The sequence below is a fragment of the Cryptomeria japonica genome, chromosome 3, assembly GCF_030272615.1.
Source record: "Cryptomeria japonica chromosome 3, Sugi_1.0, whole genome shotgun sequence".
NCBI lineage: Eukaryota > Viridiplantae > Streptophyta > Pinopsida > Cupressales > Cupressaceae > Cryptomeria > Cryptomeria japonica.
Genome location: NC_081407.1, coordinates 812207633 through 812279721, shown reverse-complemented (window position 1 = coordinate 812279721; position 72089 = coordinate 812207633). Strand labels below are relative to the sequence as shown.

At 36.0% G+C, this 72089-nt stretch overlaps 1 protein-coding gene across 1 annotated transcript; it reads right to left on the bottom strand.

The window, feature by feature from the left end:
• Positions 1-21575: 21575 nt before the first annotated feature.
• On the bottom strand, positions 21576-66381 carry LOC131054361 (dolichyl-diphosphooligosaccharide--protein glycosyltransferase subunit 2). Its single transcript, XM_057988859.1, has 20 exons — positions 66132-66381; positions 65849-65981; positions 65148-65337; positions 64950-65039; positions 62651-62719; positions 62432-62501; positions 61303-61367; positions 59232-59286; positions 40341-40471; positions 40129-40244; positions 36683-36752; positions 27542-27646; positions 27163-27252; positions 26907-27055; positions 25757-25868; positions 25583-25666; positions 24021-24101; positions 23504-23728; positions 22059-22181; positions 21576-21946 (listed from the first exon to the last, which is right to left on the bottom strand). The coding sequence occupies exons 2-20, from the start codon at positions 65977-65979 to the stop codon at positions 21830-21832; spliced, it is 2073 nt and encodes a 690-aa protein (XP_057844842.1). The 5' UTR covers positions 65980-65981; positions 66132-66381; the 3' UTR covers positions 21576-21829.
• Positions 66382-72089: the final 5708 nt, after the last annotated feature.

Sequence of the window (72089 nt, the reverse complement as noted above, 5' to 3'; positions counted from 1 at the left end):
ATGTTTGTGTGCTCACATATCCATATAGCCTTGCCTATATAAGCAGGCTCATCTACATTGTTTGTACAGACAATCATTGAACATCTTGTAATGATCTAGTTGATCAGTATCTTCATCTTGATAGAATACAGTTTATTCCTATCATCTATTTTGTCTCTCTTATTTGTGCTTTCCATTGCCTCTAGATCTTGGCAAAATCTCACAAAAACATTTCAAACCTTGTGTACTGATTTTGCTTATGATCAAAGATTGCTTGCAAAATTGTTTACAAAAACACTAAGAGATAAAGCTTTAAAATGGTATTTATCTTTGCCTTCTTATTCTATCACTTATTTTCAACAACTGGCAAATGCTTTTATCCAACAATTTCAAAACAACATTGGTCCTAAAATGACTTTGACTGATTTAATGCATTGTAAACAAGGTGTTAAAGAAAAGTACTGATTTCATTTGTAGATATAAGAATTTGTGTGCTCAAATTTCTTTTCATGTATCTGATAATGATATTCAAATAATTTTCATTTCTAATTTACAAAAAGATATCAGGGAAAAGCTTCTTTTGTCTGAGTTTACTTCCTTTCCCCAGTTGTGCACAACACTCCACAATTATCAACTGGTTGTGAGTCAAATGGAGCAATCCACTCCTATGGCTCTGAGTGATAAGAGGGAGAGTGTTCAACAACCGTTTGCGAAGTTAAAACCAACAAAAAGCTTCATCAAGTTCAATGATACAATCAACAACCACAATGTGAATGCTACAACTGGTATGCCTTCTATTTCTAAATTTTTCCAAAGAGAAAGACAGTTTTCTTCCTTGAATGAATCTTTACATAGTATTATGTCTCAGTTGTTGCACAGAAATGTTATCAAACTTTCTCCTATAAAACAAATTGATCCTCCTAAACTTGCATCCCCTTATTTTGATAACAATTCCTTTTGTCAATTTCATCGTCAGCCTGGTCATGATACTGAGAAATGCTTTGCATTGAAGAATAAGATTCAAGATTTGATTGATAATAATACTATATATGTGGTAGGTGTGAATGATAAAGGGAATAAATCAGTAGCTCCTCCTAATCAAAATCTTAAGATTTTCACAGATCCCTTGCCTTCTCATACCTCTAACGTTATTGAGATTGTGCCTAATTCTTTCTCTTCTGAAGAATTCACCTCTATGGCTCCAAACTTGGTTAATATGGTAGAAACACAAGATATGCCTAAGGATCCTTGTATTACATTTGACCCTAGTGAGACCATTAGAGAAACCAATGGCCCTTTATACATAGTTGCGAAGGTTAAGGATATCCCTTGCCGTGGTGCCCTTATTGATCCCTCTTGCATGGTTAATGTCATAACAGCAGAGTATCTTTTCACTTTATGATTACATAAACCAATATATGATGCTTCTAATGTGGTTGTGAAGTTGTTTGATTCCTTCTCTTGTCCCACCATTGGCTCTATCACCCTTCCTGTTGAAGTTCATACTAAATCCATGGATGTTGACTTTGTTATCATACCTTCTTTTGAGAAATTTCGTGTGAAGTTGGGTTATCCTTGGCTGTCTTCCATGAAGGAAATTTCTTCTCCAATCCACAAGTGTCTGAAATTTCCTCACAATGGAGAAATCATAACCGTGAACCATAGCTTATTTCATCCATCCAAAAAAAGCCCCAGTGTTCTTATTGATTTCTTTTGGCCTAAACAATTTCAATCTCTTCCATCAAGGAGCTATGCTCTTTTTCAATCTTATCAAAAATGGAAGAATTGTATGATCTTATCCTCAAGTCAGCCTAGATCTCCAATACATGGCATTCCTATTATTCTTCAAGATGAGGTTCTTCCCCTCACGGATAGAGCTAATCTCCCTCCTAAGGAAAATCATCAACCTATCCTTATGGATGTGACTTTACCTTCTCTTAAGGAGAACAACAATATTCCTCCTAGGGTTAGACCTATACCTCCTCCTCATGATGGACCTTGTCTCCTTCCTACACATAATATTCCTCCTTTCTATGGCGCAATTCCACCTCCTTCCTCTTATCGAGAGAAGAGGTCTGCTTCTCCTCTTGTTAAACCAAAAAGACCTCAACCTAAACCTTCAACTATCAAGGACAAAAACATTCCTAATTTTTCAAGTGTATCTCCTCCCTCTCAGCCTTCTAGTTAGACTCGATGGAATCATTGTGCGAGAGAACACCAGCGAAGATGTCGTGTTCGAGCTCATGAAGCTATTCCTCAAAATACTCAATCTCCTCAGACTCCGACAATTGACATGATTCCCTTTTCTCCTAAGCAAGATGTTCAACCAACATCTCCAAATCATAAGTTACACAAAACATGTGATGGTTTTACTCCTATTCGTGTTCTTTCTCCTCTTTCTTTGAACTTTGATGAAGAAATGGGTGAAAATGTTATTCATAATGGCAATACAACTCCTAATGCTTATGATAGTGAGTATGAGTATGTAGAAGTGGACAAGCATTTATCGTATGAGTTTTCACAAACCCTAATCCTAGCTCCTAGAATCGAACAAAGTGACTTGCAACATGAGCATAGTCCTTATCTGGATCTTGTGATAGCTCCATCTATTGTTCTCGATGTCGCTCCTCTGGCGTGTTTCTCGCCTTCCAGAAATAGTGATCAGCAAGATCAGGAGGCGGATGTCGTTCTAGATTAGCAATATTAGCACTACATAAATTTCTCTCTCTCATTTCTTTCTCTTTTGTGACCATTATTCTATGTGTATCCCTGTTCTTCTATGGTTCCCTTAATGTCTACTTGGGGACGATGCAAAGCATTGAGATCTTTTCTTGATCTCTTTCATGTTGACTCAAAAGACATCTGTTCTTCCCTTTCTTCTAAGGTAGTGTCCTTCTTTGGGGAATGAAGATTATTATATGCATATGCATACATGATATACATGAGTTATCATACAGCATACTGACCCCGAGGAAAGTGATACTACCTTGTGTTTTGTGTTCATTATCCTTGGTTTTATTCCTCGATTGGGGGCTAAATCCTTGCGATAAGGTGCTCCCTCCCTTCTTTTTCTCTTGGGTGTATCCTACCTTAAATAAATCACTCCCGATAAGGCACGTGCGATCACTTTAACATGGGGCCATACACTTCGCTCATATTTTCCTTCTTGATACTTAGACTTATTTAGTGAACTTCGTTTTGCTTTGTAATCTTTGGTATCATTGCTTTCATGACTCATAGTGAAGGGAACTTTGCTACTTGCATTCATGGTTCTCCCCTTCTTGATCTTCCCTTTTACTTTGTCAATTGAAGTCGTAAGATCCTAAGTCCACTGGGGGCTTCGCGCATCTTTCCTCCTGGACGTGGTAAAAGTCTTTCAATCTTGTTTCCTTGTACTTTATCGGCAATATTGGCATACGCTTATACTCCCGCTAAAGTGGGGGCTAAATTTAGTGTCATAAAATTGCGACCCTAGCAATTTTTGACTGCATTAGGGTCCTGATGCACGCAAGATCGAATCCTCTAGCTTGATCAGAGACCGGAGACTACTCAACCCTCAGAATCATCTTCTTTCTTGGCCTCCGCACCACCCTATGTGCACTCTGCCCTAGAGAAAGGGGTAGGACAGGGGCGTGGCACCCTTGTCCCCCCTAGGACAAGGGCATGGAGCCCTTGTCCTTGCCCTATTTGGGGCAAGACCCTTCCTAGGGTTGCATAGTAGGTTGTGCAGTGAGCAAGAAAACTCCCCCGATGTCGGGCTATGACGAAAATCAAATTCAGTAACATGTATTTAAGGGGCATTTGTCCTCTCATTTGCATAAATTCAAATAATTTGGATAAGATTGGAGTTGATCAAGTTGCATAAGCGATCAAGCATCCAAGAGCATTCAAGAATTCAAGCATTCTTTTCTAGCATTAGGCATTCTCAAGTCTCCCTTCAAGGCTAGGTGTTGCATTCAAGTCAAGGATTCAACCATTGAAGAGGAGATTGATTCCAACATTCAATTCCACACAAACATTTCTATCAACATTGCTACCACAACCTCCCTTGAGGTGATTTACAATTCAATTTCATTTACATCTACTTGCAAGTACTTTCTTTCATTACTTGGTTAATTCCAAAACTGGGGTTTGACCTAAAGGCAAACCGCCAATCCCAACCCATTTTCCTCTCTTTTTTGTGTGTAGGTTGCAGGTGCACAGTTGTACTTTCACATTCGAGCTCCATTTGCAGAGATGGAAAAACCATTTTCGTTTCGCAAATTTTTCGAAGGACTATGTACATTCCCGCCATAGTCCAGGCAACTTTTCCTCAAATTCGCAGGGCGACTTTGTCTCGACATATTACTGCTAGATTCGGGTGCATAGCTTCATCCCATACTCCGATCTCAAGTTATAATCAATTCTTTGTCACTTTTGCAATACATAATTCAATCGATTCCTTTCCATTTCAAATAGGAAGAGGGGTCAACTTATCATTCTCATTTCACTCAGAATTCTATCTTCATCTTTGGAGGTTGAATCTAGTGAATTCTCCTCTCCTCTTCCAATGTAACTAGGTGAAAAGTGTTTGAAGGGAAATCCGTAGTGAAACTCTCATCTCTCCTTGGAGGGAAAGGGTAGTTTTCCTCTTGATCTCTCATTCACATTTAACCACATTACAAAAGGAATATTTGAATTTAATTAATTTAAATAAGGGGATGGAAAAGGGGGAATTAATTAATCAAAGGGATTGATAAGGGGTTAATTAATTAATTAAAGGAATTGGAAAGGGGAGATTAATTAATCGGCTAATGGGGCATGGCTTCATTTAATTAATTTAGTCAAAAGGGTTACTTGATCTTAATTGAATAACATGAATTATTCAACTAATACAAGGGACTTAGAAGATTTGATCTGATTAAATTAATTAGCCAAATTTAAGTGTCTACATTTTGCCCCTCTTCATGATGGCTAGCGTTGATGCGAAGACAATAAGACACCTATATGGGAAGGAAAAAAAAGCAGGAGCAAGAAAATGCCCCAGGCGGACAAAGGAATGGTTAGGGATCCCCCTCGATAGGGTGCATGGGGAAATAGGGTCTGGGTGGAATCTCAAAAGAAACATTTCCCCAACGGACAAGATAGATAGAAAGAAGAAGAACATGAAGGAGAGAAAAATGCAAATGCAATGGATGAAATGATCATGGAGTGTGAGCACCTGTGGAACTGAACGCCATATAGCGAGCACTTATTTTGATTTAGCATTATATGTGAATCGCTAGGGTATAAGTAACCAAGGTAGAATTTCACAGTCAATCCATGGATTGACACATATAAACAGACATGCAGGCTGACCTAGCACCACACAGAGTTACAGAGGCCCTGCAGGAAACGGTGCAAGAACGACCACAAGCAGAAGATATGCCCCCAATGTAACATGTGTTTATGGAGGAAATGGATACAACAATATTGAAAGACTAAATGAATTCAACCACAAAAACCCTAGCCCTAGCCTAACAACAACAAAGATCCACCATAACATATGAAGATTACCTAAGACAATGCAAATCAAATGAAATCACAAAGATTATACCATCACATGTCCAATAGGGTTTGGATCTCCATTCTTCCTATCTCCATTGATCTTGCTTGATATATTTGCTCTCAGATTTTATGTGCACAAGAGCTCAACAAAGAATGGAAATGTGGTTACAAGTAGGCTTGATCGCATATGCAAGTTCGAAAGCGTAGTCGGGGCTGAATGCATAGTGAGTTAGGGTTGATAATGAAGGAAGTATCCTCTTATATAGAAGACACCATAAGAAATGGAGGGATAAGATTGAGAGGTGTAAAAGATAAATGGTCGGCTATGATTAAAGGGTAGGTAGAGAAAATAAGAAAATAATGAGAGGGTAGGTAGTGTAGGAATTAAGAGATGAATGACATGTGTCATAGGTAGAAAAGGCTAATGAATTAATTAAATAAATAAAGATTTATTTAATTAATAGAAGAAGTGGGATCAATTAAATAAATAAAATATTTATTTAATTTAGGAAAAGGGTAATTTAAATAAATAAATGTATTTATTTAAATGAGAAATAAGGCTAGCAGAGGATAAATGAATTAATTAAATAAATAAAGATTTATTTAATTAATAGAAGAATTAGGCTAAAATAATTAAATAAATAAAGATATTTATTTAATTAGACATGACAATTTTAGGTGTCTACAACATGATATAACAGAGACCTCATGAGGGTACAACAAGGGACACATCCAAAAGACATGACAAGCAAAAACCAAAAGCAACAAGATCACATCCTAAGCTTTTTCATTCCCAATGCACCATGATATAAAGGATCGTGGTGACCAAGAGGAAATAGGACTCGAGGAGCTCAAAAAGATAAACAAAGATCAAAAAGAATCAAAGCCAACACAAGGGCCTCAAATATCATTTTCCAAAAGGATAACTGGTTGTATGAGGATTTGATGTTGTCTGGTTTCAGGAAGGATACATCCTATATAAGACAAAGATGATCAAGATGTCTGGTTTCAGGAAGGATACATCATGTATAAGATTAAGATAGATCAAAACGTCTAGCTTCAGGAAGGATACATCATGTATAAGACAAATGATAGATGAAATATGGATGGATAAGACAAAAGGTACCTGATATGATCATGATGACAGAGATGCTCAAAGATGATTCTTGAAAAGCGAGCTGATAGGATATGGTCTCGAAGGACAGGACCGACAGATGCCTATGTACAGTGACACCTATTTACAAGATGAACAAGAACTATGGATGATGGAAGAAGACCCAGGGACAGGCATGATGTTGCCCCAATCAAGATGAAAATCCATGAGATATTGATGATTGATTGATTGATAGGATTGATTGGATCAAGTCTTGCAGCAAGGCTAGGAACAAGACCAAAGATGTGATCAAATGATTCGATTAGCCTTTGACCTTGGATAGTGAGGAAGATGGATGGGATTTGCACATGATGGTGGATTGTGAGGAGCAAATGGAGGCGAGGGAATGCAAGTACCACGTGATCCCACCCTGAAAAGATGTGGATGCAATGGAGATGCAAACGGGTTGATTAGACAAATGGCATTGGATTGTGTGGGGGTAGTTTAGAGCTAGATACCAATGACAAGGGATGCAAGAGATGATGGAATGATATGAGAGGTAGGATGAAATGATAGAGGATACGATGAAAAGGATTGGAGACGAAAGCATTGTGGATGTTGCTAGGAGATGGAAGGATGAGGGACGAAGGGATGGGGGATCAGGAGAGGAACTGGTTATGGATGAAGAGATGGAGGAACTGGTAGGTCCAAGGATTGGTGGAGGATCAAGTGATGGATGAAGAGATGGAGGAACAAGGAGATAAGGATTGGTGGATGGATAGATAAGATAAGATGACTGGAAAGAGGATAGGAAGTTGAGGGAAGTGGATGGAAGATAGGGTGATTGGTGGTGAGGACCACAGAGATGTGTGAAAGGATTACATGGAAGGGAGGAAGGATGGGTGGATAGGAAGGATAATGGAGAAAAAGCATGATAGGGAAACGGAGGCCAAGAGTTGTCCAAAGCATGTCTACATGGTGGCCTTTTCTTGTTATCAAGATCCAAGGGAGGATGGAGGAAGTGAACTGGATAGGATATGATGGGTATGGTAGGCAGATGGAATGGAGGAGGAAATGACTATATGGGCAGAGGAACTTGCCCCCAAGTGTGGAGAGAAAAAGAGTGTGGGGAATTACGCATGATGCCTGTTTACCAAGTTTTCATCATGGTACCTATCCAAGGTGCCTATTTGCCAAGTTTTCACCATTGGATGAATTTTTCTCTTTATTTTTTTTTCTTCTTCATCATTTTTTTTGTTTCTTTTTTTTTTGTATTTTCTGATTTTGGGGAGGAAATTCATGGATGTAAATAGATGAGGATAAATGGATTTGGAGGATAGGTGATAAGGGAGATGGATGGAGGACTCAAGCATCAAGTTTCATATCAAGGTAGTAGGAGCCCATTTGGAGTGATCATTGGGTGTTGGTACAACTTTACTAGGACTGGACGGATCATGCAAAGGCTTGGATTAAATGGTTTTGATGGGGAATGTAATTGGTGTAAGGGATATGGTAGTGGCAAGTGTTTGGATGGAATGAGGGAAAGCAATTGTGATTGGGGGATGCTGTCAGGACCAACATTGGCACATGTTGTGGGGGATGTGGGATAAGAGGAGGAGAGATGGATGTAGCACATGAATATGATAGAGGAATTACGATAGGTAGCTTTGGGACATAGGAACCCAAAATAGATTTAGGAGATGGAGCGGTAGAATGTTTAGCTGGTGGACTAGAAAATTTGGATGCCATTAGAGATTTTTCTTTTGAATGCACTGCTTCTTTTTGCTTTGGAATTCACATTGTTTTTTCTTTTGTTTTTGTGGGCCTTTGTAGCCTTTGGGATCCATTGCATTTTTGTATAAGATTTTTCACTATTGGAACATGTATTTTTGAGTGGACATGATCATCTTTACATTGTTGTGGATGTTTATCTTTATCTGTTTGTGATTCTGCATCCAAATTTTTACTAGTAGCATTGGCAGGAGCATGCGAAGGTGTAGGAGATGGAGGGAATATGGATGAAGTGATGGATGTAGGATGTTGGATTAACTGTGGGGACATGTGTCTTTGTGGATCCTGTTTGGGAATGAAAGGAGTAGTAGGATTATGATGGGTGATTGGGATATGGGATTTGTGCATGGGGGGATGAGTAGGGAAAGATGGAGGATGAGATTTTGGGATATAAGGGCCCAAAATGGATTTAGAGGATGAAGGAGGAATATGGATGGTTTTTTTGGATTTATATGATGGAGGAGGGGGATTGGTGATAAATTATTTGGAGGAACGATGGGGAAATGCAATGGTGTATTTGGAAGCATACTCGGAGTTTGCTTTAGTTGTACCAACATTTTTGGATGAAGTGCCTTGGGATATGTAACTGAGACCATAAGATCCTAGATGTGCTTTAACATGGATGGGCTCCAAAGTACCTTGCTCGTGTAGGCCTAAGCCTTTACCTTGATAGTTCATTTTTTTTTTCATTTTATTTAAAGTAGGATACTTATTCTCTGGGTAACAAGATGTGAGTCCTTTATCACACGGCGGAGAATGGGTGGTGTATATAAGATGTTCTTTTGTTGCAAGTGAATCGCTATGTATGAATGTAAGTGAACCAAGGGGATAAGGTGATGGTGGTGGGATGGTTTGAATAGGAGAAAATGGAGGATCAAGAGGTTGAGTATATGGGACGAGGGGATCTTGACTTGGAAGAGGGGATGATAAGGTTTCTCGAGATGGGGGAGATGGAATGGTGGGATCTTGATTTGGATTAATAATTCTTTGAACATGCTTTAGAACAAGATCTTAGCTTGAGGGGATTGGTGTGGATGGTGTGATGAGAGGTGAGTGGGTAGACTCTTCAAATGGAATGGACGGAATGATGAAAGATTCAATGACTTGGGTGGATGGACTAGATGGAAGGATGAGAGATTCTTCAACTGGGATAGATGGAGTAGATGGAAGGACGAGAGATTCTTCAATGAATTGGGTAGACGAAGTGGATGAAAGGATAGGGGATTCACCAACTGGGGTAGATGAAGTGGATGAAAGGATGGTGGATTCACCAACTAGGGTAAATGAAGTGGATGAAAGGATAAGGGATTCATCGGATTGAGTTTGAATGATGGTAGGAGTAGGTGGAAGTGAAGTTGGTGGATTGAGATAAGATGGGGTGGAAGATGGTGGACTGAGATAGGAGGAAGTGGGTGGTGGAGGATTGTGGTAAGATGAAGTGGGTAGTGGGTTGAGATAGGATGAAGGATGGTGGTTGGTGCCACATGCTTGTTCATGAATGTTCATCACAACGATGGACGAAGGTGGTGCCTGTAGATAAATGAATCGTGATTGTGAAACAACAGGTTGTTATGCCACTTGAGGTTGATATTGGGAGACATTAACAACTTGTGGCAATGATTGGGAGTGGGAGCACAAATGATAATGGCATTGTATAATCCATGCCCCCAGTCATAGCATGTGTGACAAATGATGGCGGATTAAGATTAGATGGAAGATTGAGATAGGATGGAAGATTAGAATTGGATGAAAGATTATAATTGGATGGAAGATTTAGATAAGATGGAGGATTAGAACTGGATAGAGAAGTGAGATATGATGGGAGATTAGAACCGGATGGAGAATTTAGATAACATGGAAGATTAAAACCGGATGGAGAATTTAGATAGGATGGAGGACTATGATTAGAAATTGTGTAATGAATTTGGGGATAATAAGATGATGGATTTGGATTAGGGATGTAAGTGGAAGCAAATAAAGGACGACCAAACTCATCATAATAAAATTGTGACATGACTATTAGTTGATGAGTTGGATAGAGATGAAATATGAGAATGAACAATAGACTAAAGCTCAGAATGAGATGAGGACTGACTTTGAGGAAGTTGGAAAGAGGATGAGGTTTGATGTTTGATGTTTGATGTTTGGATTGACAACCTAGGAAGAAGGCAATGATGACGCAAATTAGGAGATGAGAGATGATGATGGATGATAGTGATGATGCAAGAATTGAGAGAATGACCAAGATCTTATTAGTGACTGGGAGGATTGAGCGCAATGAGATAAACCACGCACTGGATAGACGATAATAACGATGTTAGATTTGGAATGATTACAACAAAGGTTATGACTAGAAACTAAGATGATAAAAGTGACCATGCAAGTCAAGACCCTATTAGATGATAATGACGATGTCAGATTTGAGACGATGACAACCAAGGTAACAACTTGAAAACTTGGAAGATAAAAGTGACAATGCAAATCAAGACCTTGGTAATAAGGCAAGCCCGCTAGGCTATGAAGCAAACTCGCTGGACAAATTTCGACAGCATAACCAGACAATAAGGATCCAACCTGCTAAAGGAAGAGGCGAACCCGCCACAGTAAGGATCAAACCCTCTATAGTATCAAAAGACTGAGATGATAGGTGAGGATGATAGCAAACCCATTGGATTAGGGTGCAAACCCGCTATACCTACATGCAAATCTGCTATAGTATCAAAGACTGAAAGAACTGACAAAACTGACAGCAAACCCAACAGAGTAAAGAGAAAACCCGCGAGTTTTCAAAGAAAACTCGTGAGAGTTTAAATGATGGTGACTACGCTAAGTATGTCAATCTAGCTCAAGACATAGGCATTCCCGCTATACTAGGAAGCGAACCTACTGTAGGACAAGAACAACTAGGACTGTGTGAAATGTGATGTGTTTGATGAATAATACTGATTTCGGCAAAGGATCGTTGTGACACAAACACATCAACCACATACAAATGATAGAATGCAATAAATAGTCATACACTTCCTAAGGTAGTCAAAGGACAATACTTGTTGAATCCCCTAGCCCAGAATACCACATCCAACCGGATAGATAGAAGTTTGGCAGCACTTGCTCCACTTCATGGCACACACTTCTCAGGCATGCCAAGCTTCAAATTTCTAAAGATCCTAAGATCTTGAGAAATTTTCTATCTTGAATTGGGGGGTACGTGAGGGGTATCTTCGGTATGCGCGTATCACAACACCTGAGTCAACAAGTAGAAGGGTACCCCTATTTTGAAACACTCCCTTGAGGTGATGAGGCCCCCAAGAGGCGATTCTCTACTCAAAAGAAAAGCGGGTGTCATTAATCACCTTTCTCTTCACCAAAGGTCCATGAAGGCGAGGGGAGAGGATACTTGGTGTAACAGTTGGTCCACCCTACGTGTGCACAAGTGTGTCAATCACAAAAAACATGGTGTTCTTTTCCTTTAAGAAATTAAAGTGTGCCTAGATTAAGCAGAAGATACAAATGCAGAAATGAAAAGCAATAAAGGAAATATGTTTTTTGTGAAACCCCTCTTTAATGGTCCCGCAACAAATTGTTAATGTTTTAAAAGCATGGGATCTTCAATTGCACGATTAACTGCACAAATGTTAGAAAAGGCAAGAACAACATACAAGTTAGCGAATTAGTCCAAAAATAGCATTCTGGAAAATAATTGTAAATGCTAACTGAGTGAACCCGCTAATCCACAATTTAAACCCACTATTCTATGATGATCATATGCAAACTCGCTACTTCGGGATGCAAACCCGCTACTTAACACAATAAACGTGCCATTTCCCATAAAAGCATAATCAAAAAAAATTGAGAAAATAGCATATAAAAACTTCACAAAACAGCCCTAGAGCGATCCCGCCACTATAGATTTTGTTCCTGGTAGTTTAAATTGTGAACCTGCTAACTGTGAAGGAAATGCAAAAAGCATTTACAATTTTCCTGAGAGCAAAATTGGCAAATGTTACCTTTCATTCGAATATGATAGTTTGTTCCCGTTGGTTTAAGTAGTGAACCTGTTGCTTCTCAAAATCACGGGAATGATGAAATAGACCTCCGATGTGGCGGAAATCCGCCTGTAGTTTCACCTTTTTTGTCTTCAAGTGCTCAAAAGCACTTAAACAACAAAAAACGTTAGAATGACCCATGAAGAGGGTCCCACTGGGCGTGCCAGAAAATGTGTGAGGTAAAATGTGCATGCTAGACTAAACAATTGAAATAAAGAAGAAAACAACCAAACAAGACATAAAACTCAAACACCTCAAGATAGGGATGCTAAGAAGAAGGAAATGAAGCACAAAAAGCATAAACTAAATAAACACAAAATTCATTTACCAACTTCGATTTGATTATCCCATGTTTGGATGTGTGCTCGTGACGTCAATGGATGTTTGATTATGCTCCATGATGGTAGATGCAAATGGTAATGGGTGATTTGGTGAAATATGCGATGTGAGTAGCAATTTTAGTTGAGTAACAGTATTTTAGCATGAAAGGTGGATAATTTGGTCTAAAATGAATGGAATTATATAGGAGATGAGAAGAATGAGAGGGGGTGTGAAGATGAGACACTTGTCTTCGGGGAGGACAAGTGTCAAGCCTTGTGGAAAATATTCCACACAAGTGGCTCAAGAAGGAATGACATGTGTCCCCAAGGACACATGTCTATTTTGGGGAGCAACCACCCCAAAATAAAGGGATATTTCCTAATAATTATGAAAAGTGGTTAGAATGTGCACATATGAAGGGAGGTTAGAAGGGATGGGATAGGGTTAGTTAGGAGGGTTGGAGGATGACTAGGATAGGGTTGGTTAGGAGGGTTGGAGGATGACTAGGATGGAAAAGCGGAGAATTAATAATTGAATTAATTAATCAAAGGGATTGGAAAGGGGTTAATTAATTAATTAAAGGGATTGGAAAGGGAAGATTAATTAATTAATTGAATTAATTAATCACCTAATGAGACATGACTTCATTTAATTAATTTAGCCAAAAGGGATACTTGATCTTAATTGAATAACATGAATTATTCAACTAATACAAGGGACTTAAGAAATTTGATCTTATTAAATTAATCAACCAAATTTAAGTGTCTACAATAATATATAATAAGTATACATATAATATGATAAATTATAAATATTATAATAAATAAACAACTAGCACAAAAATAATATAATAAAAATATTCTTAATAGAATACATGATAATTATAAAATAAAATTCATTGATACACAAACCTATTATATAAGATAATATAATATATATACATAAAAGTAAAATAAAAATTAATGAACAATATTATCTATGAGCTATCATAATTAATGAACAATAATATCTATGACCTATTATATTATATAAGATAAAAAACAAATTAAAATATATTATAAACAAAATGAAAGGAAAGGTTATATATAAGGGAGGAAAAATATTAAGCTATATAAACAAGATATACTAATATAATGTATTAGGGAAAGCTAAGGGATAAAAAGTGGGGAAAAGGGAGGAGAGTAATAGATAACAGCAAAGGAAAGGTATAATAAAATAGTGATAAATATATAAGTTAGAAATATATGATTAAAACATAAAATGTGATAAAGGGAGGAAATTAAGAGTAACCAAGCAGGGCTAAAATGCCAACCTACAATACAATACAGATTGGAGTGGTGATGCTTAATGAGAATGGTTTCTTGGAGTTTCCTTTCAAAAAAATTGTCTTTTTTGACTAAAACTTGGGTGTTCTCAAGATAGATGTGATGCTTGGAGCGATGTGAGTGCTCAACTAGGGTAGAGTTGGTCACACGATTGTCTCTAATGTCAGTATTGTATTCTTTACCCTAGTGCTAATAGCTTTGCTTGTTTCTTCAATATAACGAATTCTGCAAAAGCAAATGACCTTGTAAAGGCTTGAATTAGAGGTGGCCTGAGTGGGATTTTTTGTAGAAGGGATGCACATTTTTGTAGTAGAAAGGGGTCTAAAAGAAGAAAGGAGGCCTTTTTTATTAAGGATTTTGGAAATTTTGTTTGAAAGGCTTCTAATATAAAGCAAGGTTGCCATGGTAGGGTTTACATGAAGACGAGATTTAGGTTTGGGAAATGTGAGATTTTTGGCAAGGTTAAAGGTTCTAATGATGTGTTTGTTTCGATGACCATTAAGTTTGAAGACTTGGAAAAGATTGGCAATCTCTTGACCAATGTGCACATTATCTTGAATGTTGAAATTTAAATTTTATTATTTAAATATATAAAAAAAATACTATATTGTAAAAGTCTTAAAATTAAATTAGAACTATATTGTAAAAGTCTTAAAAGGTTTTACATCACCCTCCTCTCAAGATTAGAGTAGGAAGTTGTTTCGCAACCTTAACTTCCTTAGGAAGTAGTCATGAAATATGTTCTAGATGTTTATGTAAGATAATAATATGATGTTGATGTTCTTGGAATGTTGATGTACATAAAGAAAATTCTAGGATAATTATTTGATGGATAAAATAAATTAGGGTTAGTCATTAAATACAACTCCATAGGTATCAAATCAAATGATTTGCACTTCAAGTAGGCACAGTGGAAAAGGAAGAATAAGAGCCTACATTTAAATTTAAAATTTAAAATTTTAAGGTTCATTTCCATAAGTTGTCGAACTAGCTTGGGTCAATCTCACAAATTTGAGATCTAAATATAGCTGAGAAATGGATAAGCTGAGGATGAGAATCATTCATGGATAATGTAAGTTCTTAGCACGCAAGCAAGAGCATGCACATTAGCTAAAAATGAATAGGATGATGATCAAATGCAAATAAAAGCCACAAATGCACATGAAACCAAGAAAAAAGAGAAAATGGATGAAGATCGTGATGACAAATGGGAGACTTTGGAGAAGATACATAATGGTCCATTCAAGTGGATGGAAATAATAGTGTGGAAACCATGCTAGCACATAGCAAGGAAGAAGTTCAAAATGCCATCCACATGGAGACTTAAGATAGTGTCAATTGAGCCACCAACGTATTGAATACTTGAATACTTCCAAGTGGTCTTCGATTCATCCACCTTCTTCCATTCTCAAGAAATAAACATCTCACCAAGTTTCTTTCATAGCTTCTTTGCAAAGGACTTTTCATGGACATTGATTAAAAAATATTTTGCCAAGAAAATTTTGATAAGACCCTTGGCTTTGTAGCCCATAACATCATATTGACATCAGCATGACATCATCATTATGAACACCACATAAGAACCCCTAATTGCTCTCCACGCCAGTTTTAACCTATTCTCAGTAAAACGATTGTAACGTTTGCATACGGTGTCAAAATTGTGCAAACAAGATATTGTTGGAAAGCTTATTATGAGCCCTATCTAGTGGTGTTGGTCTTGATCCTTGATTATGATCTAATTTTTTTATATAGCCTACGAATTCATATGTTCAATTTTGTGCTTCTGGGGTCCTATCTTACACATCCAAACTCCATTTTTTGCAAACAAGTAGGCATTAGAAAGATGATCCAATGCTCCACCCGGATCTACCACATATTTTCCAGAATTTGCACCAAGTACTCAGAGATCATAGTTTAGGTCATTCCTTGATTTTATCATTTCTCAACTTTAAAAAGTTGTAAAAGGTTTGGTTTATCTTGTTGTGGGGAGTAGAATCATCATCTTTCGGTTCCACATATTACCCTAGCTCTTGCCTAATCTAAAAAATAATTCCAATTGGAGAACCCTCTTGTGAGAAACTTACACCCCATAACTATCATAGCCGGAAGTCCCAAATGACTAGATTTATATGATAACCAACCAAATGTTACCCATCAGTTTGAGATACTTCAACATAGGGACAAGATGGATAAGGTTATGGGTTTGATTGGCATGCATATTCTGAATGTCTCCAATTCCATATTGATTCTTGCGACACTCTTAGGGCTATGTGGCTTAAATTTCAAGAGCTTTTTGGGGGTATTAATGAGTTTCGTTCACTCATCTTGAGTTAGATTTGAAATATTTTGTACTTGATTCCTAGTTCTCCTCTATTGAGGACTTTCTAAATAAATTCACATCCATCATATCACTTTTACAAGGTTGTGGCAAGGACAAGACAGACAAAGACTACATCTTTCAAATTCTATCGAAGCTTCAAGGCCCCTTTCAATTCTTTACTTCTACACTTTATTTCACCATAGATGCTTTGGGTACCACCTTCATTATGCCTTCATTTGAGATGTTTTGTGAGCACTTGACATAGGAAAAGGCTAACTTAAGCAATTTGATTCATTTTCTGGTTCTAGATCACAAACTTTGATTGCTTAGTCATTTATAGGGAAACCTAAGAAGAAATAGAGGCATAGAGGTTCACAATCTACTCAGTTAGCTTCAAAGTTCCATGCACAAGTGTCAAATTCTTCTTCTTCTTCCAAGAGGTTTTCATCTAGGGAGGACAAACCTAAGTTTTCTTATTGCGCCAAGACAAGACATGATAAGCATCGTTATTATGAAAAGTACATAGATGAGTCGAAAGATCTTCTTCAAGGGAATCATATTCAACCACCTTTAATATCTAGCTCTTCCTCTTCTACCACTTCAGGACCTGCACATTTTGAGTCAACTTCTATGGCATGTGGTGAAGACAAGATGAAAGGCTATGCTCTCTTTGCATCGACACATTTCAATCTTGTAGGTGGATCCTTGTTTCAGGAGCCTCTCATCATATGATTTCATTTATGGGTATTTTCTCTTCTTTCATGTATTGTACTTTTCAACACAAGTTGTTTGATTAGTAATAACACTTATATGGGTGTCATTGAGAGTAGGTCTATCAAGGTTGATGGAAGTTTCTTTGTATCGCTTACTGTCTTCCAACTTCCTTTTCATCTACCAAATTACTCGCAGTGGGATAGGCAAGACAATTGATGTCACATCTCAACTTTTTACTTGTTTTAATAATACAGTAAATTGGTTTAGACTATCAGATAATTATATTATGATTGATGGATTGTGGATAAATGTATTTGAAATTGAATGTTATTTCTAATTGCGTGAAATTAAAATTGAAATGATGATGAAATGTTACGTTGCATGTGCTTTGACTATGGTTTTATGGACTGCCCTATTGATGAGAATTTGAGTGTGAATGAGTGCAAGATCATGTCGAAGATGAGAACCTATTTGAGGTAGAAGTGTCCTAGCCACCCAGAAATGATTGGCGTGATGGAAACCCACGCGCATCTCATGTAGTTGCATATTGTTGGTAAACAGATTTGTCCTTCTTAAATACCTTTCAACAATGACTCCCGAATGCCCAAATTGAAAGACGAAAACTAGAACCAACAGTTGAGTCACTTGCAATGGTGAGTGCAAGTGCTCTCTGAATTTTGATATGAAGGTATAGCTCCCTTCGTTGGATAAAAATGTATATTTTCTGAATATGTTTTTAACCGAAAAGCAATAAAGGCAACTAACATCTGCTCATAGCCATGACACAAATGTGAATAGCAGATTTATAATGAAGTGAATGAAGACAATTAAAACACAGTTTAATTATCCGCACCCAGGAAAATACCCTTTCCAATAAGTAAAAATGCTCTGGACTCTGATCGATTCTCTTTCATGCCTCAAAGGACAAGGGGGATCAGAATACCCAAACAAAGAGTTAACAACAGATTTCTTTCCAAATACAAATTAATTCTGAAATCAAAGTTTCGATATCAAATGCATATACACAGTTTGATGTAACAGAAAAGACAATGAAAGGAAATTACGAGAGAGACAAAGCTCATTGTAATCAAAAGAAAATATTGACAAATCCACAGATCAACAAAATCTTCTTTATTCTATCAATGCCAAAAAATGTGAGCTCACGGACTTAACACTTCTGAAAAACAAAATTGTGCAGTCCAAAAAATAATGCTGCCTCTGGCTTTTTTACAACAGAAAGAGAAAGAAAAGAAAAGAAGAACCCATTCTCCTTTCTTTCATTACATATATATAACTGAGAATTTCAGTTATCAATAACTGATTCTTGAAAACATTATTAATTAATCTTTTCTTTTATCTTTCATCTTCTTTTTTCTGCTTCGAATCTTTTATCTCAGAACTTTTAATAGACCCGTACTCATAGATTAATAACTTTTGAACGGAAAAACATTTGTCCAATCGCTCTGGTGAGGATTTAGAAATCTAGGTTTTCTAAAACCTGTCAAAATTTCAACCCAATCCAACGGTGCAATTAAAAGTTATGCCCCCCACACCGAGACTGATTTTTCTGTCTCAGAAAATCCGTGGTTCTGGATTACATTAAAAATTACAAACATTAGACATGCCAATGTTAATGGATTATTGAAATTGCTGAAATTTTGAACTCACACACTCTGAACTTGCATCTGATGAATCTCTAAATTATAAATTTGAACCTCTGAAATCAAACCTTGAACTTTGAACCTTGAACCTGCGAAGTTCAAGCAAATGGTTCAAAAACACAAACTGCACCCACAGTATAATGCATTGATTTGTTTTCTTTCCATTTTCCTGCGCGTTGAATCTTGAACTTTTGGAACCTGCAGGCTTGAACCAAAAATAGTTCAAGTTCAATGAACAAAAATTACAAAGTTCACTCTAGTTGAATTCAAACTTTGAACTTGAACCCGAACTTTGAACTTGAAAAGGTTCAAGGTTCAAGTCAATGACAACACTTCTTTTTGGCTGCCATAGAAAAACTTGCATAATATTTTACAGGGAGCTCCATTTCTTATGAAATTTTAACTGTAGAATAAATAAGCTGAGTAGAGCATAACCCAGAAATCATTTTTGCATATGACACATAAAAATTGAGATTTAATCGTTTGGGCATATGGGTAACCCAAAAATTAAACAATTAAAATCTCCTAGTTGACATAGAGTTTGGCCATAAAAACTGGTCATTTTGGAAAAGAGGATGTTAAAATTATCTTTGCAAAAAGATTTTATGTCATCTTTCACAAAATTTTAAAAACAATGACTTCTTTGTGACTGGCAAGTAAGGGATGTCCAAGAGAGTGCTTTGAAAGTTTGAACAAAAGTGACCAACACTTTCAACATTAAAACATTAGCAATAGCTGATTTTTAGCTGATCATGAGGTTTTAAGCACGAGCAAAAATATAGGGCTAACATTGACTCTGATTGGGGACCAAGACTGTAAAGAACTAGGAGAATCCAGAATGTCTCTGGTAGAGAAGAAGAATAGTGCCTAGCCATTGGGTAACAGAGTCAAGACAAACAGAGCACAGGGATCTTCTTGCAGACGAAGGAAGAGGCAACAAAACAAAACTAACAAACGAAAACCCACACTAAAACAAGGCTGAAAACTAAGACATACATATTGCACTTATAATGGTTTTATTTTGTATTTTGTGTGATTTTGATGATTTTAAAGGTTAGTTTACATATGTGAAATTAGGCTTACTATGTGCTCTTCCTTTGAAAATGGCTCATTAGGAAAATTAAAATATCACTTTTTTAAAATCTATATTCATCTCTTAATGCAATTACTTCACCTTTTTAAAAAAAATTTGTGTGATTTACATTGGTTTTTGTACATGTATTATAACATATATATCTACATATATATAATTAATTAAATTATACATGCCATTCATATAAAATTGAATGGTTGAAGTGAAGTTTGAAATTAAAAACTATATTTTAAACCACCATCGAATTGTCCCCACGCCATATAGGCTAATTGGGAAAATAAATGCAAAGCTTACACATGGATAACTGGAATTTTAGATTGTAATACAACATCAAAAAGGGATTGATGCATTGAGCTTAGAAGTAATGATGCAATTTTATGGGCATAAAACAAAGACAAATCAAGTTAATGCACATAGCAACGATAGTAGAGAAAACATAGCACAATGTGAGAGAGAGAGAGAATGTGTTTTAAGAAGAGGGAATTGGTATTTTAGCAGTGATAATTGAGGATATATACATACATGTGTGTATGTGTGTATATCAATATCAATATCTATATCTATGTCTATGTGTGTGTATGTATATATCTATTTGTGTGCGTAGATGCACCATATTGTATGTATAGGGACGTATAGATGGTCCGTAGAGTGTATCATATCTATATAGTCGGTAGTCGGCAGAGCATATATCTAATGGGAGCCTACCCTTCCGGGAGATGGGAGATGGGAGATGGCGAGATGATGCTTAGCTGTAAAGATGATGGAGCCATTCCCGGGGAACTTTACCACCCACCCATCCCCATGAACAGCTGTCCATACATGGACAATCAATATTAAAGACAAGACCTTTCCCTCTGTAGTCATTTACTTTTCTGTTTACTTATTCACCTAATTTGTAGTATAGTCGTGTGAAAGCCCTAATACAATATTTCTGTCAGATGAGAGACAAAACTTTAAGTGTGCATTGCATCAAGATGTATTTCTTGGATGTCACCCGATTAGCATATAATTAGTATTTTACCAAAAACAATGCGCTTAATTAAATTACAAAATAGAAAGCCTAATCCAATGCTAAAATTGGAATTGAATAAGTATTGCCCATTGCCATGGCCAGTAGCAGTTTTTGATTTGTTAACTTTTTTATTTACTTCTTATAACACATACATAAGTATAAAAGCAAAATCTAAATATAATATGATATTTTTGTCTTTTATTAAAGACGTGATATTTTGTCTATTAAATATGTGATATTTTTGTCTATTAAAGACACAACATATCCAGTACATAACATAAATTTTAAAGCTTCCGGTAGTAACGGTGTATAGCTTTTCCATGCAAAAAGCTACACAGCTACTACTAGATGCTTTACAATTCATTTTGTCTATTATAATTCTCTAGCCCATCTTTAGGGAGAAACCTAGTCTTCGTTCATTTTGTTATTTGTCACAGGGAGAGCAGCTTGTTCATTGTCCTTTATTTAGACAAGTGCCTGAAGACTTGACAAACTCTCCCAGAAGGGATCGCGAATGAAAATAATCTCATCAGGTATCATAGATTTGACTTAAGGGGTGAAAATTGATCTGCTGTAGCTAAAAGTCACAATATTTTGTTTCAATAGACTCCATCATTAACATATATGATCACCGGGAATTACATGAATTTTGGGAGACGAAAGAAAAACAACACTTCACTGCATTATAATAGCATATAGAAACATATCCCATTTTCATTATTATTACTGGTAATGTGAACCTCAAACTGCACGGTAATTGACATGCAATAAAGAAACAGAGAAAATACAGTTCTTTTGTTCCTCAATCTTTCTACTCTTCATATTTCATCCAAGTTCAAGTGCACTTTAATACGTTGCATAGCAAGATAAAGAAATAATGGTACTCTTGTGCCAATATCTCCTGGCAGTGTGACGTCTAGCCTATCAAAATTGAAACAAGTCACGTCTTTAATTTGTTTTTGCCTTTGAAGAAATATAGGCAAGATGGGAAAGGATATTGTGGCCAACAACCACCAAAAAGATGCAAAGGAAACCCAGATACTTTAGTGTGGTGAAAAGATTCAACTGCAAGCAACCAAGTATGCATATGAATTAAAATTTGGTAAGAGCTCAATTTGAGTTGAAAAACTACTAAATGCAGCAAATGGAAAGAACAGAAGGATGTTAAGGGAGATACCTTGATCCAGAAAAGAGCATATAATACTAGTACTGCCAGAATGCCACCATGGAAAAGTATAGCAGACACCAATGGCAAGCCAGTGCCAGGAAAATTCTTCAAATTTGCTCCCAAACTCCAAAGCTGGCAAATAGGATACAAGTTGTTCAGCCAATAGCTATTAAACTCAATATACAAAAGATGCAAGTACAATGACAGTCCAGTTTTCTCCCCCTCTATATAACGATGGGATCAAGGTCATTTATGTATGCTATATGCTCAACCAACCATTATCTTGATATGATAACATCCATAATAAAATCATAACCAGTTTTTCACCAATCAAACAATAATCAGTTCATCAGAGTTGCAGGTTGATATTCATGAACTAGATATAATTTAACAATAAAACTCATTTGCCACATTTTTTGAAGAAATCAGCATTCTTCCTTTAAAATGAACAAATCTGTGGAATATGTGGAACCTCTAGTAGGCTCATCCCTTTTTTTTCATTTCCATCAAAAATGTGAATCACAGAATACAGTAACATGATTAGAAAGCTCAATCTGTAACAGTCTCCTCGGTCCTACATAAATCAACGAGTGTTGTTTTGTAAAACCAACATTATTCAATGTTCATCATGCTAAAAATATGCATATCCCTGTCAACAAATGTCAACACATTTAATGGTAATAATATTTACAATCTCATTCTGATATCAATTCAATACAAGTATAATTCCAAAAAACAGCAGAGGATAATGTCCATATATAAGCCCATTCTACCATCCACTCAAGGATTTTGTATGTATTTACTTGGGGATGGTAGAAAATATGATGAAACCTGAAATTCTCACCATATCTAGTCAAGAATATTACTCGAGAATTGCTTCACATTTTTTATTATCCTAATAGGACAAGAAATCAAACAAGATAGACCGTAACCAAGATAAATAACAACAGGGTGAAGCGCACAACTGTGAGAAAGGATTAAATAGACACTATCTACTCTATAAAGTATAAACAATGGATTTTTAAAAATCAATGATGCTAGCAGCAAATACATAATTACTAGTTTTGCTGACTTATATCCTTCACATTCTGGTAATACTAAAATTAAGACTTTAAATTTTGCTGTTGAAACAAAACAAAGAAAACCTCTTATTTTTTAATTTTTCTTAATGAAAGATCCCAATTGGATAAAAAAATATTGGATACACTAACAGAAACAAGACATCATTCAGAGCTTCCTATATGTACAAGTCTTGGTAGACTCAATCAAAGGAAAACACAAAGATGCGAATTACAAAGAAAACCTCTTATTTTTTAATTTTTCTAAATGAAAGATCCCAATTAGATACAAAAAAAAATTGGATACACTAACAGAAACAAGACATCATTCAGAGCTTCCTATATGTAAAAGTCTTGGTAGACTCAATCAAAGAAAAACACAAAAATATAACTTACCGCAATCAAAAATCCAAGTAAAGGCAGTAAAGTAAGAACTAAAAATGCATAAGAAAGCTGAGGTGGAGGCCGCTTTTCAGGCACTCTGAAAATGTGTGTTATTTCTGGTTTTGGAGCAAATCGAGAAGCAACATCAGCAGCTACAGGACGAGGACGAGCAGCATTTTCTGGAGCCTCTGGCAAATCCAACTCAAGTGTGACCAGCGACTTCAAAAATGAATTTTCCTGATCAAAAGATCACCCAATATCACCACTCATGATTTCAAAATGAAAGCCAAGAATCTATGGTGTAATGTTTTGCAAAAAATACCAAAATTGAGTGTTTCTTTAAGACAGCAAGATTTTGGAAAAAATAAATAAGTTACAAACTATGCCCAATTGATTATCGCTTGTATATGACAAATGACTAATACCCCCAGGCTAAAAAAAATTCATTGACAAACTAAAAACTCAAAAAAATGTTTGACATAAATTTAGGCAGCTCAAATATGCCATAAAACAATAGAAGACAATATACCATAGTTGAATCGCCCACAGCAAGCTCAATAGTGTATACTCCAGATAGGTAGTAGAATTTTTCGACCAGGCCAAGGAAGTCCTATAGTTGACATAAGAGTTAGTAAAATTTCTGTACAAGTAAATAGTTTATAGCTTCTTTCTTCACAATACTCCAATGAGAACCAATATAAACTTTCAAGAAAAAGTTTACTTCATACAGAAAGCAGCAAGCAAACCATCATCTGGCATAAGTTTTTTAACAGAATCATACCACATAACAATTGTATCAAGTTCATAACATTAAATTTGTGTCAGAAAGCAATATGTACAAACTTAGAAAACATACATACTTCTTTGAGCTTATAAAATCCAAATAAAATATTGGATAACATATCAATGGTTTTCATCATAGGGCTTCTATCCAAAGGAAAATATGGCGTGCTTATAATTGTTGACCAAATTCAAAATGTGCACATTTCACAGGCAACCTGATAAAATGATCTTTACCAAGAAGCAAGCAGCCAAATATTTTCCCAAAGTTGTTTAGGATGCTACTTTCTTTAGCAAGTTTTGAAAAATATTATTTACCATATAAATTCACAAAACAACCAATTTCAAAATCACACTTTACCAGAAACAATGAATTAACATCTAGAATCCTGTTTACAAAGTATGCCACAAGCAAACAAATCAGTAGATTTCATAATTGGTTTTGCATCTACATCCAGCTATTCAAACAGAACACTCTGGGTTTTAATTTGTTCGTCGAGCGAGCTAGAACATTTTCTTGTATATATATATATAGTAAATCATCCAGAAATTACTGAAATGCAAGACCTTTAACATCTCACAATTAAAAAAATAAGGAAAATAATACTTGAAGCCAGAGCAGTCATAGATTTGGAATCAAGCCAATAAGATCTAACAAATTACAGAATGTCTTGAAAAAAATTTAAAACTTGAAGATCAAAACTGCATCACTGGAAAGCAAGTCCCTTTCAAAACAGTATGCATTCTTATTGTATTTAATTATTGTGTTTACAATTTAAGCATTCTTACCATATTTTAACATAAATTATAGGATTCACCAGGAGTCTAAAGCTCATTATTCACCACAATGCTTATCATAAGCTTTTACTTTAATGTGCGATTTCTAAACATGCTAGCACCAGATTGGTGGCAAAAAGATTGAAAGAGAAATCACAAAGTGTGCAATATTTTCCATTGCCATATTCACCAAGAGCACAAGTGACAGAAGTGCTTAAATGGTAATTTATTGCAAATTGCAATAATAAATAATTATTATTAACTTTCTAACCTTTTACCATAAATAGGAATTCAAAGAGAATTCTAATTCCAAGTTACCAGCAAATAAGTACCAAATGAGAATTGACTTAAATATAGATTTTGAACACAGTTTAGAATTATGACTTGCCTGATGAAAATATGGAGTAATCAGGGAAAAAAAATGAATATGATGCTCTATGGATATCGTTACTTTATTTTGCATATATGAACACTTTTTGTAGAGCAACACTAAAATTCCTACATAACAAATTTCGGGAAAGAGAGAATATTTACCAGTACTAAATCAAACTTCTTGCCCGAACGTTTCAGTAAAAACATATGCTCTACCTTACTTTCATGTCTCAACCTGAGGAAGACCTGAAGGATCATCATGTAAAATTTAATCCACTATCAATAACCAAAAAACAAGCTAACACAATAACCCCACAAATATGCATATATACAAACCTGATGTGGTTTAAAAGAACCACCAGAAGGAGAAGTCATTAGAAGGGAAAATTGAAGCCTTTGCAAATGATTTGCAGCCAATGACACAGTTTCTTCCTTTGTCATATCCAGCCTACACCAAAAACAGTTAATCAATGGGAATTATTCAAGTAATATAGGTATCCTATCCCACAGAAGAAAAAGGTAGTTAACATGAAGAAAACCATATATGCGGGGAAAAGTAAAGTGGTAAATAAGACAACCAGCAACAAAATGCTTGAAATACTCAAAACACTGAAAAAGTTAAGTTTTTCTTAAGTTAATTAGTTGGCTTTTATTTTTAAGATATCCAGCATGATCAATTTTTGGAAGTGGGCAAACTTCCCAAGACCAAATTTTGATTTGGAATATAAGACACTCTTATTGAGTTCATACAACTACTCGCAGGGGGAGTATATGAAGAAAAAGGAGAATGAACTTGTAACCTCTTTCACTGTATATGCTGGCATACATGATGTCAGATAGTCCTGACCCCCAATTATACTGACCATGTTCCAAAAAGAAGAGGAAACAATTATAGAACCAAGGAGCACTGGAAATTGTCAGAGCAGGCAAATGTAATGATTAAAAGGTCATACAAGTATTTCACTACAATACTTAAAGCTCAGCCATCACAATTTAATTCTGGAAAAAAAAAAAAAAGCAAATATAAGACTATTTATCATTCTGATGGATATCATCCTGATGATGGATCACAGTGTGTGATCCAAAACATTGATCAAAAAACTTGCCGAGTCTGATCCAGAAGCAGCATCAAACAATTTATGGATTGTGGAAATCTTGTATCATTAAATATAATACTATTTAATTCAGGCTTCATTTTTTATTTCTCTTACTGTTCTGCAGAATAAATTCATTGTTATTGTTCTTATTCTTCTGCAGAATGAATTGTAATTTGGTTTCAATCTGCCTAGCTTGAGGGACAGAATTCAGCCATCAAATGCCTCTGAGGAATTTCATTCATTCAAATAGTGTTTTTGAGTTGTCTTCAGAATTCACACAAATCAAATAATTTAAAACAACTACATAATAAGATTGCGCAACATAAAAGTATTAAGTTAAATTAAATAATATAAAAAAATACTCAAGACTGGAATTATCTTATGCACACTTTTTAACGGTCTCTGTGCTCCCTGTGTCAGTATCCAATACAGCTATCTCAGCATTACTGATCTGGATAATCCCCGTAACAGCAATGAGTGCCTGAACTTGGCCTCCGGCAGAGTAAGTTTTCACATGTTCAGCATCATGTGGAAATACCTACAGTATTTAACATGTCAACTAAAAAAATTTAAAACCAAATAAGGCCACTACAATAGTTTCCATATGTAAATAAAATATACTATTAAGAACAAATGAAGAATTACCTCAAAAGTTAGAGAATATTTTCCAACATCTACACTCTTGGAGAGAATATCCAGTGTGTAATCCGAACTTTCTTGATTGAAATCAAGCTTCTGCATTAATTTTTTACAAATGCAATATTTCTCAATATGTAGAGAAAATAACATTATTCTAATCTTATGTGATGATTTTGAAAATGGAAAATCCAAGTCATGTCAATAGACACAACAATCAAATAAACCTAAGCCACATCACAAAAATAGCATGCAACAAATCTTTCAACCTTAGCAACAATTGCAAAACAACTAAAATTCTATTGATTAATTCATATGAGGAATTGAATTTCATCAAAATAATGAGAAATGAATAACTCCATGTACCTGATCAAAGAATTAGATATACCTGATCATGTATTATGGGAGCATCTTTGGAATTTGACTTGACAACACGGACAAGGTTAACCTCCATTGGAGGTGTAGCTGATCCCAACACAGTACTAACTCTCACCTGAAACAAGATATTGAAATCAAACATTACTCATCTTATTTCATGTAGCAACTTAAATTTTCAAGTATAAATCAAAACAGAACAACATCACCGATATATTAATTTGCAATTAGATTAAGCAGCCCTGCAGCAAAGATTTCAATATAGTATTATCACTATAATGTTTGTGATAATTGAAAGATCGCAGAGAACCATTAACAAATGTACAATTTGATGAGGTATGAATTAAGGCTATCAGATTTCCACAATCCATATCATAATTCTTTTAGAGCTCCTGGATTAGATTGTGTGCTACAAATTTTTAACATCCAAAATATATGAGCTTGGAATCGTACCAGAATTCCAAGGTACAGACATGAAGCATGGCCCAAAGTGTAGACTTACAGATGAATAATATTAGGATTTCTGTATCAAAATATTTTAAGTGAATATGGGCATTTCCCTTCCCAATAATTCACTTGAATCTAAGGCAATTTTTTCTCAAATCATCCTCTCTTGCATTAAAAACATGAATATCCATATAACCGCTCTCAGAAAAGTTTCCCGGATAAACTATCCTAAATTCTTGTTTTAAAATATAAGCAATAGACTAAAGCAGTAAATCTTTTGCTAAGTCTTTGGTTTGACATAGTTCTGTAAGTTACTATATTGAACAGTTACAATCTAAAAAATCAGTATCTCCTCTGGCATCGTAAATTTATGTTGACTAAGTCAATAGCTCTATTCACAGTAGTGACATACAGTCACTTGCAGAAGGAGAGCTCAACCAAATTATCTCTGACCAAAACCATAACTACCAAACTCAGAAAAAGTTACAATACATCAATCACATAATTCAACTCCTAGCATAAAATTGTGATACGTCATTCACCTGAGGACAGCAGGTGCACCAACCACATTATCTCCTTCCTTAACCCAGAAGATCCACACTTAAACAAAAACCTGAGATCAATTTTCTAAAGCCAAACACATGATGTATACCAGAAGACAATAAGATTCTGATTCTCAATAAACATGTTTAAACGCCTATATCTTAATGCAAAGTAACAGTGTAAATCCCACACATTAGTTTCCTTGTGATGCCTGGCTACCGGCATTGTATTCCGACTATGTATCATGGCAGTGTTCAGTTTTGGTGTTTTCATTAATGATCTTGATTATGACTGTTGTTTCCAGTTTCCACATTGAGCGGCACGTTTGCCTTATTAATGCATCTTATGCATTGTATAGTATATGTTTAAACCACTCACATGTTTGGTGATAATATTCCTCTACACGTTGGTTATTGGCATAATGCTTGCATTGAGATGAGTGTATGGCAGTGCAAAGTTCCTGTGTGGGATACTTGATGTATTTCATTACATGTATACTTGAGATACATGTGTTATGCTATCTGTGACAGAATTATAGATGTGGTTATGTTAATGATCTCAATATATTCCCCAATGGTGGTTATATTGGAGATGTCACTTCGAGTTAGTATGCTTGGTAACCACTATTGCACTCAATTTGAATGTGATATTAGCCCCATTTTATCTTATAGTTTTGGATCCAAATCAGTGGCAATTCAGAACTCCACATGTTGTGGAAAAATCTGTAAAAACATGATTTATGTTGTGGTTGTTTATCTCTCCATTTGCATGCAATCATATTTTGAAGGTTAAATCTTTGCATGCTCATGCCTAACACATTGGAAATTGGGGAATACATTGGAACATATTTAAATTATTGCAATAAGTTTAATTGTGATTAGAAAATATTACATTATCTGGGAAGTTGATTGATGCTTAGAGATAAATCAAATTACTTCAATTGCATTTGGAAAAAGGAAAATAACTTAGGCATTTTAAGTTATTTGGAAGAGAGAAAAAGAAAATAGAAATAAAAAAGAAAAGGGAAGAAGGCATCTGTCATGGATTCCCATCTTTAACAAGTTTTGCTCTCTCAAACCCTCTCCCTCTAATAACTGAAAGTCATAGTAGCGGGAAACTCCTTTGTCCCTCCCTGGGCACGCGTATCCCCCTATCTGTTCCCGTTTCCGAAACGGATACGTATCCAATACAGCCTGGATACGCATCGAAAATTGTACCCACGCATGCCCAAAAATCCTTGATTTCCAACCATGCTAGATACTATGCGATTTGATTTTTTTAAAAATTTGACGTAAATCTTCCTAAATTTAATTTTTAAAAACTTCATTCACGCATTTGTTTTTTTTAAATTGGTATTAAGTATTAACAAAACCTACACCAAATGTTTTTCCTATTTCAGTGACCCATTTTTTGGGTTATCTTCCAATGCAACTCTACTATTTTGGCATATTGTAAAAAGTTATATCAACTGATCATTATTTATGTAGCAATTATGTGTCTATATTGCCTTTTAAGTAATGAAAATCTCCTCGAATAACTTAGAAAATCGTGTTAATAGATTTTGAAATGCAGCGGGTGGGCGCAAAGGCAGGAGCGGGAGGGACTGCTTCTGATGTGGCCGAAGATGGGGATGAAGATGGGGATGAAGATAGATTCGGCCTTGCTCTCCTCAACTTACCTCCTAGTTGGGGAAGGGCTTCTCTGTGGTGACTCTTTGGTTCCTTTTCGGTGCCTTTTGAGACGGCTTCTACTGGAGGCGTTAAGGGCTACAATGCGGGAGATGAGATGTGGGGGTTTGAAGTCCTGGTCTTCGAGAGGGGCGTCTGTGGATGGGGGGATGGAGTGTGCTTGTCCCCAATGGGTGTTTGCTTTTTGGCTGGGAGCTGGGATCCTGGAGGGGATCTGTTCGTGGTGCTCTCCCATGTCTCTTCCTTTATTCGGGTGTGGGAGCAAAGGTGGATGAAGCTTGTTCGCTGAGGAGGGCTGCGTTTCAGGAGAATGGGCCTTGGATGGTCGCTTTCCATTCGGGGGAGAGTAGATATGGCTTTGGGGAGAGTCAAAGGTGTGAGGGACTTGGTAAGATTTGGGACCCAAGCGGATCTTTGGTTGTGAGGTTCATACGTGGTCTTGTTCTCTCTCCTTTGCTCGGTTTCGTGGCTCCTTCGACGCTTTGGTTTGTCTCATTTTGGCTTTCGGAAGGAGCTGCTTTTCACTCTTTCTTGGTGCTGGGCTACTCTCCTATTGAAGTGGAGGGTTGTCTTTTGAGTAGCCCTTCGGGAGGATTTTCTGCGCCTTTGTCCTTCTCACATCCTTGTCTTTTTGAGGTGACCTTGTTTCCTATTGAGGTGGAAATGCCAAGGAGGGGAGAGGGTTGGCTTTTGCTGGCTGCGAGAGAGCATTGTATGTCGTCTATCTGCCTTTTTCCTATTCCTATTGAGGTGGTCATCTTCCATATTGAGGTGGGGAGATGGAGTGATGGGGCTTTTCGACTACTGGTGTTGTTCGTGCTGCCTGCTGAGGCTGCTGGTTTATTCTCCCAAAGGTGTCTTCTCAAATGGGTCTGGGACTTTCTCATCTCAGATTCCCAACTGGTTCTGTGGCCAGAGGTCTTCTTGTTGTTTCTTGGATGGGCTTTTTTGCTTCACTTTTTGGGTGCTTTGGCTTTGCTAGATGCTGGTGACCTGGAGTCTTTGTTAGAGGTTTAGGGGCCCTGGGAAAACCCTTTGCTGGTTTTGGGTACCAGTTCAAAACCCAAATTCAAGGTTTGGGGAGCCTTTCAAAACCCTTTGTTTCTAGATTGGGTTTGTATGGTCAAATGTTGTAATCTAGAGTTTATGTTAGTGGTTATGGGTTAATCTGGAGTTTATGTTAGTGGTTATGGGCGCCCGGATTCACCCATGGTTGCAGTTACAGGCTAAGGATGCCTCTGTGTGTTTGTTCTTGGGGCTGATCCTTTCAGTCCTGGATCTGGTAGGCTTGCTGGTTTTCTAGGTCTATTCTTTTTAGCAGCATCGTTTTGCATTAGTTGGAAGCTGAAGAGTCAGTTGTGCTGGTTTTTGGCTGTGGTTTTCATTGTTAATATCTTTGAGCAGCCTGCTTTGTTGGGTTCTAGATCCCGGTAAATTCTATTGGGTTTCGGGTCCCTTCAAAACCTGTTGTATGGGGTTTCTAGTCCCCTTAAAACTTGTTTTCCCTTAATCAAAAACTTAGAAAATCGTGTTAAATATATGTGTATGTGTTTTTTATGAATGACATATCCAATCGTATCCATATTGGGGGTCTTCAAAAATGGCCATATCCATATCCAATACTGATACCGTATCCATGTCCATGCAACTTTGCTGAAAGTTGGTTGAACTTATTTGGATTTGGATTGCTTGGACTTGGGAGTTGGATTGCAAAGGAAAGATGGAAGGTTTGATTGAATTGCATTTCGGATTTAAACTCAATTTTCTACAAAATTGATATTACATGAGCTTCAAACTTGAGGTAATTTTCTCTATTTTCATTGCTTTTATGCTCTCTCAAATCATGTTTGCCATGCTCACCCTTATGGTAGCATATTGCCTCCATTACACAGTGAATCCCAAGCATTTTTACTGGAGTAAATTATTGTTTGAAATTTTTGAATATGTCCATTTTTAAGCCATGGTTATAGCAAAATTTTCCAAATATTAGGAAATGGGAATTTTATTCCAAAAAGGTGTAGGTGTTCATCCCGGAACCAAAAGGGTACATTTAGACTCTTAAAACTTCAATTTTGAAAATATTGAAAAATCCTAGCATTCATCAATGACAGTTTTGATATTTTTATGGATTTACATTGAATAATAAAGTTTAGAATTTTGCAAATTGGGAATGATTTTCAATGAATTATAATGGGAGAAAACAAGACTCCCTCTTATTTTTCCATTGTGAACTTTTTACAATTATGTTCAAATTTTTGTCATCTTACTTTTGTGCATTGGTTTCTGTGCCAACACCCAAATAATAAGTTGGCATGATGAACCTAATATTGGAGGGTTAAAGGATGGGCAAGGAGTGGCTCTCGACATTTTTTGAAAACCAAAAAAACACATGGACTAATTAAAATGAACCGTGTTGATTTTGCAGCACATTTGGAAGCACTAATAAAGGCTTGATGTGAGCCAGAAGGACACATCATGCTCTAGGAGTTGGGGACCATGTTGAATGGGTATCCTCACCATTGTGATGGGAGGCACACTCAATCACCACTTAGCCATATCTCAGGCTACTGTGTTGACAGTCTTTGCCTTGCCACTAATTTCATCACCCTAGATGTCATTGGATTTTGTTAACAATGGATGAGACTTGGATTTGTTCGTGTTCATACATATATTGTATGCTTTTGATTGGTATTTGCATGCTACATGTTGTGGATGATTCTGATGCTTATTGTTAGTGATGGTTTCCATCTAAGCAAGTTATTCTATGATTGGTTGTTCATATTTGTTGGTATGTATGCTATGATAGTTTATCTTACTTGTTGCCATGTGGATGATATGATGATTGTTCATTTTTAATTGGCATCTTTGTGGGCCATACTCATGTTTGTGTGTGTGTGCACGTGCGATTGTGCCCAAGTGACTATCTTGTAGCACATTAAGGTGGACCTAATGGTACCACATCATTTGGTGGTGCGCAACTAACGTTGGGGATCAACGAGCTTGAAGGATTCTTCTTGGAGATCATGATGGATTCTCATGGTACTTTTGCAATAATATCTCTTTTCATTGAAAAAATGTAAATGTTTTATGTAAAGTGGGTCCTTGGGACTGTTGTATAATGATTACGATAATGTGTTTTATTTATTATTGATGTGGGTTATGATCTATCAATGTTTAGGACGAGACTTGTTGAATGTAACGATTTACTTATGTCCTCTTGTATTTCCCCACACCTCATTTTGTAAGGATGTTGGCATGTTTTGAATGTTAATAACATGTTAATTGGCTATGTAACTTCAAAACATTTAATGTTTTAAATTATATTTATGGATATGTTAAGTGTTGGATTGTATTCCACCTGTATAGGTGGCAAGGATGCTATTATTGGTTTTAGCTCGTATTGGTGTTGGTGTCAAATGTGCATTGCATTTTGTAACGATTTCTCCATTTTGGCTAAAAAGTTGTTGGTAGAGCACATATAAATTTGGGAATAAAATGAATATAATGTGCTAGAGAACATTCAATTTTGGCATCATTGTATCTTGTGTTAATTCACCTCCCTAGTTTGGGATGTTTTTGTCAAGGCCCACAATAGAGTGGTGTCATTTGGGTTCTCCTCTTGGTAGAAGGATAGTAGGGTGTGTTGGGAACATTTCCTTTTTGTCCATCATGTCCTTGGACTCATGTTGAAGTCCCTTGTAGGCCTTCCATCTTCTGGGGAACATCTCCTTCAATTGTTTGTGTTGGAGATCTAGTGTGGTTGTCCATCTCGATCTCTCGATTGTTTCAATCGTTTTAGAGTTTGTTTGTGTTGTAGTCTTGTATTTATGAGTCCTAGGAGTTGTCCCTAGGTGCGAGACTTGGAAAAGGTCATCTGTTCAATCTCTAGTCAAAACTACAACACAAAAACGAGACTGAAGTTTAGTTTTTGGACTAATGCATTTCTAAGACATGGATACTTGAGCTACTATCCTCCATTAAGCACACTAATCTCCCTTTTGGCTGTTGTAGTCCTCTAGCACACTATCGTCCACTATTTTGTTAGACAACTAGTGTCTCTAGCCATTTTTCACAAAAACATTGTATATGAAAGTTGTTCCACTTGGTCTTGTGTGTCTTCCAATGTCCACACTTGGTTGATAGGTGTCCCTAATTGGAATTTATCCCATCATTTGCATTGGAAAGTGTGTTATTGCTTGGAAACGGCTCATTATCATTCTTGTTGATGAAGAGCTTGTACCTCCTAGTAGTGCAACCTACAGTGAAGGTTATCCCTTGCATTTGGGTATTGTTTGGTTTGTCATGTATTTGATTGAAGGTAGTTGTCACCCTCATTCTCCTTGTTCAAGAAACCAATGGTCATTTTGACCATAGTCAAGGAATGGCACATGTCCCACTACTTGTGTAGGTTTTACTTGGTGATGTGAGTGTTGTTAATTGTGTTAAGATGTGGATTCAATGTGGATGGTTCCCTCATTCTACTTGTGTGTTTGCAATAGAGCACAATAACGGGTTAGTAATTGATCATCATTGTAGTGTTGTACCACCCTCTTGTAGGTACATCACGATGACTTCGTTCTGCAATTGGTAAGTATTCTGCTTGTCCCACCTTGCTTGTGAAATGGTTAGATTGTTCGAGTTATTAGTGTCCATGTATTGTTGTGATGGACATGCCACTCGTGTGCACATTAGTGTGTAATGCAACATGTCATTACCATACATTAAATGATGAAGTATTCTTGTGTGATTCTTTAGAAAAAAATTATTCACTTGGATAATGTCCTAGGTCTGACTTGGGGCATTACAAATAACTCGTGTGCACATTAATGTGTAATGCAACATGTGATTACCATACCTTAAATGATGAAGTATTCTTTTGTGATTCTTTAGAAAAAAAAATTGAAATAGATGCATGTAGATACTAATGAGAGTGGTAAGATATACAATTTATCCAGTACAAATGTCTTAGTGTATATCTTACCACTCTCATTAGTATCTACATGCATCTATTTCAATTTTTCACAAAAAAAAACTACATATTTTACTCTTATCAATATAAACCAAAATATTTTACTCTATCGAGAGTTGTACCATATATAGATTTCAAAGTCAACAAACGCTATGAAGCAACATTCCATAGGCTCTTCCTTGATCTTGATTTGTAGGATTAGTCAAGATTGAGTTTACTAAGTTTTGTATGCTCCAATTGTCAAAGTATTGAAGTTTTTCTAACAAGCTCAAGGAATATCCTCACAATTCCATAAGCATTGCAAAACCTACAACTTCATTTATGATTGTAAACCTTATAACTCATAAATCCATAACTTTGACTTAGTTCATCTATATTTGAGAGTAACTAGAGCACATTCTCTTTCATCAACTCAATAAAACACAATTGACTTCAATAAGAAAAGCAATGGACCTAGTGTATGCACATTCCACTTACAACTCCTTTTGCACAAGTAAAATGGCTACACGGGGACATGAGGAAGTGGGATATCAAGCCACAGCACACTATAGCTTGGGTTCTTCAACTTCCAACATACTGCACTTTAGTAGCAGATAGCAAGAATGTGAGTCCCAATGGCCACTAACTTGTGGTTCTTCTAAAATACCAAATGCCTACATTATCCAACATTGATGATGATGATGATGATAATGATATTTTTGAAGGTCTGTATGATCCTCAAGCCTAATGGCTGATTGCTGACATTATTATGTTTATTTTAATATTGAAGTTTGAACAATGAATATTTGGCGTGATGTTTGAGTTTGACTAATCAAGATTGCAATATTTTAATTTTTATGACGATTTTATATTATATGATGTTATGTGGTATTCTGAGCTTAATTACTACTGCTAATATGTGTGTATGTGTGTATGTGTGTATGTATGTATATGATTTTTACATGTTTTGTAAGGAAGCACCCAACCTAAAAAAAAATTGGCTGAATCGAGGCATCATCGAACATGAAAATCCGAACCCCAACCAGAATCAATAAAGCAAAGCAATAGATAATGTTCAGATAGATTTGCTATTTTACAAAAAGCTTAAAATTGCAATACATTCTTCGATACATTAGAAAACTCCAATCCACATTTCATGCAGCAAATTAATTCATGTTGAAGATATTATCACTTGGAAAAAGGCTGCCCAATCCATAAGTAAACCTTTGCCAATCCACAGCCATCACATTTCAATTCTCTTGAGCAACACAGGTAAGCAGTGCAAATGCAACACCATAACAGCTTCCACAACAATATGGATAAAATTCAGTTTGATGATCTTGACAATGGTTGTAGTGAACAACTAGTGTTTGTGAAATATCTAAAGAAAGGCAACAAACAAAGCTATACTATGTAACAAAAGCACCTCACAAATTAAATGAGACACCTATTATAGGCAATCAGATAAGAGGCGATATGTTGATGTTATTCACCAGTTAAAGAAACATACTGAAAATAGATACTTCACCTTTAAGAGATCTCCAGATGTCAATGAAAGTGTTGTAGCAGTGGTTGATAGGACCAAAGGAATAGTAACACTGAATAAAACAATCCAATGCCAAAGATCAAAATCCACTTTGTCAGTTCACTTAAAAGGTAAATCTGTACATAGTAAAAAGAAAAGAAAACAAGAGCCCAAGTACAAAGCCACACATTAACATATGATATGTGTTGAACACAGATAGAAAAGCTGTAATGAAATCCATTGCATCCACAAAGTCAAAAATAACTACTACAAACAAGTAATATTGTACAAAGTACCAACTGACGTAGCACCTACAGAAATGCAAACAAAAATTTAAAATATTATTATATGGCACCAATACTTAAAAAATATGTGATCAAAGTAATATCATTGTGATGCATGTAATTTGGTTATGCATTCCAGAGATCCTCATCTTCCTAGTGAAAAAGATCATAAAAAGATGAAAAAGATCATAACAGAGATCATAAATTGAGATATTATTTGCCCTACCCCAGTACATGTATCAATGGTTTTATAAATTTTGTCACGTTCGTTGATGATGCTTCAAATAAATGTTAGATTCATTTTCTTTGGAAGAAATCAGAAGTTTTGGGTAAGTGGTGAATTCGTATCTCTAGTTGAAAATCAAGCAAGCAATTAAAATATTAAGGACTGATAATAAAACTAAGTACTTGTCTTATTAGTTAGTTGAATCGTGTAAGAAAGTTGGATTTAAGAGGAAGCATATTGTTTCCTACACTCCTCAACTGAATGGCTTCACTCAAAGAAGGAAATAAGAGCATTATTGACACATCTAGATGTCTACTTGAGCAATATGACTTACTTATGGGCTGAAGCGTGTTGTGCTCTTAATATATGTCCTCACAGACCAATTAAGAAAAGACTAAAGAAAAAGTATTTACAGTTATTATATCATCAATGGATCATTTTAGAGTTTTTGGTTGTCCTATTTATGCAGATGTACTTGCAAATAAAATAAAGCAGTTAGATGCCATCCACTCATATTGAGGGCAAAATTTCCCACTATGGAGTTCAAAGGCTACCTTCAACAACATGTGATCAAGCATAATTGACCACAAAATATACACCTCAACAAATTATGTTACAAGAAGGTGTTACAAGGAGATGTAATCGTACCATCATGAAAATGGTGTGATGTGTGTTAAAGGATGTAAATCTATTTTATTAACATGAAATATCAAGGTTGTATGGACATGGATACGGATACAAATACGGATACGGATACGGATACGGATACGGCCATTTTTTAAGACCCCCAATATGGATACAGCTGGATATTTCATTCATAAAAAAAACATACACATATTTAACACAATTTTCTACGTTATTCGAGGAGATTTTCATTACTTCAAAAGCAATATAGACGCATAATTTCTACATAAATATAGATAAGCTGATTTAACATTTTACAATATGCAAAAATAGTAGAGTTGCATTGGAAGATAACCCAAGAAATGGGTCACTGAAATAGAAAAACATTTCATTTGTCATTCTCATTTGGTGTAGGTTTTGTTTATGCCAATTTTTTTTAAAATGCATGAATGAAGTTTTTAATCAAATAGCATAGTATCTAGCATGGTTGGAAATCAAGGGTTTTTGGCCACGTGTGGATACAGTATTCGACGTGTATCCGGGCTGTATCGGATACGTATATGTGCCCAGGGAGGGACAAAGGAGTTTCCGGCTACTTTGTTAAATACACTATCCAATGGTGTTCTAATATAGATGAATTCATATCCACGTGCATGCAACTTTGTTTGGTAATCAAAAATGACATTTCCATTTGTATGTAACGGTGAAGACCCATGTAATACTTGAGGATTCGATGCTTGTTAGTGTTCTTGCTATTAAATTTGCCTTTAAACATTGTTTCTAACATAGGACATACTCTTCTCTATAGTTATTTTCTGGAAAAAGTTATCCTCTATGGCATCCACAAATTCTCCCCATATTAAATTTCATCAATTTTTTCATGCCCGACAAGCTAACCTCCCAGAAATTTTGGGCATGGACCTCAACTTTAAGAAGGCGAATTGTGATTTTTTTAAACCTGAGCAATTGTTCAGAAAAAACAATTCAATTATCAAATTCCATCTGTATTGTTTTTTCCTTCAGAATCTACGCCAATCAATTCACCATTTCTCCATATCATATTTCTAGAGCTGCCTCAGACAACACCTTAAAGATATCCAAGAAATCATTTGCCCATTCCTCATTTCCCATCTACAATGATGCTTTTGTCAAGAAGGTAAAGGGACAAATGTCTAATTATCTTCAACCTAAGTTTTTGATATCCCAGCCATGTTTGATGGTACATGCAGGAATGAAATGACCTCTCTTACCATTAATCTGAATTAAGTTTGTAATTCAATGCAATGCACTAGCTACAAAACTCCATGAATTATTAACAGCAAAAATTGAACAATTTCCGAACAAAATGGAACTTATTGAAATTGCTAATAAAATTGGAGCTTGTTGCAAATAAGAACGTATACGATGAGGGAAATCCCTTGAGGAAAGATGTATGCCTTGCATATCAAGATTTATGAATTTTTGATATAAAAACTGAAAAGACACTAAAAAGAGTAAATTTTCTCAGGGAGAATCAAAGTGTCACCTCACTTAGTGATGAACCCTCTTGCTGAAATAAGATGTCAGGTAAAGACAACTTTATTAGAATATTAAGGATAACAAAAACTCTTGGAGCATTGCTCCAAAATTTCAAAATTCTGAATTGCATTGGAAAGATTACAACACAAACTAGTTTCAATCCCTTGAAGGCATCCTCTGCAATCCTTTAGGGCATCCCAACGAACTCCCATGAACAAATTACAGTCTGAAAGGCCCTAAAAATGTAAAATGGGTAAACATAGACGACAACAAAAATTTTAATTTTCATTAACTTTCAGAATTGGGTCCAAAATTTGTCACTTCTATCACAGAAAGTGCTCCTCCAATCAACTAGTTTTCATAAGAGCTGCAAGCTGCATGCAATTCATTCTCTCAAATGTTTTTCCTACCTGGCAGACCTGACTAAATCATAGTAACTTCCTCTTTCTCATATATTTATAGTACATGTTATAAATGCAATTAGATTGTCCTCAACGAGCATTGTCTTCAGTTTTCACCAGTAAACATCAAATACAAATATTACTGTCGCATGTCATATAGTAGTTTCTTATTCTTGTATTTATATCAGATTGTTGACTTCTCTCACGTATAAGAGCCCCATATATCCATTAAAAAAATAGCAGTTTCAAATAACGAATATAGAATGTCATAAATAAAAATAATGCCTCTAATGTAAACTTTTAAGATGAAAATAAAATAACTTCAAAAGAATCAAGCGAGAAACTATTCTCAAAGCTAATATATTCAACCAGAAAAAATTACTAGGAGGCACTTGCCTGTTTTTCTCCAAATGCCCCAAAGCATCAAGTTGATGATACATTTCAGTGGAGCTTCCTGGAACACCAATACTGAGAAAGAATTTTGCAATACCAACAACCTTATCTTCTGGGATCTGCAAAAAACAAAAACAGCTTTACGCAATGCCATTTAATTTTCTGAACTGGCCAAACTCAAAAAAATGTGTATTGCAACTTGAGTCAATTCTCACATTTATCTTATCCTCAATAACTGCTGCAAATGCAGTCACACCACGCACTACAGAACAAGTTGCTAAGAGTGAACCTCCGGTTCCACTGCTAGCATCGACTGGTTTTTCTTCGAAGTACAAGGACCCATCCTCTGCATTAGAATGAACAGCAATAAGCAAATTAAGAGCTTAATACCTAATCTCATTAAGTATCCACATAGAGGAAGTCATATGTAATTATTAAAAACCAAATGGCAATAGTGGACATTCTTATAGACTCTATAGCCAAGCCCTGTGTATAAAATCCCCTGTTTACCCAAATATGCAGTACTATTCATTCAAATAGATAACCTAACAACAAAGAAAAAGGTAAGTATATGAAGTGTTGTCGGATCCATCACATTTGCCCCACTCCCAATCCTAATTTACCTCATATTCTATAGAAATTTAAACCAAACAACTAGACAGTAGAAATTTAAACTGTCCAATTTGACCAAGAGACCTCTTGGTTATGCATCAAACAAACCAACAAATTCTTATGTTCTCTTATTATGCCATTCCCCTATGCAAGGCCACAGGGTACAAGAGCATAGGGCAACAAGTGGCAAACTGAACATTTTTAAAGGAAAATTGAAAAACTACGTTTCAGTTTCAGGTGGCCATAGTTCTTTGATATAAACTAAAAACAAGCCAAATGTCCAGTACTGACTAAGTCTCCATAGTCAAAGTGAAGCGGTAGTCAAAACAGGTATCATTGTAGAATTTTATAAATGAGGAATTACATTATGGCTATGTTACCCCAAGTTTCTGGGACAGGGACAGCCAAGGACAGGGGGACAAGTTTTGGGGATGGCAGGGGACAGCTGAAATACATATATACTCGTGTATGTGTGCGTAGATTCACTGTAGAGTTTTGTAAACGAGGAATCACATTATGGCTATGTTACCCAAAGTTTCCAGGACAATGATGGCAGGGGACAGTGGGACAAGTTTTGGGGACCACAAGGGACGGCTGTAACTAGCCAATAGGCTTTTATTGTAGACTTGAATGTCCACATTTTAAGGTCAACCTGTCTCACACCATGAAACCTCTTTCCACTCTCAGAAAAACATGCCATGAAACATCTTCCCACTTTATAACTATCTGGCTTTATCTTTATTAATGCTAATCATTGTCATGCCTTCATTTTTTAATATTGAAATTATTTTGGAAAGGAATAAAATTTAAATACATTTTGCACAACTGTGGGAACAATTTCCTGCACCGTAATCTCATATTTATCCATTCAGCGTTCACAAGACAAGGGTATCGAGACAGTTATAAAAAAGGTAAAGATGGTAATCATTTATTTGTCACTGCAAGAGGAATGGAAATTGTTTTTCCAATGGGTACCCACAAAACTTCATCAGAAAATTTGTCTACCTGGGGGCTTTGTACACAAAAAGAAATATAATCGCAATATAAATTTCATGAAAGCATGTTGTATGCAAATTCGCATCTAAATTAATCCAGCCCACTAATTGATTCAACATTAAATATACATTTTTGCCTTTTTCTTGGCCACCTGGTTATTTTTGCTTTGACCTTGAAATGCAGTTCTATACTATCCGTATTTTGTTTAACAAAATCTAAATACATTAGTGTATCTGTCTTTTACATTAAATTTAAGAATTAAGTCAGTTTAAAATAATCATAGTTGGACTACTACGACTTTAGCTCGCCAGAAAAACTCGGCATGTCCATATTTAAAACATAGAAAATCATTCCTAAGTAGTCAAAAATGATTTAGAGTCATTGGAACAAGATTTGACACTATTTTTGACAAGTTTTGTTGAATTTTTCACTATTTTTTTGAAGAATCTCTAGTTTTTCAAAAAAAATCAAACCCTAATAGTTTTTTTTTTAACTTTGAATGATGTCTAAAATTATTTAAACTAATTTAGATAGTTTGCTAAATTCTTAATCTAAAATATTAACTTTGTCTTTTCACTTTGTATGTGTACGTTAACAGTTAACCATTAATTCAATATGGCAAATTCAACGGATAACTGGCCACTAGAACCATGCCCATCTGGATATATAGGCACCCATCCTAAAGGTGCTAGAGATAGGGCTTGGAGGTATGCCTATGAAGGACCGGACCCTGGGTCAGTGATTTGCATTAAATGTGGTAAATATTTCATGGAGGCATAAACCGCCTCAGATACCACCTACAAGCATCAAGAAGCATGATGCTAGGGTATGTCCTGGGGCCACGGAAGAAATAAAAAAAAACATATGCCATACTTTCAGTTGGGGAAGAAAAAAAATTGCAAAGGAAGAGGGCAAAACTAGCCATGAGAGCAACCATAGCTGAATCTCAAGGTCCTTCAGTTGACATTGAAAAAGAAGAAGAAGCACTTCAGGGCATAGTGGGCTCTTGTCGTGGCCCACATATCTGCAAACTTAGCACCACCTCGGCCACCACAGCCACCACTTCTACTATTTCTAGTAGAGCAACTGTTGCATCACAGTCTATAGATAATTATTTTGTGCCCAGGAACACACTTGGAGCACAACCATCATTAGAGGTCGCTGGATGGAATACGAAGGCACATGAGAAAACAGACATTGCATGTGCTGATTTTTGGTACTTCAACAACATCCCATTCAATGTGGCAAGCAATCCTTATTGGCTAAATTTAGTTACCACAATGACAATTGCAAGAAAAGGGTACAAAGCCCCTTCTCGCAAGGATTTGGGTGGGAGGCTAGTAAATAGTCCACTTGATTTCATTTTTAAATGTTTTTCTTGTTTATTAAATCAAAATTGTGTAATAAGACCTAATTTCACTTTGTTATTGTAGGTTGCTCACAAATGCAGTTGATGGGGCAAAAGAAGTGGTAGAGGACCAAAGAAAAGATTGGAGAAAATATGGATGCACCATTCTTTTCGATGGGTGGACAAATGGCAAAAAACACACCATTATTAATTTTTTGGTTGCTTGCAAGGACAATGTGGTGTTCTTGAAATCGATTCATGCATCCAACAAGGTGAAAAATGCAAAAACATTGGTTGGAATGTTGGAGCACATTGTCATGGAGGTGGGAGTAGAGAATGTGGTGCAAATAATCACAAATAATGCAGCAGCATATGTGGCAGCAGGTAAAATCCTCCAAGATAGGCACCCCACTCTTTTTTGGACACCTTGTGCAGCACATGTCCTTGATCTTCTTTTGGAGGACATAGGAAAACTTGATTGGGTGACTCCAATTATGGAAGATGCAAGGAAGATCACAAAATATATTTACAATCACCCTTGGGTTCTTCATTTGATGAGAGAGCACACCCAAGGGAGAGATTTGGTGAGAGCCGGTGTCACAAGGTTTGCAACGATTTTCTTGACGTTGCAAAGCATTCTTGGTGCATTGACTTCTTCGAAACAAATGTTTGTGAGTCAAGCATGGCTAGACTCACCTTATTCAAAGAAGCCTAAAGGAGAGGGTGTTGCATGCATAGTCTTCGACAACCATTTTGCACAAAATGGCTGCATAGATTGTTAAGGTAACTTCAAAACTTGAATTTTTAATTATTCTTGATTCAAGTCTCTCGTTATTAATTTGTAACTTCATTAATTAATAAGGTATGCGGGCTATGGGTATGTATCTAGGTATACTAATGCTAGGTATGGGTATGGATCTGCATCTGTGTATGGGTATATCTTTTTGTAATTTGTATTTTTCAATTGTAGGTGTCGGAGCCCTTGGTTAGAGTTCTCCGCTTGGTAGATGGGGACCCAACCCCAATGGGGTATATTTATGAGGCCATGGATAGGGCCAAGGAGTCTATCAAAAATTACTACAAGGGGGATAGACTCAAATTTGATCCCATTTGGGAAATTATTGATAAGAGGTGGAACAATCAGCTCCACCAGCCCATTCATGCAGCAGGGTACTTCCTCAACCTTCGTTTTAAGTTTGGGGATTCTTACTCAGATCCTAATGGAGAGGTCATGGAGGGCCTCACTACATGCATTCAGAGGATGATATCTGAATTTGAGGTGAGACACCTCGTTGTGGCCGAACTCCAAAATTATGAGGAAGCAAGGGGTAAGCTATTCTCTTCAGAGCTGGCCAGGAGAGGAAGAACCACTCAAACCCTAGGTATAACATTTGCCATTTGGATTTTGGAGTCTAAAGTAATTGATAAATTGATAAAATGTGTTTTCGCTTTTCACTTTGCTTTCTAACTTTTCAATATTTTATTTTGCAAATGCTTGGTGGCAAAATTGGGGTGGAAATACCCCAAATCTCAAAAAATTCGCCCTCAGAATCTTATGTTAGCCTTGTAGTTCATCCAATTATGAGCACAATTGGAGCTTGTTTGAGGCCATCCACACAAAAAAGAGGAGCAAGTTAGCTCAAAAATGCCTCAATGACCTTGTCTTTGTGCAATATAATCTTCAATTGTGCATAAGGTAGGTAGAGGAAACAGCAGTTGGTCCAATTGATTTGGATGATATAGATCCTTACAGTGATTGGACATCACAGGAGCAGCCTATGACGTCAATGATTTGGAGAGGCAGGCTATGGAGGAGGATGGGGTGGATTTGGTTTCACAGTGGATGACATTGAGGAGGATGAGTAGGATGAGGAGTCATTGCCAGTGCCAGGAAAAGCTAGAGGTAGAGCTACATCTAGGATAGAGGATGAGCCATAGCCTGAGTCGGACATACCAAGCGAGGAGGCACAATCACGCCCAGTGCAGACTTCTAGGACTAGACCCTCTAGTTCTACCTCTCCCCTAGTTTTTACTAAAGCTAGGAAGAGGAAGATGTAATTGTAATGATGTATTTGCTTTTAGTTATACAAAAAGTATTTACTATTTTGCTTCCAACCATCAACATTCCTCATGAGGATGCGATTTTGTACCCACTTTGCGTTTAAATATATCTACACTCAGCTTGTTTCTTTTGTGTTCTCATTTATTGACTCACTGGATGGATCTTCTCATTGAATTTTGCAAAAAAAAATTCATTTCTAATTAAATTTAAGCAATTTTTTAACTTCTCGAGTTTTTTGCCGAGTACTAGCCGAGTTTTTCCCGAGTTTTTTTTAAGGCCTTGGCGAGTTTTTGGTTTTGGCAAGTAGTTCAACTATAAAAATAAAAATGTTCTATTATCGGCCCATTAATGGGCTCTCTCGGGTTGATCCGATTGGACAAGATAGAAACAAAGTGGAGTGGCTTAAAGCGAATCAGGAATCGATAAAAATCAACTTTGGTGGTGTGTCAAAAGGGAATCCAGGCCCCATCTAGTGCTAGATAGGGTGATATTCTAGCCCTTGGTGCAAGATGGCTTCCAGAAGGGACTAATAATGAAGCAAAGGCCCAAGCGACGTTATGGGGTGTGCGGATGGCCAAAAGAATGAAGGTATTGAAGTTACATCTCGAAGGGGACTCATTGATTATTGTCAACACCCTCATCAAAAGAGAAGCGCTATCATGGAAATCAAATAAGTTGATAGAAATATTAACTAAAGAATTAAATGAGCTTGAAAACTTTCAAATATCTCACATTATGTAGGAGGATAATACAGTGTCAGACACGTCAAAACTAGAGGCATCAATAAATGGAATGCAAGGGAGGGAGATTTGGGAAGATTTTCAAGGTATTGAGCTGTCCCACAAGGAGAACAATACGTCGAAGCTCGTGTGGGAGTGATGGTTGTGTATGGCCAATACGGGAAGTGTGGGATAAAAGGACCTTTTGGTCCTTTTTATCCTAACAAAACAAGTTGTGAAGAGTGAAAGTGATGGTATTTCGAGTTGGTGAATTGTTGTAGAAAGGTGACCATGGAAGCAATTTTCACTCTCTCGACATCCAAACAGCAACTTGCCTTCTTGGGTAAGATTTTGGAGAAGAATTTGGGTGGAATTTTTAAGCATAAGGAGCCAATCTTCATTCAAATTATGGACTTATTACTGGGAAAGGACTATATGAATTCGGAATTTAGGTTCCGAACAAATGTGGACGTGGTGTCCATGATGGCAACCTAGGGGTTGGAATTGGGCACCAAGGAAGACGTAGAATGGCTGTTGTTGGCTTGTGTTCCAGAGATTTACCTCTTTGGACTAAAATCTTTGTTGGCAAGGGCTGTTCTGGGGAAGGGCCTACGACAGCAAGAGAGAGAGGGAATCTACATTGGAGAAGAGACCGAAGAATTCAAACCCTTCTTTCTTTGGAAGGATGGGATAAACAGAGACGAGCGGCAAGAGGAGGCCCTAATCGGATGGGAAGGATTAAAGGTATTTGTCCGAGAGAAGGAGATCGAGCGACACTGGCTCTGGGAGGAGAAAAGGAAACAAGGTGGCGAAGGCCCAAGTTTCAACCCAAAAGACTATTGGAACAATGAACCCGGGAAGTTGAAGCAACAAGGAGCCAGGTAGTCACAATCAGAGGGACGGGTAGGGTGTTTTGTGTGGCTTCGCCCACAATTTTGTAGCAATATGATAGTTTTTGATAATTTTATTTTAGTATTTGAACAGGGATTTGGCGTGGGTGACTATGCCCACAATTTTGTAGTGTCTATAGATTTTTTATATTTCTATGTCAAAATTGAAATGAGGGTTTGGTATTTTTCAAATGAATAGTTTAGTCTTGGGTGACTATTTTGGTTTATGGTCCATAGATATGGCAGATGTAATATACAGAAAATGGTGCTCCGCAATATGTATGGAGCTGGGGACGATGATGGTTTGTTGGATAGTCACTATTAGGCTGGTGGATTGGGACAGATACACCTTATGTTTTCAAATGTACTACTTATTTTATAATTAATAAAAATCATAAATTACTAATCAAAAAAAATGTTCTATTATCTATAACATATTACTGTAAAACTATCTAATAAACTGATTAAAAACAAAAAAACAGCTTGATAACAATCTTCAAGATAAATGAAGATGATTTATATATTTTCTAAGAAGATTGAATTCATGGAAAATTAGTGTGCATTTTTTGGATTATGTTTGTTGGAACGCATACACGGTGGTTTGACCTTTAGGAATAATTGTTTTCAGAAAAAAATTTGGTAATAGGTCATTTCTTCTAGAGAATGGCCTTGGATTTCAAAGTGAAGAGCCTCATGAAAATCCAATCTTCAAAGATTGAGATCATTGAAGCTCTACACAAACCAAGACCTTCAAAACAAGATGGAAAAATGATTGATGTTGGCATAAAGTATTGCCATTGATTGTTTTCATTGTCAAATATCCTCTTACCAATTTTATTTTTCGTAAAATATTAATGGTTGCAATATTCTTTATTCTACAATGTGATTGAAAAGTTACCATTAGTACAATCAATGTCATTAATCTTGTCGTTGCATTATAAAAAAATGTGTTTCTATTAACTTCATTTTCATAGTGGATCTTCAATTAAATTTTACCTTTAATTTCCTATCGACGTATCCCTTGAACCTCCTATAGGTGCAAGTGCTAGTACATATATACACATATGTGTGCGTGTGCATGTGTGTGTAGATTCAATGTAGAATTTTGTAAATGAGGAATCACATTATGGCTATGTTACCCCAAGTTTCCAAGACAATGATAGCAAGAGACAAGGGGATGAGTTTTGGGGACGGCTTTTTTAGCCATTTTTCGGACAGCAAGGTATGGCATTATATATATCGAAGTTGCACAGGTACAAATACAGACACAGCCATTTTTCAAGACCACAGTATGGATACAGCGAGATAGGGCATTCATTAAAAAAAATAACCATATAGCGCAATTTTTTAATTTATTCAAATAAATTTTCATTTAAAAAATTTAATAAAATTATAAAATATAAATAACTAGAAATTGAGTTTATAAAACGCAAATTATAATTTATAAATTTAAATTGATTTAAGAATGTAATTTAAATAATTTATAATATATAAATAATATTTACTATTTTAAATTTAATTTTTTGAAAAATACAAACTCAAAATCTATAATTATATGCATAATAAATTTATATCTAATTTTTTTAAAAATTTAATAGAAATTAAAAATGCTGATTAAAATATATATATATATATTATTCAATTTCATCCTCATGGTGATTTATAAATAATTATATAAATAAGAGACTAAATAAATATAAAAAAGATATATATATTCTAAATAAAAAAACTAAATATAAATATAAATATAAATTTAACTTTTAAAAGCTAAATGAAACGGATTAAAACTTGATTAAATAAATATGATAATATGATATTGCTATCAGGGTTATATTATAATAGTAATGTTAAAAACAAAAACAAATTACCATAAGACTGTAGAGATACACTCAGAATTAAAATAGAGGAAATAGAGATTACTTCAGAGGAAATTTACAAAGCTAGGAATCATTGAGGCATTTCAAAGCAGGGTTAAATGCCAGGATTCCCAGAGGAATCCAGAGAGAGATTCATAGAGAATCTCTTAGAGACAATATATATCATAGAGATTAAACCATATGCATATGTTAGAGCTAGAGGGGCTTGAGCAGGGGTGGGATCTCTGCCAAGCTTGAGAGCATTAATGATTTCACTCATTAATAGGACGACATCTTTGATTGCTCCTAACTGAGAAGTGTTTCTCAATAGAGGATTGGGTCAATCCAGGTAAGGTCCAACTAAGTATTGTATCCTTTTTATAGATAACAATAAATTAGTTTACATTATTTGTTGAATAGGTAGAATAACGTATCACATTCTTTCTAGTATAATTACACAAATAAATATATATGTTTAATTACCTTCCATATTGTTTGTACACTAACGTTTGTTTGCAGGACTTGGACGCCAAATAACCCAATCCCCAACAAGGAACATTAAAATGGTATCAGAGCATAATCCTGCCATCCTATGGAGTTTATGTTAGTCTACCAGAGGAGGAAGAAACCCAACATGAACGAATTCGCCAATGAGATGAGATCTTATTTGGAACAAACAAATCACACCCTGATTAAGGAGATGAAAGAATCTAATCAGGCCATCCTACAAGCTTTGAAATCTATGGGAAACTCAACCAATAAAGGGCATACTTCTGAAAAAAGGGATACTAGCTCTAATCATTCAGAGAATAATAATGAATGCTCAACGTCCAAGGTGCCTCAACCCCAATTCCTACCTCACAATGAAGCATCTCAGGAAGAGGAGGGGATAGGACAACATAGAATTAGCACTGAGGACATTGGAAGAGCATATGCCGATTTAGATCCTCATACCAGGGAAGTGGTATCATTTAGAGATTTCTGTGAGGACAAGCGTAGGGAAGCACCCCGGAAACATAAGAATAAAGAACTCCAACACAAAGTGAATAAAGTATCCCTTCCCAACTTTGACGGATCAGGGAAACTCACAGCCCATGCATGGTTACAAAAACTAAATACCTATTTCACTCTAAGGCCCATGACAGAAGAGAACGCTCTCCAATTTGTGATTCTCCACCTAGAAGGAGCAGCTCATGAATGGTGGCATAATGGACTTGTTTCCCTAGGTCATCAAAGTATAAACTCCTACGGGGAATTCTCTCAAAAACTTACCAGCAGATTTGACGAAAAGGACTCCGAATGGTACTTACAAGAATTAGTGCTCCTCAAACAAACTGGCACAGTGGATGAATTTATTAGCAAATTCCAAGAATTATCTGTTATGATTCCTGACCTATCCCAGAAGCGACTAACTCATATGTTTATAGAGGGGCTCAAAGACATAACCAAAAATGTAGTGAAACCATTCGAACCCCAAAATTTAGCCGAGGCTATCAGGAAAGCAAGAAGGGTTGAGTCTAACCAATCCAAAAAAAGACAAAGGTGTACCCCTCCAAACCATCCTACCGAAGAGATGATTCAAGGAAAAACAATTTAGAGAAACCATGTTATTTATGTATGGAGCCCTGGAGTGCAGGACATAGGTGTCAAAAGAGGGATGAATTAATGAAAAAAAATTTATGTTTCAAATGTAGAGAGCATTGGGAAAGAGGGCATCAATGTAAGAGAGGCAGAGTAAACCAAATAGAAAAATTTAGCAAGAGGGCTAAGACCAACGAAACAGAGGGATCACTGGCAGTCATCACTCAGAACATGAATAGACCTTTTCGAATTAAGGGAACTCTTAAAGGACAGAAGGTGGTTGCCTTAGTAGACACAGGCGCTTCGCATGATTTTATTAGCCAACACTTGGTGGCAAAAAGAAGACTAAAAACCCAAAACTTTCCAGGATTTAAGGTCGCCCTTGCAGATGGATCCATAAATCAACGTACAAAAATAGTCCCTCAAGTGGAAATCACTTTTGGGAAACATACAATCAGAAGAGATTTTTATGTAGCAAACATACAAAAAGACGTTATCCTTGGAATGCCATGGGTAAATTCTTTGGGGCGTTTTATTATGGATAGCCCTAATTTAGAAATATGTTTTGAGCATGAAGGAAAAGAAGTAATCTTAAAAGGCATGCCAGATGGGTGTCCCAAGCTAGTATCTTGTAATAAAATTGAACAAATCCTTAGACATGATCAAAGTGAATGGGTAGCTCAATGCATGATACTAGATAAAACTCCTTCAGATGAACAAAGAGTCCATATAGATGTCCAACCCATCCTTGAAAGATACAAAAAAGTTTTTGGAGACATTCCACCCGGCCTTCCCCCAAAAAGAGGTTTTGAACATTCTATTGAATTAGAAGAAGGAGCAAAACCAGTGATTACCACACCTTATAGACACCCCCACAAGTTTAAAGAAGAAATTGAGAAAACCATTAAGGAGCTATTGGAAATGGGTCACATTCAGCCCAGCAGCAGTCCTTTTGCCTCATCAGTGGTGTTAGTCAAGAAGAAAGATGGGACCATGAGAATGTGTATTGATTATAGAGCATTAAATAAGAAAACCATAAAAAAATAGATATCCTATCCCTAGGATCTACGAGCTGATGGATGAACTACATGGAGCTTGTTATTTTTCCAAGATTGATTTAAGGTCGGGATACCATCAAATCGGAATGAGGGAGGAAGATGTACAAAAAACAGCCTTTAGATGTCATTATGGGCATTTCGAATTTTTAGTGCTTCTATTTGGACTTACGAATGCTCCAGCCACCTTTCAATCTTGTATGAATCACACCTTCAGGCAACAATTAAGGAAGTTCCTTCTCATATTTTTTGACGACATTCTCATTTACAGCAAAACATGGGAGGAACATCTCAAACATATTGAGGAAGTGCTGAATATACTAGAGACAAAGTCACCATATGCCAAAATCTCGAAATGTGAGTTTGGCCTTAAAAAATACTCTACCTAGGGCATAAAATTAATGCGGAAGGGGTAAGTGTGGATGAAGAAAAAATCAGAGCCATCAAGGAATGGTCCAGACCCAAAACTCTCACACAACCTAGAGGTTTTGTGGGGTTATGCAGTTATTACCGACGATTCGTAAAAGGATTCTCCAAGATAGCGGCCCCGCTCACAGACTTGACCAAAAAGGGAGCATTTTCATGGAGCGACAGAACCCAACAAGCCTTTGAACAACTCAAGGAAGCCATGAGTTCATGCCCAATATTGGCCATTCCTGACTTCTCCATACCATTTGAACTACAGTGTGATGCATCAAGGGAAGGTATCGGGGCTGTCCTTATGCAAAAGAAACACCCGATAGCCTTCGAGAGCCGCAAGCTCACAGAAATAGAGAAACACTATTCCATCTATGATAAAGAAATGCTGGCCATAATGCACGCCTTAGCAAAGTTTTGGCAATACCTGGTATGTGGGAAGTTCCTGGTGAAAACAGACCATAACAGCTTGCGCTTCTCCCTGAGCGAGAGGGACCTAAATGATAGACAACAGAAATGGGTGAGTAGGGTCCAAGCATATGATTTTGATATAGAGTATGTTCAAGAAGTGAATAACGGAGCTGCAGATGCCTTGTCCCGACGACCCCACATCAACACTATCACTGAAATTACAAAGGATTGGAAAAAAGATATAATAGCAGAATACGCCAAAGACCCTTTGACTGCCGAGATTATGGAAGGAAAGATGCCTAGTGAGGAATTCGGAGTTTGGGATGGTGTTATCCTCTACAAAGGTAGGCTATATCTAACCTCTAAATCTAAAATGAAAGACAACATTCTGAGGGAGTATCATGATAGCCCTCTAGCTGGACACCAAGGGTACTATAAAACATACAAACATATAAGAGAAAAATACTCATGGAAGGGACTAAAGAAGGACGTCTACAAATATGTACAGGAATGCATGACATGTCAGCAGAATAAAACAGAATTATCACATCCGGCAGGACTATTACAACCACTCCCTATCCCAAGCCTGAAATGGGAAAGTATATCTATGGATTTTATCACAGGATTACCCAAAGTTCAAGGGAAAGACAGCATTTATGTAGTAGTAGACAGACTCACAAAATATGCTCACTTTTTCCCTACCTCCTCAGAGTTTAAAGCACAACAAATAGCAAAACTATTCTTTAGAGAAGTCTTCCGCCTCCACGGGCTTCCCCGGAACATTGTAAGTGACAAAGATAGTAAATTCCTTAGCAAATTCTGGCAAGAACTTTTCAGGTTAGCAGGAACAACATTAACACCAAGCACCAGTTACCACCCCCAGACTGACGGGCAAACAGAGGTAGTAAATAAGTGGATAGAAGGGTACTTAAGGAACTATGTCACGGGCCAACAAACAAGTTGGATTAGATGGTTGCATCTGGGAGAATATTGTTATAATACCACCCACCATTTGTCGATAGGGATGAGTCCATTCAAAGCACTATATAGTTATGAAGCCCCATCTTTTGGAGGATTGAACACCCAAGATAGCAAAGTACCTAGTGCTCAAGAGTTTATCCAAAAGAACATTGACCTCGTGAAAGCTCTCAAAGACAATTTACATCATGCCCAAAATCAGCAAAAATTCTATGCAAACAAGAAGCGAGTGGAGAGATCATTTGAAGTAGGGGATCTAGTCTTCTTGTGGCTGCAACCATATAAACAGACATCCATCAAAAAGAATGGGACAGAGAAACTCAAACCCCGATTCTATGGACCGTACCGTGTGACACGGAAGGTAGGAGAAGTGGCCTATGAATTAGAGCTTCCCAAAGATAGCCGAATTCACAATGTATTTCATGTATCCAGATTAAAAAGAGTTTTGGGACAACAAGTGGTACCATGTGAAACACTGCCCCCTCTTGACGATGAGGGACAACTTATTCTAGAGCCTGAAGTCATCATTGATACTAGAGAAAAGAAATTGAGGAACCGAACCGTGAAAGAGATCCTAATCAAATGGAAAGGACTACCCAATGAAGATGCTACTTGGGAGAAGGAAGAGGCTCTTAAAATGCTTGAGGACAAGCAAAGTCGGGAGGGAGGGACTGCAATGACCCCCGATTAATGTAAATATGATATCCTGATACCTTATCCTCGTCAAATACACAACAATTTTTAATTATTAATAAATAAATAATTATTAATTATTATTTAATTATTATTCATTTCTTATATATATATATATATATATATATATATATATATATATATATATATATATATATATATATATATATATATATATATATATATATATATCACCTTTTAATTAAATGCTACAACTAACATGAGGGACAAATAATAATTAATAAAGAATAAATCTTAGTAAATATAAATTAATAATGATGAAACAAATAAATAAGAAAGTAACCCGTAAATCATTAAGGATAAAATAATGTTAAGGAGCATTGGAGCGGGTAACGAATTAAAATAAAGAAACAAAACCTTAAGTCACGAAAAAATTAAACATAGGCAAACAAAAATACAATAGTCACGCACAGGAGGCACGCACAGGAGTCACGCCCCTTGATGGGAACCAAGCAGAATACATAAGGACCACGAGGTTGCGCTAAGGAAAAAAAAGGGGATAGGAAGTAGAATAGCGGGTTGGAAGCAAATCGTGGGAAGAGGGAAGCGTTCCCAGCATATCCAGGATACACCTCCAACAAGTAATCTGTAAGTGGTTCACCCTAAGCCATAGCAAATATCTCAAAAATAATATCGTATAGAATCGAATCATAGCAAGATAGACTTAAATAGAATAGCCGATCAAAAACAGAGATGCATTCTAAAATAACAGAGATGCATTTAGAATCAACGTTGCAGGGATATATTCAGAATTAGCAACATAGAGATGCACCCAAAATTATAATAACATTTCTAGAAACAGGGATACTTTCAGGATTATATTATAATAGTAATGTTAAAAACAAAAACAAATTACCATAAGACTGTAGAGATACACTCAAAATTAAAATAGAGGAAATAGAGATTACTTCAGAGGAAATTTACAGAGCTAGGAATCATTGAGGCATTTCAGAGCAGGGTTGAATGCCAAGATTCCCAGAGGAATCCAGAGAGAGATTCATAGAGAATCTCTTAGAGACGATATATATCGTAGAGATTAAACCATATGCATATGTTAGAGCTAGAGGGGCTTGAGCAAGGGTGGGATCTCTGCCAAGCTTGAGAGCATTGATGATTTCACTCATTAATAGAGATCCCAAATAGAGACCTTAGGAGGACGACATCTTTGATTGCTCCTAACTAAGAAGTGTTTCTCAATAGAGGATTGGGTCAATCCAGGTAAGGTCCAACTAAGTATTGTATCCTTTTTATAGATAACAATAAATTAGTTTACATTATTTGTTGAATAGGTAGAATAACGTATCACATTCTTTCTAGTATAATTACACAAATAAATATATATGTTTAATTACCTTCCATATTGTTTGTACACTAACGTTTGTTTGCAGGACTTGGACGCCAAATAACCCAATCCCCAACCGGGAACATTACAGGGGCTCCCTGCATTATCGTCATTCAAAAGGAAACTGATATCTCTATAGTGACATGTATGTATGTACACATATCCATACATATATATGTATATGTGTGTGTGTGTGGAGATATATATATGTATGCATGTGTAGAAATTTGTAAATGAGGAATCACATTACAGCTATGGTGCCCCAAGTTTCAAGGACAAGGACGGCATGGGAAAGGGGGAGAAGTTTTGGTGTCAGCTGGTGTCCGCCCATGTGTGAGTGTAACAAGGATGCCCCCAAAAAGCGTCGGGGATGTGTCCCAGGGCTCCTTGCATTATCGTCATTCTAAAGGAAACTGATATCTCTGTAGCGATGTTATAATTGACTGCAAAGAAAATAAATTTAATATACCAGTTCCAGATTTTCACTATGGAGTACTCTTGACCAAAAAGATTCAATGAAGTTTTTGTATTTTTGTTCAATGTATTTTGGGATCTACTTGTTGACCAGAAAACAAGACAGTTCAAATTTAACCTGCTAGTTTGACAAGTCTTAGTTGTGAACCAAACCAACCAACAAATTATTTATCTGTATTTCCCATCACAACATCAGAAGATGCAGCCTCTTGCAAGATCATAGGGCAACAAGTCTCAAAGCTGAAGATTTTTAAAGAAAATGATGACAAAATATGGTTCAGTTTCAGGTCGCTGCAATCATTGGATATCAACTAAAAAAAAAGAAAGAATCTAATCCAAGACAGGCACTGTATTCTCAGCCAATTGATAATCAAGAAAATCAATGTGGAATATCTCTATTTGTCAAAATACAAAAATAGTAAAAATGAGATCTGTGTAGAATTTTGTAAACAAGAAACCACATTATAATCATTCCAAGGAACTGTAACTATGCTAAGATATGCTTGAAAATAAAGAAGTATTTTTCACTGTGGAGTTCTCCACACCAAAAGAGTCTCTTTGCATTAAAATTTGCACTATCTGTGTTTGCAATATTTCTTGTAATTTTGATCACTGTATTCAGTAATAAATTTTTCACTTCCAAATAGTTAAGAATTCAATATTGTTAATGAATCAATACAATATGCTGTAGTCTTCCTTCAATCAGAAAGATAAGAGCTTTGGCAGTGAATTGTGCTCCTTGATAGAATAGATAATTTCAAATCTCCTCCTCCAACAACTTTCATTCCAGAGTCAAGTTGATAGTCTGTTAAAATGAAATAGTTCCTGGGTTGTTTGTCAGCAGTTGGATGGCAACCTTTTTTAACACACTCTTAATTAAGCTGCTATTGCTCATGTTGTCAGTTTAGTCTTTTGATTCATACAAGATACCATGGTTCCTCATTCACAGGCAAACAGACATAATTTAAGGTATATTACACGCACCTATGCTTTTAGAATCGAATACAAAACACCAGTCAGTGGTTCTTTAATTAGATACAACAACTCAGATTGGGCAGGTGATGTGATGACAAGAAGTGCAATTTTTTTATATATGACACTTTCTTAAAAATACTTCTTTTTTTCAGTATATTGAATATTAAAGCACACTGGCCCATCACACATCTCTTGTGTATGTACTTTATGTTATTATAATATTATTCCACCATTTTCCTATATTTTAGATAATTGGTTCATAACAATTGGTACTAGAGTAGCAATTTTGGTAAAGCGAAATGAGGGATTCTTGCAGATTCCGAAGTGTTCTTCTGGAATCTAAGAAAACTGATTCATACTTAGAGGAGATCATTTGTATAGGATAAGTGTTCAATCATAGTGATTCTAGCATCACTAGAAAGTGTTCTCTGAGAGCTTTCTAGCCAATGGCTGCAATCAGAATGCTGAGAAAAATCTAGCCAACTTACAAAAGGGTTGTGGTCTCATCACGTGTGATGACCCCAAGTTAGGCTGGGTCAGCCAGCCAATCATCTAGCAGGTGTTGGTTAACACCCTTTTGATTTGCTAAGTCATTTTAATTGAATAAACAATAAATTATTAAATAAACTAAATATATATTATCAAATAATCTTATTCTAACGTGCATTTGGGCCAAGTTTATTTTTGCTTGCTGAGCCAACATTCTTTGTCTTCGCCGAGCTTGGTGGTGAAAGTTATTAATATGGCTCAGCATGAGTAAGAAGGCATCAAAGATTTATGTTCGCTGGTGCAACCGATGCATTCTTTGTTTTCTAGGATGAAACCCCTGGAACACAACGACCAGGCAGGATGTCACCCCTATCTGTAACTCTCCCTTATTTCAGTTGCATTCCAATCATCTGAGTAGAAATGAAATGCAGGATTGGAATTAGTGATCACTGGTGGACGCATCTACAGACAGCAATCGGTCTTCCTTTGCTGTGTGCCATTCTAAACCAGCAAAGCAACAGGAGATTGATTTCAGGGAGCACTAGGAGCAAAAGGAAATACATTCGGTCACAGGACAACATTCCAAGGCTATCAGATCACCAGTAGAGGCAAAACTGGGCATGTCAGCTCCATTCCCTGGCACTAGAAAATTGATTTAAGTTAAAGGCATCCAGTGTGGAACCCTATTCAAAGTTGATGCAGCAACTTATTGTAATTTTGCATCTGTAAGTTCAACGTAAGTTGTGGCACAATAGAATGGGTCAAATTGGAGAAAAAGGTCTTGAAACCCTAATTAGTAAAAAGATGGGAGATAGCTTGTTAGTTATATTGTTGACTTTGATTTCTGTGAACATTTTGTTTGGTAAACAACATAGAGTTATTTTTAAGTATAGTAGATTTAGAGAAAAGGAAGTATTGGAAGTGATTTGCACTGATATAATTGATCAAGTTAATGTCCCCTCCATTGGTAAATCTATCAATCTTGTTAAATATATTGATGATTTTTAAAAATGCACATATATTTATATTCTGAAGCATAAATTTGGTGTATTCTATTAGTCTAAAAAATTTACGGCATTGGTAAAAAGGCAGACAAGAAAATAAAGATTTTAAGATATAATAATGGTTGTGATTACATGAGGGAGTTTGATGATTATTGCAAACATGCAAGAATTGTTATGCAGAAGACAACTTGGAGTGGCAAAACAGATGAACACAACCTTGATAGACAAAACATGAAGCATATAACTATAAGTAGTGCTAAGCTAAATCAATCATTTTGAGTTGAGGCTACCAATGCTGCTTGACATCTAGTAAACACATCTCCAACTTTTGCTCTTGTCAACAAGACACCCTATGAGATATGGATAAATAAGAGACCATCAATTTTTTATTTCCCCATATCAATAGTGTGGCTTATGTTAAAATTCTAAAAGAGAAGCGATCTAAGCTAAATTTCAAGGCTTAGAGTATTTTGAAATCTTGAACAGCCTTAAGATAAATCAAAGAAGACTGTACATCTTGAAACTACAAACGAAGGGAAGAAAGATGCATATGGAAAACAACTAGGATAGGTAGGGGTAGAAGGTTCGGAGAAAAGTCTGAATGAAAAAACAACATGAGCCTCTTGTTACACCTTTAAGAAGTTTCACTAGACAACCAAGACCTATTATAAAGTATAACCCACCTAATTTCTACTGTGTATTTACATTATCACATACTAAGTTCCAACAATGAACCTAGATGTGTGAAAGAAGCTCCATCTTCAAAAGAGCATTAGGCTTGGTTGGCGGTCATGAGAAGATGTGAAGCCTTAAACAAATATGAGACTTAGGACATAGTTGAGCTATCTAAGGGAATTGATTGTGTATTCACATTCAAAAAGAAATTTACAACACATGGTAAGTTGGAGAGGTACAAAACTCGATTGATAGCTAAAGGCTACTCCCAGGTTGAGGGAATGGTGTCATGGAATATGGTGAGATATCTTCATTTGCGGCTAGGCTAACCTCCATTAGATTCCTTTATATATTGTTCCTACTTATATTGCTCTTTACACTACACTTTCCATATAATGTTGATCTTCCAATATGTTTAAATTACCTAATAAAATAGGATAACAAAGACGGAAAAATCCTATAAACTAAGGTCTAAGAGAGATATGATAAACGGTAATGAAAGACATACCATAACCTTCAAGGCCATCAAATAGCTTGATTATGTCATTCTTGATCGAACCAATCTACAAGAAAGGGTCAAATAGTCTTTAGTATTAGAACATATAATCCCAAAAAATACAATACTTGAACATATATAACATTATGATTCATATGTTACAAGTACATTCAACATGAAAAATATAAATTAGTGACTCTGTTCTAAAAGAAATATTTCGTACTAAATAATTCTCAAGTGATGGAAACTTTATGATAGTTTTTTATGTTTGATAATTATTTCATTTGATTTAACAAATTTGAGCAGTTAGTAGCACCTAGGCAACCCTAACATGAAGTTCAAAATATCATTGGCATGGGAGGGCATGATGTCTACCTGGACAAACTCGGATAAAAGAACATTAATAACACACATATACATCAAGAGATGTGTTATTAAAACAAATTAATGGATGCTTAAGAAAAGAGCATCAAGATCTTGTCACTAAACTTCTGTTTTAACATCTAGACTAAAGCAATGCAAGGTCATAAATGATTATATACAAAATAAGATTCAATTGGGGAACTGGCTGCATCATCCTAGTTATACTTCATATACAACCTAATAAGTCTATGTAGGAAGACCTGTGTAAGAGAGACAAATAGCAAATGAATATACTTACTAACATAGAATGATGGTAATAGCATTTCCAAAGACCCCTCAAACATCTATTCCCTGATACACATCCTCAAACCCTCGATGTGCCTTTTCATTCCCTCCTATTGTTCCATTGTTGAGTAGCTAAAAGGCTATTCCTTTTTTACAGAACAAGAGTTTGATAGATTGATTATAAGATGATATAGGTGTCATCTTTGCATAGAAGTTGAGCTACTCTTCTCTGTTACAATCCATTTTATTGGATATATGATTAGCCTGGTCAGTCCTTGGTGATAACCCCAAGGAAGGTGAGGGCTTTAAGCTCCCACTAGGAGAAATAATAAGAGTTAAAAGGAAAGGTAACGAGCTCTACCTCACCTCCTCCCCAAACATAAATTAAAACAAAAATAGTGACTTATCAAAGTAATATCTTAGCCCTATAGAAAAGGAACTGGGATGAATGGACAAAATTTCAAATATAATCAAACCTTATCCTAGATATCCTAAAGCTAAATGAACTAACATCACTGCAACTAACAGGCAGGCATTAACATTATTAAAAACTGAAAATACCCAATGAGAAATTTGCAAGTGCCAAATGAATGTTTAGATACATACTTTGTATTTCCACTCAAAATTTATCTACCTATATCTGCAAGAATAATTATAATTTGGAATGTCCATGAGTGAGTCTACTTCCAGGCCTAGATGGAATCATAAATATGGATTTATCACTTGCTTAGTCAAAGGGCCAGAACCTATTGAGGTACAGATTTAAACATTATGTAAGGTAAATGGAAAAACAATCCCCTAGAAGGCTTCTACAAGGGGGATCTCATGCATCAAATCTGCATCAGACTTGGTATAGACTAAAAGAATACATTTATCTATACTTTAAAAAAACCAAAGAGGGAAACTGTGTATCATTCAATTCCAACTCATAATGTGCAAATCACCTCAAGAGTCAATTCCAACTCCTAAAGTACAAATCACCTCAAGTAAAACGATGGTCAATCGTTATTTATAGGTGTGACTGCACTTCAACTTGACAGAGGGCAAAATTAAGAATTTGTTTCAAATATTGCCTCAAGAGGTTCAAGTCAATAATAAGGCCTCATAATAAATATATATCCTCCAAAATTGTCTATAAATATGAAATGTTATTAACCACGCTTAAAATACACTGCAAAATGCATGACAAGTTCAAAATGAGGATTTCATAAATTTATAATCTCATGTTAAACGTCAGCAGTGAAAAACATATGGACATATCCAATATACCGATGTAGGTGCACAGCTCTTCAATTATAAACTTGGCACAAAATAAATGCAATGATAAAAAAGATGTCATACAAATTTTTATTTAAAACCATAGAATTCAAGCATGGGGATATACTTTAGTCCCAAAACATCCAATTGACAATGAGCAAACATATAAAAATTTTACCTTTGAGCTCTCAATCTGAGACCCTGCCAATGACAACACTCCAGCAAGTGATTCCAAGGCAAGACCTGCAGTGCAGATAAATGTTAGTAAGATGCCAAAAGACATGCAAACCATATCCAAAAGTAATGCCTACTAATAGAAAAGAACCAACAGGTAAACGACATTGTAAATGTTGCGTGCTATGTGAATGTGGTCACTACTGTCCGGAGGGAGGCAAGGAAAGCCATACCACAAAAAAAAAAATATGAAACTGTGTGTACTTTATTAAGGCAAGCAATAATGCATGTTTCAGATTTAGTTCATATATGTTTTAATATGCTTGTAAGTAGAATAGTTTACAGCTTTTTTGAGTTTCCTCTTTACTCTGCCTTCTATTAGTTATACAAATCCTAATGGTATGGGGTGATAGGACTAACATCCAATTCAGCTTAAAAAATGGGTCAAGTAGTTAAGAACCATGCATGTTACAAGAGACTGCCTGCCAATGGATTGTTCTCTGCTACAAATGTTGTATTTGCAACCACTTTGCAATCTCCCTTAAAGTGACCCAAAAAAAAGGTAACAATTAATCCCATCACTGAAACATCAAATCAGGACGAAATGTTCAACCTTGAATGCCAACTGATAAAGGGTCTAAAATTTAAATCAATTCCTCGTTAGATTCAATATGAAATGTTCAATTAGGAATGATTGGGATTTAATTATTATAAGAAAACAGATAAGATTTTCAAAGACAAGGGTTCCATGCAATGAGGATTATCAGTCTGAATCTTGCATGGGTGATAAGAAACCAGCAACATAATATTTGCAATTTCTAAGGACCTCTAAATGAGTTCACCGTGTTAAGTTCAGTACTTTAATTGACCCTAATGCCTGTGCATGCCTTTGTCATAGACAACATACAACATTAGTTTTTTATCAAAATACATGCCTTATACTATATTCATGTTTTTATGCGTGGAAAAATAGCATACAAAATCTATATATTAATTTTTATTCATAAAATATACCTTACAAAATCTGACTGCTTTTACAAAGACAAACATTATGATAAAGTGTACTTCATGAAATCATATTAAATAAACAGAATTCAAAAATTATTTGTAGAGAAAAATGATTGCAAGCATACCAGCAGCATTAGGACTAGATTCACCCTCACTAGAAGCATATCGCCATGTTCCATCACTTTGACTTAAAGTCTGCAAATCAAGATGACATAAATATTTAAAACAAAATTTTACTTCCTGAATAGAAAAAAATTAAGGAAAAGGCACATTCATCATTCAAAACTTCAACTTCAAAAATGCATAACTATGAAAAAATTTAGAATTGGGCGGAGAATTTACACCTTGATAGAGTCAAATATATTGCTGGCATCTTCCAGAATTGTGCTACTTTGAGAAATCCACTCCTGATTCTGTCAGAAGATAACAAAACTAAAGCTCTAAACAACAGATTTGGAACATTGAAGAGTAGTAAATTAATAAAAAAAAAAAAATCATTAATATGCAAAATTTTGTAACAAGAACTGTCTGCCACCTTATCATGTAACTAGAAAACTCAGCAAATTCTCACGAGTTTCATTGGCCCACGAGTTACCCACCAGGGACTCACATAACTTGCAAATTTCAGGCTTGGGCACACAAGTTTCAGACTTGGACACAGCTGCTAAAAGGATTTCAAAACCTTTTTCCCATTTTTTCTTCATTCTCATTTTTGGCAGGTGCAAACTCAGACAAACAGATTGATTGTTGAGATTGGAAATCCAGTTGAATATCGAGTAAAGATTGGAGATAGGATTATTACTTATAATTTTATACAATGTTTGATTTTGAACCATAGTTACCAAGAGACTCGTACCATGACCTCAGTACTCATCTTCCATACTTGAGCATGTCCCCATCTTGGGGACCTATATTGAGACATCTCCAAACATTAGGAGATTTCAAATTAAGTTTCTTAGCATCTCCTATAAGCATCTCTTGAAAATGAGAGAACTTCTAATAGAGGTTTCTCCGATATATCACATAAATACATAAAAGTTGACAAGTTTTTTTGGCGGTAGAAAATTTCCTTGAATCCCAAAGAGGTAAAAATATGAAGCAAAGCAATAATAGTGCTTAAGATGTGTGCATGCATTGAAGTTTTATCAATTGATTGAAAATATAGTCATCTCCACAGTCGTCTCCCATACCATATTTTAAAGAAAAAAGGGATACCCCTCCTAGTTTCTTTGTCATCTCCAAGTGATTATGGTTTTAAATTTTTTAATATGATGATGATGATGATTATCAAATATCAATACAATCTATTTTTATACTTTAAATGCTAGCTTATTCTTATAATTTACTGTTTCAAGTACCCGTCTCCAAAGCTTTGAGGAAATGGCATACCAGTACCTATCCCCATCTCCCTTACCAGTATCAATACCCGTCTCCTGGTAACTATGCTTTGAAAGTTTGGATGTTTAAATTTTGTGAATTTGAGGGTCATATGAAACATGTAATTTTTGTATAATTCAAATCGATAATCAAAATAGACTTAAGTGTTCTATAAATCCATTCTTTATGCATTAATTTCTGTTTTTTGGTGTGATCATGTTTTTTTCTGGGCCAAGTTTTTGCAAGTCCCAAGTCCAAGTTTTCCCACTATAGATAATTGTGCAACTCCAAACTATTTATATTATTTTAATATCCTTTTACCAAATTACAAATTCTTTCAACAATAGATATTACGTGGCTATTATCTTTTTGAATATGCTAAGTATTGTTACTCAACAACCAAAGGCTAATTGTTCAAAATAAAAATAAAAAGTTATTCTAAGGATTCCGAATTCTGACATTAAATATAAAATAATAAGCCAAAATGAGTTTGTTTACTGATTATAAATAAAAAAAATCAATACAGAAACACATAATATTGAGACTTGGACTCGTCTCAACTTATAGTACATTTTAATTTCCAACTCATACTCAATAAAAACCCAGCAGGGCTTGACAAATAAAAAACCCATAAATTGAGATTCCAATATGTATTTCATTTAATAAATTTGATTAATTTGCCTTCCACAGAAGAAAAACACCAGTAATATAAACAATTCACATATGCAGACTATTGTTAATATACAAATGCAAGCCACATAGTATTCATCACAAGACACAATGTAAGCAAATAACACCGTTGCACATAAGGCAAAGAGGCTTCAGTTATAACCGCATATTAATGTTGGGCAGTGCGGTAGATGCTGCAAAATTGAGATATAGCTGCTACCAAATGAACAGAAATATTCTAGAATCTACCAACTGCTGTAGAATGATCAAAACTTGTTCAGGAAGCAGCTGCTAAGGTAATGTCTCAACTAAAAACCGATACAATTTCAAGTATATGGATTTTAACTTATAAGTTGTCCTTTACTAAAAGATTGAAGCCATTTGTTTTATAATATATATGTTAGACAGTAGACCTGATTAAGTCAAAACTGGTTCACAAATTTGCTGCATAAGTCAACTAAGTTGAAGGCAACAAAACTTGACGCTGCTGGCTTGGCTGCGATTCTGTGATCTGGCAGAGACCCGCAAGGTCTTAATACTATGTGAGAACATGTGTAAGAGCAATCCACACTAACAGTTCATGAATGAAATTAGTACCTTGATGGAGACGAGACTTCCAATAGCATAATAGTAATCTCTCAAAGAATTCGCAACCTTCAAACTCGATTGAAGTCTTGATAAAATGGCCTACAAACAACACATGACAAGGCACTTAGCAAAGAAGAATTATAAGATCTTACAAGTTCTGAGATGAAATCAACTGCCACGGCATTCAACGCCAGTGTGATACAATACCCCAACATGATCGGGTTCATCATGCGAACATTTCAGTATCTCCGTGATCTTGAGTGCATAAAAAATGTCTTTCACTGTTGCTGAAGAAGCTTTCTGTGATTGGAACGCCATGAAACATGTATCAGGCGAATCTTGTACTTCAATGCCGAGAACATCAAAAGATCGAATGGCTTGATAACTTTCCTCCAGACTGAAATTAAAAAATCATAAAAAAAGCAATAATTCAATACACCTCTCAAGTATTGGCAGATAAATTGTCACATGAATTAATACCAAAGGAAAAGAATCTTAAACGTTTAATCCTGGAGTCTCTACGTTTAAAGTTCAATTCAAATAAAGTCGCCTCAGTTCAACAGCTAAATTCACAATGCGATCAGTTCAAAAGATCGATCGTCACAACAGCTAAATAAAAAACATTTGACTAATTAATAAGCAATCGAACCTGATGACAGGAGCAAGTCATAGAACTACTATTAATCAAATTTAAAATATATATGTGAAATGTTAATGATGCAAATTAATCATCGAGCAGAAGTAAGCTGGAGGCCAGAGAAAATTAGGGTTTGATATTCTAGGGCGCAAGTTCAATTCGTATAAAATCACCTCACTTCAACATGCAACACCGCGTTTTCGTCAAATTTCTAGCGCAACTTCGTTAAAAGAAAAATTAAAAACAATTAAGTTTGGACAGTAGTAGCTACCTTCCATAAGAACCGTCCCGCTTGCTTACAAAGAGCTCAATGGCTGCAGATCTGTGGGTCTCTGATATAGGCTCATAAAGCGCGGCTACTCCGCACACCAAAAGCGCAAAGATGAAAACTTTCACAGCCATTTCTGCGAATAAAATCAACACCAAACCTTTAGCATACAGAAACCCTGAAAAATCTTCGATTAACCCCTACTTGCTGATTTAGAAAAGATTTAAGGTGTTAATCGAACGGTAAGCGATCTGGTAAATAAAAAAATTCAAGGGATTGAGGATACCAGGAATGGCCACGAACAAGGAGAGGGATTAGTGTGTAACACGATCTGTACAGAACATAATAACACGACTTTGTTCCGATTCAAGCGAAGTCCTTGCGTCTATTCGGCCGAGTTTACTTTCATTTGGAATCCGCGCATAGGTGAATGACTGGATTTGGGAAGAAAATTGTAGGATATAATTTAGTTAAAAATGATAATGAAAAGGGTTTAAGGCAATCTTAGTACCAAGGGGTTTCTATTTATTTTATTTTTCCTCTTGAGGAGAACAAGTCAACTCATTTGAAGGTCTTATTAGTTTATGTCGGAGGTATGGATGGTAATTAATAATAAATGAATTAATGAGAGAGGAAAATTAAAATAGAATTTGGGGATTTAAATGTTTTGTTTTTTTTTTAATTTGATTTAAAGTATTGTATTTTATATTGTATATTAATAATTTGAATAATGTTATTGGAATGGTAAGTTACATATAATTAGTTCATAGGTTTCTTTGTGATCTTGTGAGTGTACGAATGATTAACAAACTTATTTCACATCGTAGAACAGATAACATTTACACGGCACTTTAAAATCTCATTTATCTCTTACTTAGTCATTGATCACCGCCTCTACTATCTACAAAAAATCTTTATAGGAGGTAAAAAAACATATGTGTTGTTTTCAATCACTGGCACTACAAAACCTCATTTATCTCTTACTTAGCTATTGATCACCACCTCCACTATCTACAAAAATATTTATAGCAGGCAAAAAACATATTTGTTATTTTCAATCACCGAACCACTCACTATCACATCTTACACTATGGGAAAATTGTGATTATTTTCCTATCAACAAAACCCTTGTATTTGTCAACAATGCAAGTGCTACTTGATTAAAAAAAAAGTATTATTTTGAATATAAAATAGTTAATAGTGGAGAGTAAATTAATTTTGCATCATTATTTGATTCTCTTTATTGAAATTGCATTATTTTATTTAGATGGTAACAAATGAATCAATTAGATTTGAAATGAGGGAAGCAGGAGAAAAAGCAGGAGTGAGGGTTTATTTTTGTGGGGGGTGGAGGGAGGAGAAGGAGATCTGGGTGAGGATGCAGAAGACGGTGATGTGGATGTAGACATTTCCCGTTGCTAGCGCCTGGTGGTGGTCGAGGCTTGTGGATTGCGGCATCTTTTTCTCGCTCCTTCTTATGTTAGTGATTGAGTCGCCTATATGGGGGTGACTGCATCTAGCCTGGGTTGGTGCTTCGTTCTGCGTTACTCTATACTTGGAAAAGTGAGCTCCAAGGTGGGAGCAACGCGTGGGTTCGTTTAGGGGTGAGAAATGTTAGCGGCGAGAAAGACAAGAGTAGAGCATATGCAGAGGATGGTTTCCTTCAATTTATTATATGTGTCTGACACGGTCTGATGCTATTCTTTGTGGCTTCATGGGTGTCGTTGATTGCTAAGTGGGTTGGATTGAGATTTTGAATCTTTTGGGCCCACTAGTTTTTCTTTGGAAGGCTCCTCCCTTGTCCTACTCAGGCTAGGCTCTATTTCTGCTTTATGGGCAGCTTTTGGGGTTTCTTTAGCTTTTTCTTTCGCGGCCCTGGTGGTTCTTGTTCGATTTTTGGATTCCTTTTAGGATCCTTTCGTCATTTGGTGAGGCTTGATCGCTTTGTGATTCCTCTGTCTATGAGGTTGTGTGGAAGCTATTTATGCCCTGACTTGGAGATCTTCATGTTCGATTCTTTGAGAGCTTTTTTCGAGGTCTTAGCTTCTTCGTTGCCCTTGCGTTGGAACTATGGTGGTATCTCTATCTTTCATCTCTCCGTGTGCCCCTCTATTTATCTTAAACTTTTGGGAGAGGTTTTTTTGCTATGGGTTCCTTTGAAATCTCTCTAGTTTGTGATTTATATGATGATGGGGTCTGACTTTATCTATTTATCTCTCTTGACTCTTGCGTCTCTTTTTTATGGGGGTTGTGTTGTCCTCCTCCTTCTGGTTTCCTTGGCTTTGTCCTTTGTGCTTCACTTTCTGCATCTTTGGGTTACTCTGGTCTTTCCTACAGAGGTAGTTCTATCTTCTATTGAGGGGGAGATGGATGTGGCTGGAGTTGACCTTTCTGCTATTGAGGTGGAGTTAGATGCTACTAGTTTTGCCTAGAAGTGTCATTGGGGGGTTGATGGAGCCATGTCTTTTGGCTGTAAGGGAGTTGATGACGAACTTTTTGCTGACTTCTTTCCTTTATCTCCTATTGAGGTGGAGATCTCGATTGGCAAGTTGTTCTCAGTGATGCTCATTCTCAAGGATGAGGTTATGGGAGCCTTGATAAAGCCCATGTTTAAGGTTGAGGGAGCCTTGTTCCCTATGCTCATGTTTGTCTAAGTTATTTGGAGGTTGGCTTTAGCCTTTTTCTTTTACAACCAACTTTTCAATGATTAATCTTCATGGTTAGGTTGTGGTTGGGTTGTTGAATAGCTATGTTGTATTTCATTGCAGCTTTCTTTTGAGGGTTCTGAATCTGTGCAAAAATCTAAGGGTTTCAGGTCCCTTCAAAACTTGTTGTAAGGGGTTTTTGGTCCCCTCGAAACCTATTTGATCCTTAATAAAAAACAAATGAATCAATTAGTTATTAAAATAATTAACAAATAGATAATAAAAAAATATGAACAATGTTATTAATTAACTGTAAACTATTTTTAGTATTGATAGAAAAAAAAATTATTCATTTTCACTATAAAATAGCTAATAGTGAAGGCAATTGATTATGCACCATTATTTGATTTTATTCAGTGAAATGACATTATTTTGTTTAGTTGGTAGAAAATGAATTAATGAGATATTAGAATTAAAATAGTTTGACTAGATTTTGTAATGTAATTTTTTTAGAATTTCAAAATTATTTTATCATTCTATTGGAAAATAGTTCGTTAATAATAATTAAAAGTTGGCTTGTGAATTTAGTGACATAATTATTGATGAGACTCGTAGTTGTTTCTATCATTATTCATGTTTTCTTCTTTAAAAGAATATTTTCGCAAACATTATCGCCCGTAACTAAAGACTTAATTTATATTTGCATAAAAGCACTATGATTAGTTGTGAGGTGTTTTAATAAATGGTTGTGATAAAATAATTATTCTTCAAATAATATAGTATGTTATTATTGTATGATGATCTTAGAGTGGGATTTTCTGTGAAATAACTTATTGTAAAGACATGGCCATCCATAAAGATTTAATTTCTACAAATCTCCCATTTATTTTTAATATATAAATAATGATATAAGATACGTCAAGGTTCAATTACAGTGTGCATCTCATAAAGAGGATTAATACAATAGAAGAGACCATAAAGGTCAATGATACTATAAAGTATTTGGTCGCCTTGGACTTCTCTCCATCTACTACCATGAGACGAGAATAAGATCCAAGTGCTTTTTCCACCCAACCACGAAGCGTAAGCTTCCCAAGTACTCTTTCGAGTGATAAAGAGTGACCCTGCATGAGGTACCTAGCAATTTGAAATCGAAGGGTTAGATGGAATCTAGTGCAACATGATACAACTAACAAAGGTTTCACATATGAACATGTATTGTCCTAACACTGTAATATGGTAGAGAGTAAAGAAACACAATAATCATCAAGTATCAAATGATTTATTTCAACAACTTTGGCCAAAGCATTTTAAGCCAAATATTAACAACTTGTCCATGAAACGTATGTACATATTAAACAATTCTTCTAGTACCACTTTAATGAAAAAGGAAACTATTGAAACCCTAAGATTGTGTGGTTGTTTATGACATCTCTCGAAAAAGGAAAGTTACTATCACCTAACTCCCTTTGTCTTGTAGCATTACCTATGCAATTTCTAGAAAGAGTAGGTAATATTATTTATATGAGTCTCGTATAACAAGGCCTATTCAAATATTGTCTCTCTAATATTACAAAAATATAAATCTTGTTTGTTTGTTAATATTTAGATACAAAAATGGAACAATTTTAATCCCCATAATTATATAATTATCGTACAATTTCTCCAGCACTATAATAACACCAAAATAAAACAAGAAACAGAATATACAGTTATTTAATTTATAATAACTTAAATAGAAAACAATTATTTAAGTTTTAATTTCATAATTTTTCTAGTCTCTACAAAAGAAATTACTTTTTTTTTTTAATAGTAAGTGCTATCATTAATGGGGATAGCTCCCTATATTGCATAAATCTTAGAGAAATTACAGACTTTTTAGACAAGAAAAGCCTTGTTGACCTTACACTCCCTGCACATTTTCATCATACTAATAGCTAAAAGATGTAATCCTAATCTACCCCAAAATTACCTCTGCCCACCAATAGCTTGGTATATCATTGTTGCGTATTCACCAATGTTGATAGCATTGCGGGTGGAGTTCTCAGGGAGCCATCAGTCATCTGACTCAGTCAATCTTCGAAAAGGCTCCATGTTTCCATTGAATACTGCACATCTAAATACTTCCCATGCATTCTCCCCAAACGTCTTCAGACGCTCACGTTCCTCCTTCCAAACTTCCGTGTGAGCCATCTCTCGAATGGTGTCACTGTCGGCAGACTCATCATCGTCGGCAGAGTCATCACTGTCCTCATCTTCAGGGTCCTCCTCTGTTTTTGAGGGTAGGTAGTTATCGAACTGAAATTATACCTTCATTATGCTTACTTTGACAGCCTCCTCCAGATTCAAAATGATATTGGCAACGCTGCCCGCAATGAATGGTTTAACAAACCCAGCAAATAGTTCAATCGCGCGCTCCCCAGAGTCAATGACATCAACTAGAGGCAAGAGGACTGCTTCCAGCAACACTGTGTCACACCAGTGTCTCTCAAAGTTGAGAACGATGCCCATGAGCCCATGAATTACATCATAAACATGGTCTTTCGTGATGAACAGGTTTCTCAATGGCACATCCAACGTGCCCTCGCAATTGATGCAGCTGATCATTCCAAAATATGCCATCAGGCTCAACTCTGTCTCTGCAATGCTACCAAAATGGCACTTGCTATCGCATAGTAAACCATCACCAGGACGGTCTTTTTATAAGGACGTGATTTGCAGATAGTCATCATTCATGCACTGTCCATATCTAGTAGGATCTACTATTGCACTGAAACACGGCCGATGTGGTGGATATTTCCAGGCATCATAATGAGTTGTTCAGGGCTAGACCACTGCCTTCCCATGTGATCCTACCACCAAAGTGCTTGTTTTTGTATGTTCAAATATCTCCCCCATCCCATTAGTCAATATTGTACTCCTCCAAGGTTTATCTTGATGCCACCACAATGCCTCGGCAGGCATGTAGATCCAAAAATAGTAGGCATGCTACCCGATACCCTGTCGTGGATATCTTTGGCAGTCCCTCACACATTGTCCTTTGATATCCTCCGTAGCCGATGCCTGGCTAAAATAAACAGGGTCATCATTCCTTCCAACTCCAAGGTTCACAAGATAATTAGCCACTTGATTGCCTTCTCTATAAACATGCCCAATCTCGTAGCACTCAATTGTTCTTAGATGCTCCTTTATCATTGGTAACCATTTATTGAGCTTCTAGTTTTGTAAACTTGACCGACTGATCCCATTTATTATAATCTGTGAGTTGCCTTCTATTATGATTCGAGAGAGTCTGTGCTTAATACAGAGACGAAGTCCTGCCTCTAGTGCACAAATCTCAGCTTCATTGTTTGTGGCAACTCCAATTCCACCAAACAGCCCATGAAGGATATTGCCTTGCTCATCTCGGATTATGGCTCTTATACCGGATTCACCCGGGTTCCCCTTACTGGCACCGTCGAAGTTTAATTTTGTCCAATCCTTTGGAGGGGCCTTCCATCTGATTGCTTTTCTATCTGTATGATTTGTCGGAGGGACATATGATTGCGGTTTTTTAAGAGCCCACCGTTTTTCCATTAGTGCATCCCAATTAGTGTATA

Bases quoted from the DNA above. Each gene is read 5' to 3' on its own strand.
- LOC131054361 (XM_057988859.1), bottom strand. From the start codon at position 65,979: ATGGCTGTGAAAGTTTTCATCTTTGCGCTTTTGGTGTGCGGAGTAGCC. The intron at 61,368-62,431 runs GTATGCTTGCAA...TCTGCACTGCAG, and splicing joins ATCTAGTCCTAATGCTGCTG to GTCTTGCCTTGGAATCACTT. The intron at 25,667-25,756 runs GTTTGTATATAT...ATGATCCTTCAG, and splicing joins GTTCTTTTAAACCACATCAG to GTCTTCCTCAGGTTGAGACA.